The sequence below is a fragment of the Gopherus evgoodei genome, chromosome 1 (assembly GCF_007399415.2).
Source record: "Gopherus evgoodei ecotype Sinaloan lineage chromosome 1, rGopEvg1_v1.p, whole genome shotgun sequence".
Lineage (NCBI taxonomy): Eukaryota > Metazoa > Chordata > Testudines > Testudinidae > Gopherus > Gopherus evgoodei.
Genome location: NC_044322.1, coordinates 235,962,541 through 236,034,629, shown reverse-complemented (window position 1 = coordinate 236,034,629; position 72,089 = coordinate 235,962,541). Strand labels below are relative to the sequence as shown.

Sequence of the window (72,089 nt, the reverse complement as noted above, 5' to 3'; positions counted from 1 at the left end):
AGCTCAGTCAGTGGCGGGACTCTCCATTGCCCCCTAGGCTGGACAAAGACATCCACTCAGGGATGCATTCTCATACACAGGTACAAACAAGTCACACATCACTCCTGACGTATCAAGGTACAACCCCTCTGCATGCTGGGGTGCTGCCTCTCTCCTGGGACATGTTGGTTTGAACAAACAAGTCTATCTATCATATCATCCTTTTGAGCCTCTCTTTTAGGATGGGTCAGCCTGTTCCTCGTTATCTCCGTGGAACTGGACTGTTCTGGTGCATCCTGGCACATATTTATCCTATTAGTACTTGATACCCATTGGGTATGTGTATATGTGCAATTATCAGCCCTCTTCTTGCCAACTTCTGTGAGCCGAGTCTGCCTGGCTCATAGCTTAACTTTGCATTATGTCAGCAAAATCTTGTCCATTACTTTAGTTCAGGCTTCAGGGCCTCATACCGGGCCTCTGATACAAGGGCTTACGTTTCAGGGCCTCATCTTACCACAGAAAGTACTGACTGTCAGTCCAGTAAGTAGGATAATAGTCAACCCCTAGACATGGATTTGTGGTTGAAAACTGGATTTTGGAAAAAGAAAACAACAACAAATAATCAAACTAGTGATGGTGAGATCAGTGAAAAGTTCAAAATCGAACATGGGAGTACAGCAAGCGAACATATCTCTGCAAAGGAAATTTTGAGTGCAGACTCGTGTTTACCAGGAACCAGTATGAGTACTGGTAATGAAAAGACCCTGAAATGACGAAAACTGATAAGACAATACCACTCAAGCTATATTAATGTAGGCTTCACATGAACTGGTGAACAAGATGAACCAAGGCCGCAATGTGTGTTATGCTATGCAGTGCTGGCCTAAAAAGCTTGAAGCCTGCAAATCTCTGGCGTCCTTTGGAGACAAATCATGCTGCTTTTAAAGATAAACCTCCTAAATTTTTTCAGCACAAACTGAATGAATTGAAACAAGGGAAAGTAACAATGTTTGCTCATGCAACAGTAAATTTAAAGGCCCCGGAAGTTTCATTTCATACAAGCCTTAGAATTGCCAAAGCAGGGAAGCCTCATACTATTGGGGAAGAAATTATTCTGCCTGCAGCTAAAGAATTTGTGTTTATAATTTGTGGAGAGAAGATGGCAAAGCAGTTAGATTGTGTGCCTCTTTCAAATGACACTGTATTATGTAGAATTCAAGATATGGCAACTTTTATCTAAAGCGCTTTACAATAGTTAGCTAACAGCACAAACAACATTTGGAAAGATCATTAAGTGGTCCGCCAAGACCTTCAGCAATTTTCAAGTGGTCCACAAAAAAAAATGTTTGAGAACCACTGGGCTAGTGTATATATTTTTAATATCTAGGAAAGGACTTGGCAGTACAAAAAAACAACAACATTTCTTGTGGAAAGTCTGGGGCCATGGCTACACTGGAAAGTTGCAGCGCTGGTGATGGGGTTACAGCGCTGCAACTCACTCTGTGTCCACACTTGCAAAGCACGGACAGCTCTGCAACTCCCTGGTTGCAGCGCTGGCTGTACACCTGGTCTGCCTCGGGTGTAGCAATTCCAGCGCTGGTAATGCAGCGCTGGTCATCAAGTGTCGACACTAACAGCGCTTTTATTGGCCTCCAGGGTATTAGGAGGTATCCCAGCATACCTTTTCAGCCACTCTGCTCATTGTTTCACACTCCAGTGCCCTGGGCTCAGGTGACCTGCCCTTTAAATGCCCCGGGAATTTTAAAAATCCCCTTCCTGTTTGCTCAGCCAGGTGTGGAGTGCAATCAATCAATCAATCAATCAGTGACCATGCCTCCACGCCCCAAACGAGCATGGAACACTTCCGAGCTGCAGGACCTCATCAGTGTTTGGGGTGAGGAAGCTGTGCAGTCACAGCTGCGCTCCAGCCGTAGAAATTATGATACCTATGGGCAGATATCAAAGTCCTTGCTGCTAAGGGGCCATGAATGGGACGCGTTGCAGTGCAGGGTAAAAGTAAAGGAGCTGCGCAGTGCCTATTGCAAAGCCCGTGAGGGAAACCGCCGCTCAGGAACTGCCCCCACGACCTGCCGTTTTTACAAGGAGCTGGATGCCATACTTGGGTGTGATCCCACTGCCAGTCCGAGGAGCACGATGGAGAGTTCAGAGCAGGGAGAAGTGGGGGAGGGTGTAGAGGAAGCAGAGAGTGAGGCTACTGGGGTCGAGGGAGACACCCCGGAGTCCCAGGAGGCATGCAGCCAGGAGCTCTTCTCAAGCCAGGAGGAGGCTAGCCAGTCACAGCAGCTGGAACTTGTTGGTGAAGAGAAGCAGAGGAGCGTGTTCCCGGTAAGCAGATTTTATTTTTAGGATGGCAATGTTTTGTGAGAGGAGGGTGGGGGTTATGGCTGCCCGCATGCATGCCTAAATGTGGAATAGCCCATTGATTTGGTCTATCATGTCTCTGTAATCGGCCTCGGTAATCTCTTCAAAAGTTGCAGCCAGAGCATGGGCAATGTGCTTGCGCAAGTTTATAGGGAGAGCCACTGTGGTCCTTGTCCCGGTCAGGCTAACTCTTCCGCGCCACTGTGCCACGAGGGGTGGGGGGACCATTGCTGCACACAGACAAACTGCATAGGGTCCAGGGCGGAATCCACATTGCTGTAGAAGACCCTCCCTCTCTTGCCAGGTAACACGCAGCAGTGATATATCTGGCAGTAGAAAATCCTGTTGAAAATGTAGTGATGATTGTTCAGTGCAGGTCCCCAACTATCTGCACTCTGCTTTCCCCACTGCTGCTCCCCAACTGTCTGCTCTCTGCTTTCCCCACTGCTGTTCCCCAACTGTCTGCCCTCTGCTTTTCCCACTGCTGCTCCCCAACTGTCTGCCCTCTGCTTTCCCCAATGCACAGAAACCCCAGCCCTCTGGCAATTCCCCTTCCCAGGTGAAGTCGCGGCAGAAACACTCACCCTATTGCTAGACATGCCTATGCCTTCCCTGCCGTGGCCTCTCTGTGCTATGTTAGGTATGTGGGAATGATGCTACAAAAAGTCTACAAACTCCTTCACTGTGATAATAAACAATGTAGCCTCTGTATTAAATGTTTCTATTTATGTTTTTTTAAGTGACCTTGAATAATCCAGCCCTATCACCGCCTGCGCAAAGGTTACAGAACTTGAGGAAAAATCCTAGAAAATCAAAAGAAGATTTGATCAAAGCAGTTATGAATCAGTACGCCAGAGACAGTAAGAGACTGCAGGACTGGAGAGAGAAAATGCATGAGTGGAGACAAACACAGAGCAGGAGAAAGGAATTGGCTACCAAGAAAAGCACAAAGCAGCTGATAAGCCTCCTGGCTCGCCAAACTGACTGTATGCAGTCTCTCGTAGCCATGCAGGCAGATCAGTACGGTGGTAACCCCCACCCCTCCCAAAGCTCTCTTCCTTGTTCCCCAGTATTTGCACAAAACACCTTTCTCCAGCAGCCTAGTTCTTACCACTACCAGCTGCCCCCAACACCTGTACGATCACCTACCAGCCCTGATAACTACAACCCTTACCCTATGCACTCAACCCCCATCACGATGCAGCATATTAAACCTGAAGTGCAGCAGGCATTGAACAGCAATCCAAGCAGGACATATTCAAACCTCTGAATGTACAGTCCACCACCCTGCCCTTTTATGTACTGTATTTTGAATAGATGATTTCATGGCTTTTAAAACATTTTTTATTATTGCAGAAAGTGAGAAATACTATACCCCAACCAGCCCTGATAACTGCAACCCTTACCCTATGCACTCAACCCCCATCACGATGCAGCATATTAATCCTGAAGTGCAGCAGGCATTGAACAGCAATCCAAGCAGGACATATTCATACCTCTGAATGTACAGTCCACCACCCTACCCCCCTGCCCTTTTATGTACTGTATTTTGAATAAATGATTTATTGGCTTATAAAACATTTTTTATTATTGAAGAAAGTGATAAATACTGTACCCCAAGGGAAAAACGGGCACAGCAAAGGCACCAAACATTACTGTTGGCTTTCAGCTCAAATTGCTCCCTTAAGGCATCCCTAATCCTTGAAGCCCTTTGCTGGGCCTCTCTAGTAGCCCTGCTCTCTGGCTGTGCAAATTCAGCCTCTAGGGGTCGAACCTCGGAGGTCCATTCCTCACTGAATCTTTCACCCTTCCCTTCACAAATATTATGGAGGGTACAGCACGCGGATATAACAGCGGAGATGCTGCTTTCCCCAAATCTAGCTTCCCGTAGAGACACCTCCAGTGTGCCTTTAAATGGCCAAAAGCACATTCCACAGTCATTCTGCACTGGCTCAGCCTGTAGTTGAACCGGTCCTTGCTCCTGTCAAGCTTCCCTGTATATGGTTTCATGAGCCATGGCATTAAGGGGTAAGCGGGGTCTCCAAGGATCACAACGGGCATTTCGACATCCCCTACTGTGATTTTGTAGTCTGGGAAAAAAGTCCCGGCCATCAGCTTCCTGAACAGGGCACTGTTCCGAAAGATGCGTGCATCATGCACCTTTCCAGGCCATCCTGAGTAAATGTCAGTGAAATGCCCACGGTGATCCACAAGCGCTTGGAGAACCACAGAGAAATACCCCTTGCGATTAATGTACTCGGATCCCAGGTGGGGTGGTGCCAGAATAGGAATTGCCCCTCCACAGTTAGGGAAACCCATTTGTGCAAAGCTATCCACAATGTCCTGCACGTTCCCCAGAGTCATGGTTCTTCTTAGCAGGGTGCGATTAATGGCCGTGCAAACTTGCATCAACACTATTCCAACAGTCGACTTTCCCACTCCAAACTGGTTCGCCACCGATCGGTAGCTGTCTGGAGTTGACAGCTTCCAGATTGCAATAGCCACCCGCTTCTCCACTGGCAGGGCAGCTCTCAATCTCGTATCCCTGCGCCGCAGGGTAGGGGCGAGCTCAGCACACAGTCCCATGAAAGTGGCTTTTCTCATCTGAAAGTTCTGCAGCCACTGCTCATCATCCTAGGCTTCCAGGACGATGTGATCCCACCACTCAGTGCTCGTTTCCCGAGCCCAAAGGTGGCGTTCCACTGTGCTGAGCACGTCCATTACTGCCACAAGCAATTTATTGTCTTGTGCGTCAGGCGAATCAATATCATGGTCTGACTCCTCACTGTCACTTTGGAGCTGAAGGAATAGCTCCACTGCCATGCGTGATGTGCTGGCAACATTAATCAGCAAGGTCCTCAGCAGCTCAGGCTCCATTTGTAACAGAAATCGCGCTGCAGACTCACAATGGCGCCAAACTGCTTGGAATGTGTAGCAAAGCACCACGTTGGAACAGGAAGCGGAAAGACCAGCATCCTTCCGTCCCCTTCCCACAAGCCACAGCGCCAAAATGGGACGAGGTGCTCTGTGGGATAGCTGCCCACAATGCAGCACTCCCAACAGCGCTGCAAATGCTGCAAATGTGGCCACACTGCAGCGCTGGCCCTACACAGCTGTACGAACACAGCTGTAACTCCCAGCGCTGCACAAATGTAAGTGTAGCCATATCCTGGGACTATGAGTGGTTGGAGCCACCCTGCAGTATAAACAAGGCTGGTGATAGCCAGGATGTGACTGGCAGGCTGCAGTTACACAAACACATCTGGGAGTGACCTGCATGCTAGTGGCTGGTTGTGAGCAGTCTAAATTGGAGGCTATAACAGCAAAGCATTGCAAGGCACCCCACATTACAGGGCAAGGATGACACAATCCCCACCCCCTGTAACCTGGATTGTATCCTGATATGTCACTGAGTATGCTTATAAAATTTGCAGAAGACACCAAGATGGAAGAGGTTGCAAGCACTTTGGAATACAGGATTAGAATTCAAAACAACCTTGACAAATTGGAGAATTGGTCTGAATTCAACCAGATGAAATTCAATAGTGCAAAGTATTTCACTTACGAAGGCAAAATCAAATGCATAACTATAAAATGGGGAATAATTGGCTAGCTGGTAGTGCTATTGAAAAGGATCTGGGGATTATAGGTGGATCACAGATTGCATGAGTCAACAATGTGATATGTGAAAGTAGAATGAATTATATTGTGAAAATAGAAAGGATTAAAGAAATGCTGTCTGTTCCTTTAAGCAAAATTGTTGGAATGCAGGAATACAGACATTAACATAGAACAATTGCACCGTTTAAGGGCAATTGGTGAAGTATTAGCCTTAGATCGATAAGAGTTAGTAAGGAAGTGGGATATGCATGCTGTGCCCCAGATGAATTTTACTGTTTTGCTTTCTTTGTCCCTTTGTCTAATTCCCGCTCTTTTATCTGTATAAATAAGACTGTTTGGGTCTTGCATGGCCACTCACATTATCTGTGTGTTACTGGCAGAGCGCTGTGCTAATAAAACAGAGTGGTCTGACAAACTGTGAGTCCTTATTCTAATTTTGACAGATACTGCTTTGAAAAGGCTAATATTCTGGTGCGTGTTAACAGGAACATTGTGTGTAAGACATGGGAGGTAATTGTCCCACTCTACTCGGCACTGGTGTATTCAATTCTGGATGCCATGCTTTAGAAAAGGTATGGACATATTGGAGACAGTCTAGAGGAGAGCAACAAAAATTATAAAAGGTTTATAAAATCGGACCTATGAGGAAAGATTTAAAAAATTGGGCATGTTTAGTCTTGAGAAAAAACTGTATGGAATATGGGTGACCATTTATATTGATACCAATATTACAAAATTGCAGTGAATCTTACAAGATATGCCACATAAGGTATCAATGGAAAAGTTATGATTTGCCAAATATAATAATCATGTCTATATGTATGTATCATCTTTGTCTTGTGAGTTATAAATATTTTTGATATATTGATATCTCAAACTTGTGTTGTGTTCCTGCGTGACACCCCCAGACAGGTTGGCATAAATACTATCCAGTCTGCTTAATGGCCTATCAAGGGCAATCACCTGTACAATGAACCCATTGAGGGAAGCCGGGGCCACACCTATGAGTCAGCAGGACATGTAGGGATATGCTTATGGACAAAGAACTCCAAGTGCTTTTCCATGCCCCTGTGCTGTGAGCTTGCATTGCAGACAAAGAAGGTACAAGCCACATGGCAAAGGATATAAAAGGCATCTGTATCTTCTCCATTGTATTGTTAGGTAATAAAGCAAGTCCTCACTCACCTCTCCAACACCCAAGTTCGTGCGGAGTTGGAATTTGGGCACACAATTCTGTCAGAGACCAGACAGCAATGCGTTGATCAACGGGCTCACACTACCCCAAAAGCTTTAGAATAAGTGTGGCCCCTTTATTAGGGGTGAGCATCAATATTTATACACAGAAGTAAACAAAGTGATTAATAAAAGATAATGGTCATGCATAATCAATCAAGATTTTACAGGAAAAGCAAGTTTAACAAGTAAATGCATAGAGATAAAGGCTAATGGCTACTTGAGGAAGGGGGTGTCATGAGTAGTTTGCAGGTCAGTGCTTTGTTCAAAAAAAAGGTTCAGAAAGGATTATGCAGAGACGGCCAGTCTGGGTGTTTTTTTGGCTCCAAAGTTCACCAAAAGTTTAGACCCAACATTCCTCCATTTGTAGCTTTGAGATAACTATTAATCAAAAAGCTACACCCTATTTCAAGATCTCAAGGGCCGCTTGGCAATTTCAGCCTGGGCCAATTCGAAGAGAGTAAGGCTTTAGCTGAAGTGGGAAAAGAATAAACTGACTTACATGAGTTTATGAGGGAGGGGACACACTGAATACAGCAACACAGTATTATAAGGACTACCATGGCCCCAACAACACCCACCAAGAGGTTTTTAACCCACCCAAATCCGGGCAGCCAATTCCATAAGGCTCCCCACCAATCATAAGGTGGCTGGCCAGAGGAGTAGTTTTTAGCCATTTCCCTTAGGTGTTTGGTACGTTGAAAAGTGTCAGAGTAGGTGTCATTTACAAAAACACAGCATTCTTCATTTATGAGGGCGCAAGTTCCTCCCTGGGCTGCTAACATCATATCTAAAGCCATTCTGTTTTGCAAAGCCAACTGGCGCAGCTGGGACATTTCCCCGGCCTGATTCTCAAATAGGGTTGCAGTTTCATTGGTCAAAGATTCTAATAGTCCCTGTAGACGGATGATGGCACCCTTCAAGCTAGTGTGACCAGCCCACCGCTGCCAGGACAAACCATCACGGAGATTAATATCTCTGTCAGTTTCACGGATGTTACGAACGTGGGGAAAATGAGGGGGAGTGAGGGAGATCCGAGAAGGCGGTGCTAGCCATGCCAAATAACATGACCCTGCCCAATCAGGGGAGAGAAAATAATAAGCCTTGGGCCCGCACACCCAGTATGTTCCATATAATGCGTTTTGGGTATTCCATTTCTCAAAGTAGGAGGTAACCCACCACCCGTTGTACCACTGTTCCCCCGGTAACGCAGAGGGGTCGTTGTGTGAACTGCAGAGGCACAATTTGGTAGTGTTGTCCTCAAAGGGCAGTGTAGTACTGCTTGAGCAGTTGTAGAAGGCAATTGTGTATCCTTTAACAATTAGTTGGACACCCTCGAGATCTGAGCAGGGCTTTTTAAAAACTGACTCTGAAAACCTGCCCCTCCATGAAAAAGTTGAAAAGGTTGGATCGGGGTGAGGGATCCACATATGGGATAAGTGGGATGCGCAAGGCTTGAAGCCAAGATTTTTACTAAAGGCGGTGCCATTAAAATATATGTTGCATTTACTTGTTCCCACAAAAGTTGACCCTTTTTCTTTAACAAAACACAGTGATCCTGTTTGATTGGTTACCCTGAGATATTTGTTAATTGGCACTTCTGTTTTGTCCCATGTAAGATTGGGTTGGACTGGATCTTTTATTCTAGTCGGTGGCATCCAAGTCATATTAGCAGTGGTTAGGGGAATGGGTGTGAAGGGGAGTCCCTGTGCTGCATTTACTGGAAATTGAGTACATACCCAGCAATCACTTCTATTTCCTAAAATACGAGTTTTAACCTCGTGGGAATATCTAATAAAAGCATTATCTTCATAAGCAGAAAATAAACTAAAAAAGCATAAAAAACATACAGTTGTCAGAATAAAGGGTCCTCTCATTTTTTCCGAGTTAATTTAAGTCTAATGTCTGAGAGAGGTAAGCTGGTCCACTGGTCGAAGGCAGTGTCCTCAGTGGTGACAAGAGCTGCTGGTCCGTCACTGTGGTCCACTACGGCTGGCTTGACGTGGGAGTGGTGGATCCAAGATTTGCGTCCTTCCAGGAACACTGCAGTCTGGGTTGTCAAAAGAACCTGGTGGGGTCCAGTAAACCTTGGCTGGAGGGTGTCGTCACGAACGAACTTTTTGGCCCAGACGAAGTCCCCTAGTTGGAACGGGTGGATTTGTTCCTCCAGCGGCACGGTCTGGGAAAACTGCGAGGCTTTCCAAAGGGTACGGAGGCGAGCCTGTAGGGAGAGAAACTGACACGCAGTCATATGATCCCCTCCCAATAGTGAAACATCAGCACATGGTAGCGCCCCGCCTTTGAAAGGGGGGTGTCCATAGAGCAGTTCAAAGGGGGATAATCCCAATGCGCGGGTTGGGCGAGTACGAAGGTGAAACAGGACCAAGGGAAGTACCTGAGGCCACTTTAATCCTGTTTCCTGACAGTATTTAGCCAATGTAAACTTAAGTTCCCTATTCATACGCTCAACTTTCCCGCTAGACTGGGGGTGGTAGGGTGTATGAAAGGAGTGTGAAATGCCCAGTCCTTGTTCTAAATGGCCAAGGACATGACCAGTAAAGTGAGGTCCGCGATCTGAGTCGAGCACAAGAGGGATGCCAAAACGGGGTACAATATCTCTAAGGAGAATCTTCGCCACTGTGGCAGCAGTACAATTAGCAGTAGGAAAAGCTTCGACCCAGGAAGTCAGAGGGCAAACCAAAACAAGGAGGTGCTTTTTCCCAAAAGCCTTTGGCATATCTGCAAAATCAATTTGAAGATGTTGAAATGGAGCAGCAGGCGGAGGTCTTCCACCCTTAATTTTGTTAAGAGGTGGAGCAGGTCCATTACGCTGACATGTGCTGCATGCTTTCACTATTGATAGGCAATAGGGTTGAATGCCTGGAGCATACCAAAAGCGAGCGATAGTGTCCACGAGGGCGTGCGTGCCGTAGTGACCCCCTTTATCATGGTGCCAGCGAACTGCCACGGGGTACGTGGAGCGAGGGAGGCAGGCTCGGCCATCTGGCATAAGCCAGGTCCCTTTGACCAGAGTGGCCCCGAGGCTTTCCCATGATTTTAGTTCAGCAGCGGGTACTGGTACGGGGTGCGGTGGAGTAAAGGAGGAGGTTGCAATAGCCAATGTGGGCATGGCTAAAGGTAAGGTGGCAGCCTTCTTGGCGGAGGCGTCAGCCAGGGCATTCCCACGGGTAACGGGGCTGCTATCTTTAGTATGGGCCCGGCAGTGAACTACAGCCAGGACAGAGGGTTTTTGGAGGGCGTCCAAAAGCTTGTGGATGAGGGGGAGGTGCTGAATGGGTTTACCGGCAGCTGTCTGGAAACCTCGAAACTTCCAGAGGTGGATATGACAATGCACAACTCCAAAAGCATATTTGCTATCAGTAAAAATGGTAACGGTCTTACCAGCGGCCAACTGGCAAGCTCGGGCCAGGGCATAGAGTTCAGCGGCTTGGGCTCCCCAGTTGCCTGGCAGTGAGGCGGCCTCTTGAATGTCCCATTCAGAGGTGACAGCATAACCAGTGAAACGCTTGCCATCAACATAGAAGGAGCTTCCGTCCGAGAAGAGGATGCAATCGGGGTTGTCCAGTGGCACGTCAAACAGGTTGTCTCTTATCTGTAAGATGCTGTAAACTACTTCCACACAGTCGTGCTGGTCCTGGGGGACTGGCAGGTCAGGAAGCAAGGTAGCTGGATTAAGGGGTCCACACCTTTCAAAAATTAGGTTAGTGTCTTCTAAGAGTTCGGCCTCTAGCTGTTGCTGACGATGGGCCGAAAAGACTTGGGTTGTGCCCCTACGCAGAAGGGCTGACAAGGCATGAGAGGTCCAAACCGTGGTAAAATGACCCAGGGTTAGGCTCTTTGCCTTTGTGATCAGCAGGGCAGCTGCTGCCAGAGTCCGGGTGCAGGATGGGGTTCCCTGAGCGACAGGGTCGATTTGCTGAGAGTAAAAAGCAAGCGGGAAATGGTGGGGCCCGCTCAGCTGGGTAAGGACACCACTAGCAATTCCGCCCCTCTCGTGGACAAAAAGGTGAAAGGGTTTGCTGTAATTGGGGGGGCGGAGAGACATGGAGGAGGCCACACTGTCCTTGAGTAACTGAAAGGCTTGAATAGTGTCCGGGGACCACTGCAAAGGGTCAGGAGCAAGGTTAGCAGTGAGTCGGTGGAGCGGTTTGCTTAACTCCCCGCAGGACGGCAACCAGGGGCGACAGAAGCCAATTAATCCTAAGAAACCTCGAAGTTGTTTCTTGGTGTTCGGTAGAGGGCAGTTTTGAATAGTCTTTATGCGGGCTGGGTCCATCTGTCTTCCTTCTGGGGTTAACAGGAAGCCCAGATATCGGACCTTCTGTGAGACCCACTGAATCTTTTTAGGGTCTACCTTGTGGCCTCTGGTGTGTAGGTATAATAAAAGTGCCTTACCATCGATGCGGAGGGCAGCTTCTTCGCGATTACCTAATAGGATGTCATCTACGTATAGGACCAATGTGGATCCCTGCGGACTGGTGAAACCTTCCAAGTCGTGGCGGAGGCACTGGCTGAAAATCGTGGGGCTGTCTCTGTAGCCTTGAGGAAGTCGTTGCCAGACATAACTTTGTCCCTCCCAGGTGAAACCAAAGAGATACTGAGAGTCTGGGTGCACAGGAATGCTGAAAAAAGCTGATTTTAAGTCAATAACAGTGAACCACTCAGCATCCCAGGGGATTTGGCTGATGATAGTAGCTGGGTCAGGAACTACTGCATGAAGAGGGACCACATACTGATTAACAACTCGTAGATCCTGTACAAAGCGCCAACGAACAGGGTCTCCGTCCTTTTTAGGAGGCTTTTTGACAGGCAGTATAGGGGTGTTACAGGGAGTGCGCTGAGGGCGGACTAGCTTTTGTGCAATGAATCCCTCAATAATGGGGCGGATGCCCTCCCGGGCTTCCAGAGACAGGGGGTATTGAGGGACTGACGGGGGGGTTAAGGAAGGCTTTACCTGAATCCTTACGGGCTCTGCCGAAAGGAGCAGGCCAACATCAGTGTCAGAAATTCCCCAGAGGGTTGAAGGCAAGTCAGTGAGGTCAGGGGAGAGAGACAGAGGTGTTTCCCAATTACCCTGAGTAGGGGCCGAATCTCCTAACACTGTCATCAATAATCCTACCCCTTCAGGAGTGCAGGTTAAAGTAGCCTCAAGCTTACAGAGTAAATCCCGGCCCATCAAAGGGATCGGACAAGCTGGGGAAAAAAGAAAACGGTGAGAAAAACATTTATCAGCATAAATAACATTCAAAGGCAAAGTGAGTCCCAGAGACTGTGGGTTGCCCTCCACCCCAGTCGCAGTTTTAACCTCAGAGGATAGCCAGGGAGAGGGGGCATGATTTAAAAGAGAGAAAGTAGCCCCAGTATCAATGAGGAAAGAGACAGGCAGTCCCTGGACTGAAAGGGTTAAACGAGGCTCTTTGCTGGGAGGGGAGAAAGTGAGAAAGGAGCCGGCTAAAGACATTAAGGAAATAAGACCATCACATTGTTTGCCTTCGCCCCCGGGGTACCGTCATTGAGGAGGCTGAGTTTGCTGCGGCTGCTGCTGTTTCCCGTAGTTGATCCAGGCCTGGGGGATGGGCTGAGCTGGTGGTGCAGGGGTGTATTCCTCACTTGTATAAGCATCTGCGGATGCAACCAGACCCTCTGGGCGTCCCCAGGGGCATTCACGTTTAAAGTGACCAGGCTGTCCGCACTGAAAACAATTTCCTGATGGCTGGGGTCGCCAGGACCCTCTTCCCCGGGCACCCTGGAATCCCCTGCCACGGCCACGGCCTTTGCCTCGAACACCACCGTGAAAAGCTAAAGCCATCAGCTTATATTCTTCCTTTTTCTCTTTCTTTTTACTACTTTCCCTTTCTTTCTCCCAGGCAAAATCAGCTACTTCCAACACTGAAGTGACTGACTCACCTCCCCAACCAGGGCGAAACTTTAAGAAGTAATCCCTTACAGGGGGCACCGACTGATTCACAAAAAATGAAATAAGAGTAGGGTGGTCTGCTTCTCTCTCAGGATCCATCTGAGTGAACATTCGGGCCCCCTCCAATAGCCTCGACCAGAACTTTCTGGGCGGCTCATCAGATTCCTGCCGAATCTGCATGAACTTAGCCTGATTAGGCGAGCGGCGAGCCATTTCCTTGAGTCTCTCTAACAATCGCTCTCGGTCTGTTTGCAGCTGAGTCAGCCTTAGCTGAGTCCAGTCTAGGGGATTCCAGCCAGCGGCCAGATCCCGCCTATCCATCCAAGTAAAATTAGCTGCATTGCTATCTCCCCATGTCCTTTCTGCCATCCACAATCTACTACGTTCTTCTCCGGTCAAAACTCTACTTAACAACTGATCCACATCCGTATAAGTAGGATTATAACTTAAAAACAATCTTTCTAGAAGTTCTATGATCTTTCGGGGATTTTCCCCAAAAGACCCTGACAACTGTCCCCACTCTTTCAAATCCCATTCTAGCCATCCTTTATATTCCACAATACTAGCATGTTGCAATCGTCCATCATTGCCCATATAAGGTTGATCGTGCACCTGTAAAGGCATCTCTATAACCATACTTTTATTATTCGCAAGAGATTTGACGGAGACATCCTCTGGGCTATCCTCAGGGGGGGGGCATGCACCCTGCTGTACCTGCTTGGACCTAAGCCTAGTAACTACTCCTCCCGAGGTTTGCCCCTCCAATTCCTCCTCATCCTTCTGCACAAATTCCAATCTGGGATCCTGCAGATTCCCCTCTGCTACAAGGAGAGAGTCCCCCTGCGGAGGAATAGGGGCAGGTGCAGAGGGGACCAGCTGACGAGTCAAAACACGCCGTGGTCTACACCCTTCATCGAAATAACCTGGAGGGGGTTCACTCTCGGGAGAGTACCTGACTGCCATAATTTTTAAAGATTTCCACAGCTCTGCTGCTGTGTCCCAACAAAACCAGTAACATAACTGTCCCGGATGGTCTTTTTCGATCTGGCTCTTTACTCTTCTTAAGGCAGCCTGTTCGAAAGAGCCATACGAAGGCCACCTCATCTCCGAGTCGGCCAATACCGCGGTATACCCAGTCCAATTCCTTACACATAGTGTGTACAACTTCTTCCTAGACATTCCTGTCTGTACTGGGAGTTTCCCTTCGTTCCATAACTTATTTACAATCCCCAACGGACTCTCAAGAGGCACGCTAGTCCCTTGACCCATGGTGTCTGACAGGAGCCCTCCAACTGGCGTTTACCCTGCTGTCCAATACACGACCCCTCAATATTGAATTGGCTGGGAGAAATCTCCTGTGGCGCCTTGCCAATTCATATATGAGTGGTCTGACCACTGGACAGAGGTACCGCACCAGAAGGAATCCCGGACGAGCCCCCAAATTGTTAGGTAATAAAGCAAGTCCTCACTCACCTCTCCAACACCCAAGTTCGTGCGGAGTTGGAATTTGGGCACACAATTCTGTCAGAGACCAGACAGCAATGCGTTGATCAACGGGCTCACACTACCCCAAAAGCTTTAGAATAAGTGTGGCCCCTTTATTAGGGGTGAGCATCAATATTTATACACAGAAGTAAACAAAGTGATTAATAAAAGATAATGGTCATGCATAATCAATCAAGATTTTACAGGAAAAGCAAGTTTAACAAGTAAATGCATAGAGATAAAGGCTAATGGCTACTTGAGGAAGGGGGTGTCATGAGTAGTTTGCAGGTCAGTGCTTTGTTCAAAAAAAAGGTTCAGAAAGGATTATGCAGAGACGGCCAGTCTGGGTGTTTTTTTGGCTCCAAAGTTCACCAAAAGTTTAGACCCAACAGTATCTTCAATCCTGCTTCTTACCTCTGGAATAACTTCTCTACAAACTGAAGCTTTGAACAAAGGGATGACAGACCCATCCAAACTTTGGACTCAGAGGGACTCAGCAAGCCAGCAAACTCACCAATGCTGCTAAGAACCTAATATATGGACTCTGAAGTCATATGTATGTATCTGATTGCTTTGACCATTTAACAACTCTCTTCTCTTTCTTTTATAATAAAACCTTTAGTTTTAGATACTCAAGGATTGGCTGGCACTGTGGTATTTTGGAGGTAAAATTCAAACTAATATAGATCCAGTAATGTGGCTGGCCCTTTGGGGATCAGAAGAACATTTTGTATAGTGAGTAAAGTTTTAAATAACTCCTCCTCTTACTGGATCTATTTGCTGATTGGGAGCCAGAGAACTGGAATGCAATAAATGTTATACATTTATTTTTTAGCTTCTTGATAGCCAGCATGGGGGAACAGGAGCACAGTTTGTGGCTGGTTGGTGAATCTAACTATAATGTTAACCACCAGTTTTGGGAGAATCTGCTTGCCTTTCGCAGCCTGCCCTAACTTTGGCATTTTCAGATTAGGCACTGTGGGTCACAGGGGAGACTTGATAATAGTCTTCAAATATGTCAAGGGCTATTTTAAAGAGGACAGTATTCAATTGTTTTCCATGCCCTCTGAAGGTACAAGAAATAATGTGCTTAATCTGTAGCAAAGGAGATTTAGGTTAGATAGTAGGAAAAACTTTCTAACTATAAAGGCTGTTAAGTCCTGAATAGGCTTACGGGCATTTCATAACTTTCCATTACTGGAGGATTTAAAAACAAGTTGGAGAACCACCTGCCAGAGATGGTCTAGGTTTACTTGGTCCTGTCACAGTGTAGGTGGCTGGAATAACTTCTCAAGGTTCTGTCCAGCCCTACATTTCTATGATTCTATGCCACAATTTAACTCGTCTTAAGTTTGAACTATATTCCTTAACTCTTTTTCATTCACACAGTATTATTTGTTATATATGTTATTTAGTAACCATACAAAAATTGGTGCAACTCAACTGAAAAGTGTCATTGAGGAACATCTCCCTGTTTAGTACCAATTCCAGATAAATAGATAAATAAATTAAATAAATACACAAACACAGTTCAGTCATCTCTTTGGTTACATCCTGTTTCCCAGGCCAGTTGGGGCACTTTTAAGAGGTACCCTCTCCAGCTCTCTCAGAAAGTCTCTCTACCTCCTCCTTCCACCAACCAGTGAGGTTCCCTTCCTTGCTTTCACAGATGTTATGCAAAACAGAGCAAGCACTTATCACAGAAGGCATATATTACTTAGCAGTCTCCAGTCTTGTCACGAGGCACCTCCAACTTTTTTTCAGTATTCCAGTGTACACTCTACTGTCATTCTGCAGCTACTTGTAGTATAGTTGAATATGTCCTTTCTCTTGTCCAAATGCCCTTTAAAAGGCTTCATAAGCCAGGGAAGCAAAGGGTAGACTAGGTCTCCCAGAATGACAGGAGGAATCATAACTCTATTAATGTCCATTGTGGTCTGGGGAGCAAAAATTCCCTTGACTCGTTCCAGAAAAAAGGCCTAAATTTCTAAAGATCACCTTACATTAATATTGGTGAACTTTCGTTGGCAATCAGCCAGGCCTTGCAGCACCATGGAGAAATATCCCTTCCTGTTGATAAAGTCTTTAGACTGATGTGGGGGCAAAGAATAGGCAAAGACAGCCATCAATAGTTCCTTCGTAGTTTGGAATCTCCCCAAAATCCCAAACCTACAATCAGTAACTTCCTGTGCATTGCCAAGTTTTATGACTCCGTACAGCAACACCCTCTGAATAGCATCACAAATCTCCATATCACCAGTGACACTGGTACTTTCAGTAAAATGTAGTTCATAGTTAATATATATTTTTATTTTTTCAAAAGTATAAAAACTAAAGAGTCTCTAGAAAAACGCAAATCCCTAGTTATGACAAAAGCCTTCCTGGACAGGTCCTCAATAGGCTCTTCCCCTTCAGGATGCTGAGGAGTCAGAAGTTGCATGGTTCTAGCAGACGCTAATCAGCCTTAGGCAGAGGTGAAAGTAAGCCAGTCTGGTCCCGTATGGTGTACCAGACCGGCTTCCCCAGGCGGCGATTTAAAGGGCCCAGATGACAGCATTTGTTGAGATTGAAAAAGCTAAAGCTTTACCACCATTAAAAGATGCCCTGTCACTTGTCAAAATACACAGCACGCATGTCCTTAAAATCAAACTCTAATAAGTTCTCAAATTCAAGCAGCATTTTTCTTATTTTGTCCAGCTGTAAATTTTGATTATTCTCAATGGAATTGTTTTTTCAGTTTGTGTGCATACAGTGAAATTGATGTTTACCAACATTTTATTGATACAAATATAATTCCCCCTCCCTCCCCTAATCTGTACTACTGTGTCAGACCTGGATTAACCCCTCTGGAATTATCCTGGCTCTGCATCTGGCACACCCTGAGTGTAATATTTGACGAAGAAAATGGAGAGCCCTAGGCAGCCCAGTAAATGGGCCAGGGTTGGACAGGTCAGTCAGAGAAAGAGCTCTGTAAACAAATGCTCCTTGCCTTGATTTAACCTGGATTGAGGTGGTGCAGTAGGGAATCACCTGTGGCTATGGGCGGGCAGGACTGATGCGGCTGCCATTAGCAGGGTGTGCATGGAGTACCTGGACATCTGTAGCTGACATTCCATTCCCACCCAGGGCGGCAAGTGGGGCAATTTGCGCCAGGCCCCACAGGAGCCCCCATGAGAATATAGTATTCTATAATATTGCAACTTTTTTTAACGGAAGGGGCCCCTGCAATTGCTTTACCCCAGGCCCCCTGAATCATCTGGGTGGTCCTGTTCCCACAGTAACAAACCCTGGTGACTGAACTCAGTGGCCACCCATAGATGCAACCCTCTGAACAACCCTCCCTTGGTGCTTGCAAGGTCGGTCATAGCTTTGCCTGTCACAGGACATGAGAGAGAGACAAGGTGGGGGGAAAGCAAAATATTTTATTGGACCAACTTCTTTCAGAGAGACACACAAGCATTGGCCCTCACAGAGTTCTTTTCCCATCCCTTATCCTCACCACTACTACTAAGGCATCCAAACACACCCTACTGCCACCACCCTCCTCTTCCCTCAGGGGCCAAGGCCAAGAGTAAAGGCCAGGAGCGTCTAAGGCGCTCTCTATATAGCGCGTGCTTGGGACACGTGACCAGAATTCGAACGACAGGCGCGAGAGCAACTCCACCCCCTCCCTTCCCCAACCGGCGCAGGCCGTTAGCGGGATGAGTCAGGAGCAGGCCTGGGTATTGGCTGCCGGAGGAACGCGACCGGCATTCCAACCGTCAGGCTCGGGTCACTCTCCGGAATCTCCGCCCTCTTCTTTACGGCGTTTGCGCCACTTGTCCGGCCTGTGCGCTGCCCGCCAGTCAGCCGGCAGTCGGGCTCCGGCTGAGTGAGTGCGCATGCGCCTGGGAACTGGGGTAGCTGCGGTTACCGACGGTTTCCCGTGTGAATGATTTAGAGGGGCACAAGAAAATGGCCGCGGCCGCGAGAAGCAGAGTGGGGGCAAGGCCCTGATTTGAACGCAGAGAGGACTTCCTGCGCCGGGGGATGGCGTGAGAGCGCTCGTGGCCCAGGCGTCCTGCGAACCAGACTCCGCTTCCTCCCCGCAGCCAGCGCCTCGGCCCCGCCTGACTGGAGTGAAAGGGAAGCGCCGAGACAGGTACCGGCCCGGCGGCGGCACTGCGCGGCTCTCCCGTCTCCCCGGGGCGGTGCTGCCCGCTGGGGTGGGAGGCACCGGGAGCTCCTCGTCCCCCTTGCGCGACCCCCTCCCCCATATTCTCCGACCGTGTCTGAGGGAGAGGCTGAGGCTAGGGCAGGTCCTCCGCCCCGGAGGGTGGGGGTGGGCGGCAGGGATCGCGCTTGGTGTGCACGCGGAGACGGTGTTATCTAAGCAGCGTGTTTCACCCCTTCCCCCTCCAGCCAGGGCCTCAAACGGTCTGTCTCAGGGTGGCTGACTCCCACTGCGATTTGTATTAAGAGTCTCACAGTGCCCCTGGGAAGGGGTCTCCTACAGAGACGTGACCAGGGGAGAATCTACTGCTAGCTTTCTAGCCCTCCTGGTTGCCGAGAACATCTTTAAAAACTGCACCTTAGAAATGCTGAGAGACAGGAAGGCAAACAAAAAAAGTCCAATTGCTTTTGGTTTTTTTTTTACATTTTTTTTTTAAGTCAAGCTGGCGGTTTTTTGAGGCCTAGTTCATGGTTTTTGACCATTTGGGGTTGGCAATGCTGCATCCTAGTAGCTTAGTTTGGATAAAATCTGAGACCGACCCATTTAGCTTTTCATTTTGGAAATATTTGGCTCAACTACTAAAAAAAAAAAAATCCCTCCACTTTAAATTTTGAGCTTACACATGGTCGGGGGCCCCTGGCATAGATAAGTGGGACATATTAAACAAAGGTTCAGTGCCCAAAAGAAGATTGGTTCTAATAACATTAACTTGTATGAATTTTACTTCCTGTGCACATTACATTAAATACATATAATGAAACAGACTCCTAATAAACTAAACTGCAGCACTAATACTGGACTATAATTTTTTTGCATTTAATTTTCTAGTTTGTCTGCTTATGCTATATTGTAGTATGTGAAATGTTAATTTTAACTTTGCTGAGATAACCTTAACCTTTGCATTTCCTAATGTAAAATTAAGGAGACAAATTTAGAATTACATTAATAGGTTTGTGTACTTAATTTAATACACACCTATATTTTAAAAATAAAACCAGTTTTTTTTCCTCCTGTGCCTCTCATACTGCTCTGCCTTGCTCTCACTAGAGTTTGTGCCAAGAGCTGCACGGTTGGCCACTGTATATATACACGTAGGTTTTAGGGTAGAGTGGTCTCATGTTGTTTTCTAACTTGAGAAACAGCCTGTTTAGGATTTTGATATTGTTAATTAGTATTATCTAGTGCCTAGTAGCCCTAGTTATGGACCAGAATCCCACTGGGCTACTTACTGTCTAAACATGGGGCAGGGGGGTAATGTCACTTACCTAAAGAGTTCACAATCTAAGGCCTGGTCAACGCTAGAAAATTAAGTTGGTTTAACTACATTGGTCGGGGTGTGGGGGGAAAAAATATATTTAAGCCAACTTGAGTAGACAGCACTAGGTAATAGAAGAATTCTTCTGCTCTGCCAATCTAGTTACTGTATTTTTGGGAGGTGAATTACCTACGCTGACAAGATAACCTCTTCTGTTGGTATAGGTAGTGTCCCCACTAAAGCGCTGCAGTGGCACAATTGCAACAATGCCCTAAGTATAAGACAGGAGACAACAGATGGATACAGATAAACTCTGCTTTAATAGGGCATCCTTTTTTTCCTGCTCCTTTACTGAAATAGGAGTTGTGTAAACAAGTGGGTGATTGGAGGAGCTTGAGGCCCAGACCAGTTGGCATTTTCCCTCTTTCTTATAGATTGGAGACTGAGGGGCTTTCATGACAAACTGTCCCCTTATTCACTTTAAACAGCCTACGGGTGGGCTCCAGTGTGTTCTCACTAGAGCGGTGTCTCCCCTGGATTCCAGGGGAGACATTTCAGTTTTGTGGGCACATGGTGAACTCATTGAAGTTTCCTAAAACCCAAAGAATTTGTCTTTGTGGGTGACATACAGGGTGTTTCAGACCTAAGTTTATCTCTCTTAATCTCTGATTCAGAGAGTAGCTGTTTTTTTGCTGCTGCGACAACCTGTCTCTTGCTTCTGAAGGGTCACTGGATCTGTGATATTTCCCCTCCCCCCTCCCCCTTTGGGTTCTTCAGAATCATTAGTAAGTACCAAGGTCCCTGAGTGGTGTGGTGACTCACTATACAGCCCAGCTTTGGGGCTTAAAAGCCATTGGGCTCAGGCTCTGTGTTACTCTTATTATATTTGTGCTTATAATTAGGGGTGGGATATGGACTGCAGTCACCTATCATGTCTCAAGATGAATCTCCCCTACTCTTGTACCAAATAATTTCTGTTACTTGATTTACTCATCCCCGTTACTTAATTTAGGTTTTTGGGGTTTTTTTGCAAAACAGTTCATGGGGAAACAATTAACATGACACTTGACAGAACTTGATTATTTGTATCTCTAGATAATTCTTTCAGTAGTACCGTTTCATGGTTCACAGTAGACTGTAAACATGGTTTTGACTGACTAAACTATGTAGGTCATTACATAGGGCATGTCTACGCTACAAAATTATGTCGACCTAAGTTATGTCTGTATACAGCTGCTGCAGTAATTAAATGGCATTTGCTTGTCCACCCTACACTCCTTGTCCTCACCAGGAGCACTTGTACTGGCTGTATTGTCAGTGTGCGGCAGCTTCTGAAAGCCAGTAATGGTTGATGTAAGCAACACAGGGTCCACGGTTACACTGCCTCGACTTACCTATTTCAACACTGAGGCTTTCATGGAGGTGGAGTTATTAAGTCATAATAGCAGCAATTATGTGGGCGGAAGTGGAATTTTAGAATAGACACTTACATAGGGTGATGTAAGCTGCTTTGTGTTGACCTAACTCTGTAGTGTAAACCGGCCTATAGTGTAGTCTCTGGATGTGATATGGTAGGATAGGAATATGGTATAATTGTTTTAAGACATCAGGAAGCATCTCATTTTATTTTCTGCTTTAGGGATTAGTGAGAAATACTGAACCCATCATTTTTTATTATTTTTTTAAACCCACTATCTACTTAGTGTTTCTTTCAGGAAGCACTAAAATTTATACCTGCTGTTGAAGAGGTCAAGCCCCAGTATCATCTTATCAAAAGCAAGGTAGTTTTGATGTTGGTGAATTGCAGTAGTGCATTGATTTCATTATCACTTAGCCTCACTTATTTTTGCAGGGTGAAAAGTTGACTGAAACTCTACAAAATAACATCCTGTTCCTTTTCAATACGAAAAACTTAAGAACCTTTTCTTAAACTAATTGTCTTATAGAAATTAAACAATTTGATTTAATTGTAGAAAGTGATTAGTTTACTATGAGGTTGAATCATTTTGAGGTATTGAAATTAAATTTGAGATTAGTAGAAAGCTTTTTATATAATAATAAGTAGAGCTATACCTATCTCCTAGAACTGGAAGGGACCTTGAAAGGTCATTGAGTCCAGCCCCCAGCCTTCACTAGCAGGACCAAGTACTGATTTTTTCCCCAGATCCCTAAGTGGCCCCTTCAAGGATTGAACTCTCAACCCTGGGTTTAGTAGGTCGGTGCTCAAAGCACTGAGCTATGCCTCTTGTAACAGGTCTCAGTCAAGATGTTGAGTTAAAGGATACTCTAAGGCTTTGCTCCAAACAAACGCTGTGTTAAATGTATAAGTTCTTACCGGCAACATATCTCAAACTTTATGATCATTAAATCTGAGCCTTCCAATTCTACATATTTAAAATGAGTTTTAACTAACCGAGATCTTAGATCATTTTACTAATCTCAGAGTTTAACTCCTCTTACATCAGTTTCAGCCCTAACTAAATTAATTCCTTCTAGAAGCTGTTCTAAACACTGGTTTAAATCTCAGAATTAACTCTCCAAATAAAATGTAAAAGATTCAAACTAAAGAAGAGAATCTGCAATCAGAGTTCACTGAACTGTATTGTAATGATGCTGGAACTTTTGTACTTTTTTTGAATCTTCTTGATAACTTAAGCACTGGATTGTTTTCAGAAAGAAATAACTAGTATTAATATATTAAGTCTCTTCTGAACTCGTGGTTCCATTGTTGAGGTCGTATGATATTGTAAGAGTGACTCCTATCTCTAATATTGGTGTGGGGGGTTAGAGGGGGAGACCGGGACAACAACCCTCCTTTCTGTACAAAAAATGCTTATATAAATTTCTAGAGCATTTATTTTTGTTTGTGGTTAAAACTACAAACATTTTTACTAACATATGATATGGGCAAAATAGTTAAATTTATAGCCTTGATTTAGACATACTTTTTCAGAACATTGTGCTAAACTGGAATGCAGAAGCTTTTAGTTGTTAGATGCCTGGCAAACGTTACAAGGTTCTTACATTGCGGAGATGACCAGTAAAGTGATCATTAGAGTGACAAATATGAACAGCTAATTTCCCCCTCCCAATACATTTCAGAAGTCACTCAAAGTGTCATGCTGCTCTATGCTACAGTTTGGCGTTTGAAACAAAGTGCAAGTTTCCCAACTTGCTAAACAATGTTTCCGTAATTTGGTTTCAGAAGGGCAACGTATTTAGTCTTGACTCGTCAGTAGATTTTACATTTAACCAGAAATTGTGCAGGTGTACTACAGTATATATTTTAATGCAACAAAACTGCTTTTTCGTGTGTAAGAACATGTGATTTGCAAAGCAGCATGGTCATAGCAATATTGATTAAACAGTGTCAAATAGTGACTATTATGCATCTTCTCTGATGTGACATGCTGTAAGTCGAGGCTCCAGTGTGCTTAAGTCTTCATTCAGATTTCCAGTTTTACATGACTTTGGTATAAAACTTCACATTTCCCATTGTTGTTTTTATTAATACAAATTGAAGATCCTTCTAACTAACTTTTGGTTCCTTTTACAATCAGTTTGACACTTTTAATACAAATTGCTGATTACTGAAATTCTTACACAGGTGTGAAAAAATGGCAAAGAGAATTGCAGAGAAGGAGTTGACTGACAGAAATTGGGATCAGGAGGATGAAACTGAGGAGGTAAAGGATTTTTTTGCATTTCCTAGCAAGATAATAAAATGCCTGTGACAAAGCCAACAGTGAGGTCTTTTCCATGAGGTATAGAACAAGTATGTATGACAGATGTACACTAATTCTGTAAAATTGGATAAAGCTTAAGAAATAAAAGATCAAGCTGGAAAAATTACTGAGTAATAAAAGGGTTAACTCACCACTGGTGTGCCCTTTTGCAGCCACGCATAGCAGCTCTTTCCTCATCCAATGCCCCTAGCCAACAGTTGCTGCAGCCCTGTCGTGGTCTCTTCTTGTGGCTCGGCCTCCAGCCATGTCATATTTTAGTCTCACTTCTTCTAGGGTATGAGTACAACAAATTACAGTCCAGTGTCCTTAAAAAAGGATCTTCCGCTCCCAACTATGGATCCTATGGTCCTCATGTCCTTCTCTCATATGCCTTTCTCAGGGGTTTCACACCAACTTCCACAGTAGTTGTTAAGGGAACCCTAGCCCTCCCACTACATTGGGTTCCAGTTCACAGACCCTGTAACTAGCAGGCAAAATCTGTTCCTTTTGATTCCTTGCTGCTGCTGTCCTGCTTATACTGAAGCCTGTCAGCTGGTCTCTCACTTAGTTCACCCTTCTGTCAGGGCCCCGTCTCTCAGGGCTCTCCCTGGGAATCCTCCAGTAAATCCTCAATCAGATATATAAACTTAAACCAAATTCACGCTCCATGGACTTGACCATTCATGTTTCTTTTATGTTCCCCTTGCTCTTTCTTCACTGAACACCTCAAAGAGTACACTCCCTGGAATTCCAGATCCTGCCCTTTTGTCAGGATTCCTCACCATTGGAGCCTGCTCCACTACCCAGTGTTCTGTCTCTCTCCTGGTCTGCTGTCGGATTTCTCTACTTGAGAGGATCCCAACTCTCCCCCTTGACTTCTTCCTTGACTCCGCCCCCTCTAGTCCTAAACAGTGACTGCAGCTGCCACCTCCTACTCCAGACTTCCTCTCTTAGATCTGGGATTTATCTTTGATTAGGGCTGGCCCATCCTCCAGCTGCAGCCAAGTCAGTTAATTGTTCTTGCAGAGCCACATTTAACCCTTTCAATGTTAGGATGGGATATAGATCCTATCATAGTCCTCCCCCCCAAGATGTATTGAGTAATCAAGTTAATTGTTTGCTATAACTGTTGAAAAGAGAAATGAACAGTTCAAATGGCTTATTAATTTACAGCTTAAAATGAATTCATGTTGGGGTAACAAACTCTCCTTTTTTCTAACTTCTTTAGGGCAGAATACAAAATAGTAGTTCACATGTCTGATTTAAGTCCTTTTCAGAGGCTACTTTTTAATAGTATCATACAGTTCCTGTATTACACTCGTTCAAATAGGACTGATACATGTAGGTTATGGGGTTCACTAGCTATTTCACTTTCCTTTTGGTCTTGGAGAAGACTGTAGTCAGTCATGATAAAAGGAACAAGGCTTCCTGGAGCTGATAGATCAGACTAAAAAAAGACTGAATTTTGGTCTTCTGTATGTCATGTAAGCTGAAAAAAATACTTTTAAAAAATCCTGGGATCTTAATCTGATCAGCCCTCTAGCTGTGTCGCTAGAATTACAGAAAGGGAACTAGCCTCCTCAGAATCCCAAGTCCTTTTCCACAGAGTAGAAGATGTTAAATTTACAGAGAGAACCCAGACTTGTGAATTTGTTAGAATGCTTAAGGGTTTTGAGCTCTTAAGATGCATGTGGAGTAAGAGAGCCTTTACAATACTTATCCAAGTTTGGTAGGGACCGTTGCTTTTACTGATTGAGATACAGATAGAAGTCACTGAGTGGGTTGTTGTGCCATTACTGAGACTTCATAGATAAAGCCAAGTACAGAACTTCTGTTCGAATCACACTTCGCTTTTATATGGGTCAACCTCAGAATTACATGTTTTGTGTTATTTTGCTTGGAACACTTTGCTTGGTTATACTAGCTTATGCAGTACTCAAAATGTGAAAACTTAGGCTAGTGGAAAATGAGAGAAATCTAAAGTTACCAATACATTTCTAAAACAAATTATATTAAAGTCCTCCATTTATTCTGTGGTGGTGGTCAGGTTTTGCCTTATAAATGCAACAGCTTGCAGAAGATTGATGATGACTTATGACTGCATCATCTATATCTAACAGGCCAAGGCCAAAGTTAAGGTCACAAGAGTAATAGTGCAGGCAGCTGCTAATGATTTGGAATTTACTTCTTCAGCATCAATATTGTGTAACCTCTGTTCTCAGACAGCTGAATTTCTGAAGTCATTCATTTGCCATAATAAAAATGAAATCAAAGAGCAGCTATATGGTACATAATGAGTGATGACAAGTGTTATACAGCATGCCTGATTCTTTTCTTTCAGAGAAATGTATTTCTCTATTTTAGGGAACTGCATCTCTTTACTGCCAAATCACTCGGGCTCTTCAAATTTGTACGGTTGCTTGAATGTCAGCTGAAGGATTGATATCACATTTGGCAGCAGAAAGATGACTTGGACAGCAGAAAAATTGTTCATATTACTAGGCATTCATAAGATAAACGCTCATAAAATCAGTGTTCCTTTTCCACTATTAAAAACACACTTTCTTCCCTTTTCTTTACCCATTTTATTCTCCACTTTTCATTTGTGAAGTTTTGACCTCTGGGAGTTTGGCAATGTATCTTATTGTTGGTAGTAGTAGTTTTTGCTGAAGCTGGGAGTGAATGACAGGAAATAAATCATTCAATGATTGCCTGTTTTTTCCTCTCTAAAATGCATGGCATTGGCCACTGTTAGAAGACACGATATTGGGCTAGATGGACCATTGGTCTGACATAGTATGGCCATTCTTATGTTTTTACAACTTCTGGTACGCAGAAAACTAATACCACTAGTAGGTTTCTTTCCAGGGTATTTTGACCCTGCATGTTCAGACCATCACCAGGCATTCCACAGTTTGTACTTTTCCTACAGGTGGGAACTTTCTCAGTGGCTAGTGAAGAAGTCCTGAAGAACAGAGCTATTAAGAAAGCAAAGCGCAGAAATGTTGGGGTTGAGGTAATTAACATTTAAGACAAATATAGTTATACTCTCAATCTTTAATACTGAAAAATGTGCCACCTGTGCTCTATTGATGATTATGTATTGTGCATTTTCCCCTATAATTTAACTTGTATCGCAGGCTTTTTTTAAGGGTACTATAGTGGACACTGTTCAAATACAGGAATCCATGTTTGCTGCAGAAGATATTTTCAGTAACTGTCCACATAGCAATGGTAAGGGTGGAGTGGGATATAGACAGTACAAATGCAATGGTCAAAGAAAGGTGAAAGTTCTTTAAAACATTTTGAATTTCCACTGCAGAAAACCAACTAGCATTTCTAAAGACAAAAGGAAACCAAGCATTTGAATAGCTTCAGTTTTCCAACAGTGGGAACATTTTGGAGATTTTAACAATAACTTAGTGTTAGAGGAGGGCTGATAGACTTGCCTATTTTTAAAGTTACCAGACATTTCCTGAAATACCCTATTTTCAATTGCTATAATTTTGTTAAACTTTTAACCATTTGGGTTGAAATTTGCCATCCTGAAATTTCAGTCAAAACATTCAGCCATTCATGAGGCTGAGGTTAGGGGAAAAAATACATTGAATTTTGCCGACATTAAAATATTCTGGAGAACTTTTCTGCAAACAGGCAGAAGGTATATGTGTGGGAAATACATTTTCTATGTTTTTATCTGAAATTATCATGTAGTTATAGGTTTCCATGTGTTCAGCAAAGCAAGTTATTAATGGTTCTTTAATGCAAGATACATTCTTGCTGTGGGAGTAGATCAAATTGTGTTTATCAACAATGCTAGTACAATGTTTAATTACTAACATCATGTCTTCCTGCCTGATTTCCACATACTATACAACATATGCTTCTTAAAATAGGGCATTTTCCTACTCATTCATTACTAGTCCTGCAGATTTTGTTCTCAAATGGGTCTTCCTACTCTGACCATTTCGTTAGTTGTAAGGTGAGGTTTGTATATATAGGCTTGGAAGGATTAGATTTTTATTGGTAAATGTCGATAAACGTCTGTTTCACCATATGCACACACCAATGCAAATGTATTTCTGTCAGTAATACTCAATTTACAGATAGGCAAAGTAAAGAAAATGTTGCTTGAAAACATAGTTTGATTTAAGGATATTTATTTTGTATATATATGTTGGCAATTTGTGTTTTAATAGTTATAGAGCTCTAAGTTTTTGAATCAGCGTCTGCTGTCACTAAATAATTGTCTGACCTTCCTGTTCCCCAATTTCTGACAACTGTGGAAAATTTAAATAGATTTTTAAAATGCTTAAAACTAAACAGGTATCTGTTGAAATAAAAAAAATATAGAATTCTGCTAAGCTTAGTTATGTATCTTTGTACTCATATTGTCAGTTGCCTGAGCCAAAGTACAGTAATTATAAACATTTGTTGAAAACAAAGCATGTATGAACTGGAAGGAAATTGATGTCTGATTTCTGTAAATAGAGTGGCTAGAAAATTATTTTTATTTGTCAAATGTAGTAAACTACAGAAACATAGTACTTGTTCTTGTTGTAGGGATTCGGTACTATTCTTTTTTTTTGGGTGTGGGCAGGGGGACTGTTTTGCAGTAGTGTTTGATTAGTACTGAGTAGATGAAAGAATTTTTGTGGGTGAGGTGTATGTAACTGGTTTTATTTATTTTATTTTATTTCAGTCTGACAATGGAGGAGCTTTTAAAGGGTTTAAAGGTTTTGTTTTACCTTCTGGAAAAGGAGGTGGTGGCTTCACTGGATTTGGTAATGGTACAGAAATGAAGCCTTTAGGAGGGCTGTCCAATGGAAGCAGTGGTATTTCTAGTACTCCCTCTTTCACTAGTGTAAAGACTGTTTCTGAAGTACAGCCTGCATTTGGTAAGTTGACATACTTTTATTTGTATTAAATGAAATTGCCATGCAATTAAAAAGTGTCCAAAGTTATTAATTATTTGTTTAAGCTAAAGTGGTGGTCCAAACTTTAAGTGACAGTTTTTCGTTGTAACAGTAAAAGAACGTTTCAAAAAACTCTGTTCTCTGTTGGGTTTCTTACAAAGACTTTAAACAAGTGAGAAGGGCAAGTCTATATACTCAGTTTGATCTCCAAATGTGAAATTTGGAAACTAATTCATATTTTGCAATAGATTAAGTAGAAGTTAAACGCTTTCTGAAAAAAAATGATTGGGAATGGGAGACTGAAACATGGTATAGCATGCCAAGTTTATGAAATCCTGCTGATAAAGTATTTTAATGTCTCATTTTTCTTAAATTCCACAACTTTATCCTGCTGATAAAGCATTTTGAATGTCTCATTTTTCTTAAATTCCACAACTTAGAGGAATAAAATTCAGTGAAAGCAACCCATCAGATGTGATTACTTTAGTTGCAACTCTCATTATTGAAAGATGGATCACATAGTGTTTAGATTTAAAGGGAAGAGATTTAAATGACTTTCAAGCAATACCATTTTTTTTATTTTGTTATGTATAAAACACATTGCTAATCTACTTAAAATCGAACTGAGCACATTGAGAAATTTTACTTTAAAATACTTGTGGATTGCTCACCACAGCAAACGGAATATTCCATTTTTTTTAATGTAGCCATTGTGTTCTTTATAGTGTTTTCAAAGTAATGTTAAAATATAGAATCAGGTGGCCAGAATCCTGAGTTGCTTTCTGAAACAACTTGTGACAACTACTGAAAACCTGTTGGTACAGTAATCTGAAATGGTTTTCTGTACTGCAGCTTCCTATAGGCAAACTTGAACTAATGATGATGGGTTACATTTGAAGCCTATCTTTTGTATATTGTATAAAAATACTTTTGGCTCTAGTTTTCTGGAGTCAAATTAACAACTTTTGGGTTTTCATAATGCTTGTGTCCTATTTCCTTCTGGTGGTGGGGTCATCCTTTAAATTTTTGCTTGAATGAAGAGCTAAAACACATTTTGCTATTTGCTCCATAGAAACCATAGGTGGAGCTGTGGACATTTTAGCTGCAGACTTCAGGATAATTGATTCCCAGAGTTGTATGACTTTATGCTCTCTAGTGAATTGATCAGTAAGAGAATGTTTTATAAATAAGATAATAAATTTAGAATGTATAAAGATTGTATATAAACAAAAGTACTAATCCTAGTCTAGGCTCTTCATTATGGTACTCATTCAGTTTATTTTGAGATTGTTTTCCAGCACACAGGTCTTGTGGCTTCAGCATTTTTCGTACACACTTTACCTTGTATCAGAGGGGTAGCCATGTTAGTCTGGATCTATAAAAGCAGCAAAGAATCCTGTGGCATCTTATAGACTAACAGACGTTTTGGAGCATGAGTTTTCGTGGGTGAATACCCACTTCGTCAGATGCATGTAGTGGAAATTTCCAGGGGCAGGTATATATATGCAGGCAAGCTAGAGATAATGAGGTAGTTCAATCAGGGAGGATGAGGCCCTGTTCTAGCAGTTGAGGTGTGAAAACCAAGGGAGGAGAAACTGGTTTTGTAATTGGCAAGCCATTCACAGTCTTTGTTTAATCCTGAGCTGATGGTGTCAAATTTGCAGATGAACTGAAGCTCAGCAGTTTCTCTTTGAAGTCTGGTCCTGAAGTTTTTTTTGCTGCAGGATGGCCACCTTAAGGTCTGCTATAGTGTGGCCAGGGAGGTTGAAGTGTTCTCCTACAGGTTTTTGTATATTGCCATTCCTAATATCTGATTTGTGTCCGTTTATCCTTTTCCGTAGCGACTGTCCAGTTTGGCCGATGTACATAGCAGGGGGCATTGCTGGCATATGATGGCGTATATTACATTGGTGGATGTGCAGGTGAATGAACCGGTGATGGTGTGGCTGATCTGGTTAGGTCCTGTGATGGTGTCGCTGGTGTAGATATGTGGGCAGAGTTGGCATCGATGTTTGTTGCATGGATTGGTTCCTGAGCTAGAGTTCCTATGGTGCAGTGTGCAGTTACTGGTGAGAATATGTTTCAGGTTGGCAGGTTGCCTGTGGGCGAGGACTGGCCTGCCACCCAAGGCCTGTGAAAGTGTGGGATCATTGTCCAGGATGGATTGTAGATCCCTGATGATGCATTGATTCACCTGCACGTCCACCAATGTAATATACACTTTACCTTGTAAATAAAATCTTGGCATTTACAATATGTCAGTATATTATACTGCAAAACTATCCTAGCAACTAGACTTTCATACATTGTGTTATGACACTTATAATTTTAAGAAACTTTAAATAGCTTGACAAACCTTGATCCAGACTTTGAAACAACTGCCAACCTTCAACACTCCTTGAGGGGCACTGTTGAATACATCATCTTAATAGCCAGCACTGGTCATGCTTACTATAGGGAAGATGGTAAAACCTTCTCTTTATAACCCTCATTTTCCCACCATTTTCCAGAATGATTATTTAGGATTGAATTCTTTACATGTTCACTGCTGGAATATGGAACTGTTCATTTTGAAAGTTTGGGCCATCTTTGAGTAGTGTCGGTATGGCTGCTTCACTATAGGTGTATCCACATTCCTCAGATTGGAGATTTTAGATAGCAGTGCCCGGTTGTCCTGCATATGTGCTCTGCCTGTCTCATGTTCTGTCTCAAGGCTATCTAGCGCTGCATGGGTCAACCACCCTGAGTTCCTTCTCAACCACTTTTGGCCTGAAATGAAGCATTAGCAGAGTCCAAGTGAGAATTTGTTTCTGAGCTATATTTCCATTAGATACTATAACTCGTAGAGTTTACGTTATATTAATACTATCCTTTTTCCTTTAAATTTGGGGGGGGGGGAAATGGGGTTTCAAAATTATCTCCCTGTCCATAACTGATGTTTGTCATCTCTTCCCATTTGGGAAGTGAAACCCGAAAAGGGGCATGGCTGGTTCCCATGGGTTTAAATGCGCTCTCTCCTGCACAGAAGCTATTCCGGTCAGTAACAGTCATTCACATGGCATTCGTTGCCTCAGAGAGTGTCAGGTACCACAGAAGTGTACTTTCTGCCTGAAATTAAAATCAAGAGTAGGAAAAAAAACGTGAACTGAATATCAGATTCCTCATGATGGAAAGTTCACCTGGACCGCTGCAGAACGATAGTTCCCAGCACACTCATTGGTTCCCTCAGGACATCACACTCAGGTGGCCTCAAAGAGGAAATCTCCTGATTCTCAAAAAACTTTAAAGAGAGCTACAAGTCCCAAGACTAAAGAATTGACCAGGAAAAAGAGATCCCTGGCAAAATTGTCCACCTCGTTATCAACCAAACTTTGACTGGATACCCATGAAGCTATAGGCTCCTCAGGTACTGCCAGTAAGCCTAAAGACCCGAAAGGCATGAGGACGTCCGTACCATCAGAGGAGAAGAGTGATAGAGAGCACACCAGCTCCTCTTAAATGGCACTGCTGGAGTCAAGGAGAGCCTTGGTACCAAGCATCTCCACTACACAAAAGACTAGAGCAACTTCTTCTGCCCACTTATCAAACCACAGAAGATTACAGGTACGGTTGACTCCCTTGACAATGACTATCTCCTTTCTGCAGATTTTAACGTTACTGATTGCTACGATGGTATCACAAGAATTCCATTTCTCCAAAGATCTATTGGTTTCAGAAACACCTGAATCCCCCGTTAATTGGTGCTGGCATGACCTCAGTACCGACTACATCTTGATCCCCTGAATTCCCCATGGTACCAAGACAATTCGCCATCAGCCTCCTTGTCTGCTCCACCTCTATCTAATGAAGAAGAGAAGGATGACTGATACATGTTCAGTCTCAGTGCAAAGCTCCACAGGATAATGTCAAGGGACCAGTCACCTAGAAATGGTCACAGAGCCACAGTATCAGTACAAACAGGAGTACTTGTGGCACCTTAGTCTCTAAGGTGCCACAAGTACTCCTGTTCTTTTTGCGGATACAGACTAACATGGCTGCTACTCTGAAAAGTATCAGTATGGCAGACAAGGCCTATCCACTTGGTATGGACACCCAGGCCCTTCTCACCACCCCAGTGACTGTACTGGGTCCCATGGGCAACCTATAGATACCAGTTCTCTAGAATCTCAAGAGTTTGTCTCACATCAGAATAGAAGAAATCTCCCTCAGTTTCCCTTTCTAAACCCCCGGATCTTTTTTTGGAAGAGGAACATTTGAGCACCAGGAAGCAGACTGGAGAAGATTACTCCAGCAACAAACATCTCTTCATCTCCAGATGAAGCCATTATACGTCCGCCACCAACCATGGTAGATGATATCAGACAGTTTCAGGAACTCACCAAGAGCAGACTCACTTCAGATCCCCCCTCGAAGAAGGGAAGGAATCACAACGCAAGCTGCTTGGCATCCTGCATACATCCTCGTTAGCTGATATTGCCCTTTCTGTCAACAAGGCCCTACTAGACCCAGCCAGAACCATCTGGCAAACACCACCCACAATACAGCCCACATGTAAAAGGGCTGATTAAAAAAAAAAAAAAAAGATGTCCCCTCTAAAGGTGTGGACTTTATTTTCCCATCCACACCCAAATTCTCTTGTGGTAGATCCTGTAAATGAACATGGCACACAGCACCACATAAATCGACACCAGATGACAAGGACTAGAAAAACGACTTATCTGGCAGGAAAATTCCACAGTAGATTTCTGAGATTCACCTTGGATCAAGACCATTTTCACTACAGGGTACTTCCATTTGGCCTATCATCTGCACCAAGGATGTTCTCAAAGATCCTGTCAGTGGTAGCAGCAGATCTTTGCACAGTAGGAATTGTGATATCCATTGCCAGTGCCTGCTCATGCCATGAGCCTTTGATGCCCTATCGGCCACACAAAATACTATAAATATATTCATGCAGCTGGGACTAAAAATTGGATGTTCAAAAATCAGTTGTGACTCAGTACAATATCTAGGATTCATAGGCTTCTATCTAGATGCCGTGAAGGACCAAAGCCTTCCTCTCACTATAAAGGTTCAATGCCTTACCTGTCTAAATCAACACAATCCAGGCCAGCCCTCAGACCTCAGCCAGAAATTGCCTACAACTACTGGGGTACATGGTGCCAGGCACCTTTGTAGTAAGTGACACAAGACTCCACATGCATTGCCTTCGTGCATGGCTCAAAGCGGTATATGCACCAGAGACAGACTGAACAAACTGCTGTTGATGCCCTCGACAGTCAAAAACTCTCGAATGGTGGCAGGTTCCACAGAATGTCTGCTTAGGGGTTTCCTTCACTCCACAACCTCCAGTATTGATACTGACAACAGATGCATCTTTACTACGCTGAAGCACTCGTCTAGACAACCTACGGTTCAAGGTAAATGGTCCCCCTTGGAATCAACACTGCATATCAACCTATCAGAGTGATTAGGAATGCCTGTTCACATTTGGTATCGTTGATCAGAGGCAAACATAAAGATTATAACAGACAACGTAGCATGTATGCTATACATAAATTTCTAGGGAGGAACAAGATCACCATCCCATTGTGCCGAGGCAGTGAAACTGTGGAATTGATGTGTTTGGCACAGCATCAGGATGCCAGCTGCCTACCTTCCAAGAATACACGAGAGCAGACACCCTCAGCAGGAAATTTTTGCAGATGCACAAATGAGAAATGGACCCTGTTCTTCACAACATATTTCTGCATTGAGGTGTCCCAGAAAGAGACTTATTTTCCAAGGTCAAAAACAAGAAATGTTCCCAGTTCTCCAGTTCTGCACATCATTCTCAGACACTTTTCTCTTTCACTGTAATATGGGTCTCCTTATGTTTTTCCTTCAGTTCCTCTCATATCAAAGGTCCTGCTCAAGATAAGAAAAGAGAGAGCAAAGGTTTATGTAAATAGTTCACATGGTTCCCATACCTTATTCAGTTAGTGATGCGCCTACCAGTTATTCCCTGAGACCTCCGTCAGAGCCTAGATATTTGGACTCTGCCCCAAGTGCTTTGGCGTTGGGGAGGAATGCACCTCCTATGCTGTCTGTGACCCTGAACTGCCCACCCTCCCCAGTGTGTATGAAGACACATGAGAGATCTGAACAGACTACCGAGAGAAGAAGGTTACTGGCACTAAAATCATCTAGGCATGGGGAAGAGAGCAGAGGGCAGCTGAAATCCCAGCATTCTTCACTAGTTGAACCAAAACCAATGCCATTAATTCTGGTATCAAGGCAGATACCGTGGAGTGTGGGGCCCCAACAGACGCCTTCTGCGCCTGCAGTACCACAGCATTCAGAGAACATCTCGGTACCCCCTACACAGAATACGTTTGTGACACTGAGAGGTCTTGTGAGCCTATCAGTACCGGTATATCCTGCAGGAGACCATGCTTCTGGTACCAGCAGACAGAAGGGTGCAAGTATATTATTGGTGCAGAATTCTCCATACCATGAGCCTCAGTCTTCACACCCGTCAGTACCATCAAAGGGTAAGCTTGCAGTGTTGGCCTCTTTACTGATGCATCACTGTTGGGAGCAACACAGACACACACACACACACACAAACAGTTAGCACAGGGTGATTCACCCTTCTCTGAATTGGAGGTGTGGGGAGTTGACTAACCTGTTCCTGAGTTCCTATTCCTGTTGCCACCTGTTCCTGAGTCCAGTAGGAGGCCCGGTGGTGAGTGAACAGAGGCAGTTCAGGAGGACCCTGCTGGACAGCTAGCAGAAGAGGAGCAGCAGCCTCAGCCTGTGCTAACTTTTTCATCCTCTCATGATGAGGCCACTTCCTCAGATGGCATCTCACCCCCTCCCAAAGGTTATAAAGCTCACCAAGATCTATTGAATAGGGTGACCTCAAGTTTGGGGATCCAGGTGAAGGAGAGTGGTTAAGGAGTCCTCCCACTATCTTACTGATATTTTAGCCACCACAGAGCTTCAGCTTTGCTGAAACCTGGACTAGATGCAGTGGACTCTGCTGCTATGACCATGGCTTCTGTAGTTTCCATGCCAGGAGCTCAGGTCTTCTGGAAGAGGGCCAATAAACAACACAAGACTTGTCCTTTGAAGAGTCTTCACTTTTTTCGGAATGAACAGACTCTAAACTCCATGATTTGAAGGACTCTAGGGTGCAGACCACCTCCTCCTGCTGCTTCTTCATCAATGCTCCATCTAGTCATCCGGGGGGTACTAAACTGGTATTTTGATAGGTCGGTCAAGGACAGCATGCCAGTTTCCAGGAAGCCATATTCAGTCTCCCCCCATATTCACAAACCATCTTGCCCACTTCCTCCATGCTTGGTCCTAGATTACTCGGATGTTGGGTCTTAAGCGCTGTGGAAATGGGACATAACCTCTAATTTCTTTATGTTCCTCCTTCACAGTCCCTCTTCAGAGATTACTCTCATGAGGAGCTCCTTCTCCAGGAGGTTCATTTTCTTTTTCGAGTAGGAGCCATAAAGTAGATTCTGCGGTTTTATTCCTGTTGTTTCCTCATTGTGAAAGCAAAGAGGTCTCAGACCAATAAATTTTACATGGTCCCTCTAGCTTCCATCATTCCCTCCTTGGAGAGTGGTGTGCTGCCCTCAATGTAAAAAACACCTACTTTCATGAGACAATTTATCAAGGTCACAGAAAAATGTCAGATTCCTAGTGAAACACTCTTAGTACCAGTTCACTGAGCTGTCTTTCAGCCTGTCAGCAACTCCTCGGGTTTTCATAAAGTGCATGATGGTGGTACCTATGTGCTAGAAGTAAAAGTCTATTCTTACATGGACAATTGGCTAGTCAGAAGTGAATCCGGTGCTCAGGTACTGTCCAGTGTAGCTCTCATCTGGTCAACTTTTCAAAGCTCTGAGTGTGCTGATCAACATAAAGAATTCTGTCCTTTCTCCAGTTCAGAGGATGGAGTTTATAGGAGCAGTTCTGGATTCTGCTCAAGCCAGGGCTTTCCTTCTGGACACAAGGTTCCAAACAATTTGATCTCTTGTTGCAGATCTCAAGGCTCATCCTATCACAACAGTGCAAATCTCTGTAAGGTTCCTGGGGCATATGGCCTTATGCATAAACATAATCTATCATGCCAGGTTGCATCTCAGGACTGTGGCATGTAACCTGTGATTTGAAGTTGCTTCTCTACCAGATAACTGGAGGATACCTAATATGACACCAATTTTTTAAAAAGACTCGAGAGCTAGGTTCCCTCTAAGCTGTCTGGCTGCGAAGCAGCCTAGCATCATGCAGGCGCTCAGGGCTGTGGCTGGGAGAGATGGCTCTCCCCCAGCCCCAGACCTCTGTGGTGGCCCAGCCCAGCCTGCAACTCCACTTGTGTTTGGCTCAGCGGCCACAGCGCTAGTTCCTCTCCGAACCCTCCTCTGTGCTCCTATGGGCCCACCAGCCCCAGGACTTCTCTCTGTTCCACCCCCCACACTCCTCTCAGCCAGTTGGCTGAGGTCTCCTCTCTGCATCTGCTGGCTGCCTGTGGGGGTGGGGGAGGTAGAAAAGAGCCCAGATTTGCTGTTGCTCCTCTGGGCTGCTGGTGAGGGCTGGTCTGCTTTGTGCTCCCCTGGGGTCTAGAGCCCAAAATGGCGGACTGTCACTGGCCGGCCTGGACTGCGGACAGACCTGCCATGGACCATGGGAGAGAAGCGACCCTCCCCTGGCCCCTGCCTCCAGACCTGCAGAGGATGGAGAAGAGGCAGCCCAGCCCAGCCCTGGACCTGACGTGGCCGGGGGAGAGGCACCTATCCCATGACCCCAACCCTGGAGCTGCCATGGTGGGGAGAGGTGCCTCTCCCCAAATACTATGTGCCGCTGCGGAGAGAGAGAGAGTGCTGGGGAGGGGGAGTGTGTGTGTCTCTCTCTCTCTCTCTCTCTCCTTGCTGTAGCCCTGGAGCAGTCTGCACCCCAAACCCCTCACCCCAGCCCGCAACCTCAGCAGAGTCATCACCCCCTGTACCCCAGCCGTGAGCTGCCTTCCACGCTCCAAACCCGTCAGTCCCATCCCTGCCGCATGAATTTTATGTGCACCAATATGGAGGTTGCATCACATATCACCTCCATATTGGCACACATAACTAAATTCTTTCCGCACATGTGTAGGAAAAATTAGCGGGAACACTGCTCCGAGACGATCCTTGCAATTACCTGTGAGTAAGCCTAACTTCAGTACCAAGCAAATTGGCCCTAGATGTTTGAAAAGCTCTCGTGTTCTAGACAGGACTAAAAAGTTCCGTTAGTCAACCCAACTATTCATGGCTATTGCAGTCAGGATGAAAGGTCTCTGTCTTTTCACAAATAATTTTATCGTGGATAGCTTCCAGTATTCATGTATGTTCTGATCTGGCTGGCATTTCTCTACTGAGCAAAATAATGGCATATTCTACAAGTTTGCAAGAGGCCTCAGTGTCTTTTTTCGTGCAAGTCCTTATCCAGGACAGTGGTAGAGCAACAGTCTGGACTTCGATGCATACTTTCCCATCCCATTATGCCATCACTCAGGACTCTAGAGACTATGCTAAAGTTGGACAAGTTGTATTCCAGTCTGTGTATGCATAAGCTCCAATCCCCCCTCCTACTTTGCAGCTTGAGTCAGAGTGGAGTTCCCATGTGCAATCACTCAAAAAATGCTTACTAACCTTCTGTAACTGTTCTTCAACATGTGTTGCACATGTCCATTCCACAACCTGCCCTCCTACCCATCTGCATTGGAGTTGTCAGGCAAAAAGGAACAGAGCGGGCTGTGAAGCAGCTGGGTGACTGTGGTGTGCAACAGCAGAGGGCTTTTGACCTGCCCCAAAGGTGCCACTAAGGGGAAAATTTCCTATGACTGTGTGCAGGGTGTGTGCATACTAAGCGTGGAATGGACATATGTAACACATCTTGAAGAACAGTTACAGAAGGATAGTAACCTTTATTTTCCCTAATCCCTTGTGTTAGATACAGAAGAGTGAAATGCTTTTTGTTAAAATAACTTTCACCATTTCTAATCTGTGATTTAGGTTAATGCTTGAAATTTAGCATGGACTTAGTCTGCCCTGATTAATGCCTTTTATTTAGAGTTATGATCAATTAAAAAAAAAACAAACTTCTGAATGTGTTCACTTGGCATGTTTTAAGGAAAAATTAATCCCAGTGCCCATTGTGAGATTACTATGGAGTCCCTCTAAAATTCCTGCTCAAACAAGATATGATTTACTATATTCAGATTGCTCTAAACAGGTGGCATAGGACAATTTCTTAAATTTACCTTACTGAAGCACAAAGATTATCTAGTGAAATTTGTTTAATCACTGCAATGTTGTTTTTGCCACCTTCTAAAAGATTGTAAATTCTTGATTTTTTTTTAACTTTACTAATAACTTTTTCTGTTGTAAAGGTGTAATTATTAGATAGGTGCTGCTCTGTTACAAGCTTTGCAGAAAAATGTTGTGGCAAATAGCAGTAAGATGGGAAAGTTCAGTTGAAAACAATTTCAATATTAAAGCTAAAAACAAGCAATTAGATTCTCTTGAAGAGAGAAAATATAAAAGCTAAAGTTGTTCAAAAGCAAAGTCCCACCTTTACTGAATGTATTCAGTATTTTATATCCCTGCCTTTCTGATTTAAGGGAGTGGTCTGGCTCTCATTGAAGTGAATAACAGATCTTTTTGACTTCAGTGAGAACAGGTTCAGATCCTGTGCGTATGTCCACACTACCCGCTGGATTGGCGTGTAGCGATCGATCTATTGGGGATTGATTTATCGCGTCCAGATGAGACATGATAAATCGATCCCCGAATGCACTCCCGTTGACTCCGGAACTCCACCAAGGCGAGAGGCGGAAGCAGTCGACAGGGGAGCTGCGGCCATCGATCCCGCGCTGTGAGGACGGGAGAAGTTGAAATAAGAGATGTCGACTTTAGCTGTGCTATTCCCGTAGCTGAAGTTGCATATCTTACATCGATCCCGCCCCCCCAGTGTAGACCAGGCCTGTGTATGAAGATGAATATAATTACTGTATGTATAACGTATTGTGAAATATGCAGTTGTGCAAGATAGCCAAGTAAATATTGCTGTGTATGTAACTTCTGCATTTCCTGATTTTAAATGTGCATCTTTAAACTTGTAATAGCTTGGGTCTTTTTGTTTTTATTAGCTAATCATGTTGGATGCAGCAGATAAGTGACTGAAAACTAACCTATACCTAGAATCTTCCCTTGTATTTACTTAGTACTTTTCTACAGTTTGCTTTTTGTTTTTTAATATTGTACTTTGTTTAGCTTTGTTAATTCTTCTATACTATTTTGTTTTTTGGAAGTTTTGCCTCTTACCTTTAATCACTATCCATACAATTTTGAAACTCCAGACTGCAAACACTGGACCTGTTTTAAAGCATTGTATATTTACTTGTACTGCTCCACCTCTCCTTTTCCCTCAGGCCTTAAATATTGTGGTGATACAGATTAAATTGAGTTCACAGAGAGAAATAGTTGAGCAAGAACATAGATGATTTGATACATACATTTCTTCAAAGTTTGTATATTTTCCAGATTACTGTTCCTTTTACTTACTTACTTTTTTCAGTAGGATCCGTGACATCAAATGGTCCCACCACCACATTGGTTGAGAAAAAGGCTTCAGGCACAAAAGTTAATGGTGACAGTCAACAATCCTCATCTTCTGGTTACACTCCAAATAAAATGTGCAGCTCTAGTGTTTATCACAAACAGTTAGCAGCTCTAAACTGTTCTGTGCGTGACTGGATAGTAAAGCATGTAAACACAAATCCACTCTGTGATCTGACGCCCATATTTAGAGACTATGAGAAATATTTAGCAAGCATTGAACAACATCATGGAAGCAGTAGTGATAGTGGCTCTGAAAATGAAAGCAACAAAACAACTGGAACTCAGTCTGTTCCTACGTTTGGGACTTCGAAACTTCAGCAAGGATCAACGTTTTTGTTTAACAGCAACAAAACTGAGGATGAATCAGACAAGAAAACTGAATCTACATCGGAGAAGAACAGGGAATCACCATTAGGAGCTGCATCAAATGTCTCATTTAATTTTGGCAAGAATGTTGATAGTTCTATTTTGGGTTCACTTGGTTCTGGCACACTAACTAGTTTTTCATTCTCCCCTGGGAATTCGGGTGTATTTGGAAAAGATGCAAAGCAGGGAAAGTCTGTCTCCACGCTTTCCACCAGGGTATTGGAAGCTCAGACAGAAAGTGGAAGTAGTGAGGATAAAGGTAAATATTGATTTTTTGATAAATTGAACTTTTACTAATGATAGGCTTTGAATGTTGGGGCTTAACTTAATATTGCAAGGCTTCTTGGTAGTGAGCTATTAAGCTTAACAAGGGGTTGTATAGGTTTATTCCCCGTTTTGCTCTTGTATTTTCAATACTGAACAATTGCAGAACTTTGTCTCTAATCTTGAATTTCTCAGTCTTGCTGTCATGACAGTAAGAAACTATAAATTTTAGTTGGATTTGTACATTTTAATAGCATCTTTTCAGTGTTACATAAGCAATTTATTTGCCTATGTAAGTACTGAAATTTTATGATTGAAATTGATAGACTTGTGTTCATCCAAAATTTCAACCAAATTCATAATCCAGACCCTGTGTTGATTTATTCTAATACGTCAGACTAGTATATGCCTAAAAATTGCACATTTCTCCCTGCAGTGTGATAAGTATAATCACCAATGAAATTTAATTACATTGTAATGTCTAGCTCAAATTAAACCAAATGTAACTTTAACCTGGAACCTGCATATCTAATTAAAGGGACTGTAAACCACTCCACCCCACCTCGTTCTTAAAGGAAGGATCCCTTTTATCTGTTTTAAATACTGCTCCACAAAATTATAAGTAATGACTCACATAGTGTGGTCCATTGTGTCAATTTTATAATAGTGCTGAATTTTAAATAGCACTGTCAAATACTGATTAAATTATTATGCAAAAGTGTTATTTTATGTGTGAAGTTGGTAATTGGAGTACTCTTGGTTCCCTATACCCTACTTATTCTGGAATAAAATGACTGATGATTAGTACTGTGAAAATATGTATAAATGTTTCCGTTACAATCCCTGTCCACCGTGGCTGTCTTTTGAAGTTTAATATAGGAGCTGGAAATCTGTTTGCTTGTACACACCATTTTAGTCTGTGCTTATCTGAAAGTTACATAATCTAGGACTTCAGTTTTTTTTGTTTTGTTTAAAGTGAGGAGTGGGAGGTAGCTTCCCTTGCAAGTGTCGTGGGGAAAGGCCCTAAAACTTCAGTTTCTGTGGAATGTAAACTTTTGAACAAAACTAAGTTTCTGCTCTTTCTGAATGTGAACCACCTGTGCAGTGGTACATTAAAGCCTTCAAGTCTTCAGGCAGTTTCAGCCCCACTGCAACACTCGGTAGCTTTGTCAAGCAGCTGCAGAATGAAATGAATAAAATTCTGGTCAGTTTCACTGCTGCTGTTCCTAAGTATTTAGGGAGCAGTAAAACTACCAAAGATCTTGTCAGTTTCCTTCTGCTACTGCTTAGAAAAGTTGTGAGTAGCAGCAGAGGCAGGCACAGCATCCTAGTAGAATTCCTAGGAAGTGTTGAGGGGGTTGGAAAGAGCCTGAACTCTTACCCATTTTTAAGCTGTTGTCTCTTGATATCATTGGTGTAGCTTTTTTTTCAAGCCCTCCATATAACCTGGGAGGTTTTGGAGGGGGAGGGGGGAAACTACTCATCAATCTCTCTTTACTTTATAACTAATCTCCCAACCAAAAACATCCTGTTTTTGTTTTTTGTTTTTTCAGATCAACCTTATAATTAACTAGCTGCTATTCAAACTTCCAAAAATGTAATTAGGATCATTCTGATCTTCATATTCATTTAGCTAGTGTAGCTATTAAAACACTAGACTTACTGACCACAGAAGGTTTCTTATAGTTGCCTTACCTCCAAGACACAAATCAATTTAAAATATTTTTTGGCAATCTTGGGACTGTATATGTGTACTCTAAATATGTATGTTTGTGTATTATCAATAATACAGTGTGAAGAAAACAATATATTTTTTTAAGTGGTATCTGCACAATGTTGTTCTGGGTTGTATTAAGCCATTCCTTTTCTTTCAGGAGGAGATGAAGAGGACGAAGAGCCACCAAAAACAGTTGTTAATGAGGTAAAAGAAGATGATGCCTTCTACTCGAAGAAGTGAGTGGTCATTTTTAATGTTTACAAGCCATAGTGGATAAAAATAACTTTAAAAAAAAAAAAGAAAAGATTTAAATTATTTTTTTAAAATTGAAGTCGCTGTTTTTATTTACATTTTGCAAGTTGTGTACCTTCTTCCTATTCTACAATCCTAAATTGCTGAAATTGATGTTTGTACTTTTTTGTTTCTCAATTGTTAAACTTCAGATTTTACATATTTTTTTTTTCTGTGAAGTTTCATCTGAGCTCATCTGTGTGGAATGTCTAGGTCCTCGTTAACATCCTTACTGTGAGAGCAACACATGTTCAAACAGAATTGATAAGCAAAAGTTTGTGCTCTATTTGCAACCAACACCACATTCTGATATTGCAGTTCCACAGCTCAAGAAAGCTGAAACACTTTGACCAGCTATACTCCATCAGGTTTTGCAATTTGAAGTTGGAGACTTGTTTTCCTAAGTCACTTAGGTGTTTTGAAAATCCTTCCCAGAGGTGACTGGGCATAGGAGTGTAAAGTTAGACTTGTTTGTGAAAATTTGGGTCTGTATATGAAAGAATTCACAATATTTAAGGTATTTTAAGTCTAACTTTTCATTGTTAATACAGAACCAAATTTGCTTCGAATTCAGACTTCAAGCCTATTAAAAGAAGTGTTTTAATTAAAATACAGTTTTAGTGCCTGATGCTCCAAACACTTAAGTACATGCTTAACTGTAAGCATGTGTGTCGTCCCATTGACATAAAAGGAACTGTTCATGTGAGTGAAGAATGTACCATATTAAATCTTTGCAGGATCGGGGCTGTAAATTTTAAATATTTTGAAGCAAGGTTTACAAAGTACACTAGATCTTGTTTTAGGATAACAGGTTCTATGTTTTAATTTACTATATTGCAAACGCTGGGATTTTGACTTTAACAGTTAATATTTTCAGGTTCAGCTCTCCAATTTTTGAAATCTTTGCTTTGTGGTCCTATTAAAATCTATTCTTACACTTTAGCTTGCGACTACATCGTGTGTGATGCTGACTGTTTTTCCCCAGTTTTGCAGTAAAATTAGCATTTCAAACAATGGTCAAGAGTTTTATGTATTAAAATCTTTATTGTTTAACTGCTTTTCCCAGGTCTGTTTTTATATACTATATGGTCATTTGGCTTTCACTTCACATACCATAACTTGGTGTCCTTGTTTGAAACTACAGTATCTTGCATATTTTATTTTGTTGAGAAGATGATCGGCTATCACAGCTGTTTACCGAATGGGACTTAGATAGTTCTTTCTTGCCAAGTTTTCAGTGGCCTTGTCTACCCTATGGGGAAATTCTATCTAAACTGCGCTATTGGAGTTAACATGAATAGCGTAACTCAAATTGACATAGCTTAGATCTGCTTACCTCGGGGTCCACACTACGCAATGTTGATGAGAGACGTTCTCCCATCGACTCCTACTCGTCTATCCAGTGGAATAGAGGAATTGACAGGAGAGTGATCTGCAGTCGATTTAGCGGGTCTTCACTAGACCTGCTAAATCAACCGCTGATGCATCAGTCCCCACTCATCAGTCCCCTGGTAAGTGTAGACAAGCCCAGTATCTTCATAAAACTTCTGAAACTATTCAAATTTTCCAGCCTTATTTTCCATAAAGTTTAACTTAAAATGCTTTCAGTCCTTTGTTATAAGACTCAAAATGTCACACCTTTTTTTGAGACTATTTCAAACGTAGCTGAGTCAACAATTTAAAGCCCAAATAACACATTTTCTTCCTGAAACAACATTAATATGGACAGTTTACCCATCCTATGGGATCTATCATCTGGGTAGTTGCAGTAAGAACCTAAATAATGTATTTTGTTGTAGTCTTGAAGACTGGACATGTGTAGGGGTTTTTTTAATATTCTCTAATTGTCAGGTTTAAATTATTGAAAAGACTTTAACTGTAGATCAAATCCTCCATTATGTATTATCTGGGAGATTTTAAAAATTTATTTATATATCAGTACATACTGTCTGACTTGTTTTATAGGTGCAAACTGTTCTACAAAAAAGATAATGAATTTAAAGAAAAGGGTGTAGGAACGCTGCATTTAAAACCTGCAGGAAATGAAAAAACTCAACTGCTGGTACGAGCAGACACCAATTTAGGTATGTAACTTTCTTCTGAGTCTGTCTTGCTGGTCCTGATAATGCTCTATAATGAAATCTACATTGGTGCTCTTTTCTAAAGGATCCAGTGCTTTCACTATAACTGATTGTATCTCTTATTTGAGTACTTATACATATTGAGCACACAAGTGTATGCATTTTTAAAAAATGCATACACTTGTGTGCTCAATATGTATGAGTACTCAAATAAGAGAGATGATCAGTTCAGAGCAACTGGACCTGCTTTCCCCTTCATGGTCCACTAAACGCTCACCCTTGGCTTCCAGCTCCTCAGCCATCACCTCTTAGGTAGAGACTTGCATGTGTCTTCTTCTTGACCGGTTTCTCAGTTCTCCCTGCCTACACTGTGATATTCCCAGCAAGCCAGATTGCTTAAACAAGCCAGTGTCTGCATTTTGCTTCCGCTTTGAAGGCTATGAATAGCAGTAATTGCCAGTCATTATAAGTAACAACACAGCCCTTGATAAACTAGCACATTTATTCATAAGGTGAAAGCATTACAGAGAAAACATTAAAAATAACAAATACATACGTGCTAATAAGTTTTTACCAGAGATTACGTCCCAACTGCAACAGGGTCTCCACTAGGAGTCAGTCCTTCAGATCCTACTTGGGATTTTTGTATGGCTGTAAGTCTGTAACAGCCTTAGCTCAGAACTAGCACACCAGTGAATGGATTAGTTTGTCCATTATAAGGCTTGGGTCTTTGATCTTGAGACCCTGGGAACAGCTAATCAGCAGATAATGGTCCTATCCTCAGGGCACAGCTCAAAAGGTTGGGTTTATGCATAACTGAAGGTGGGGAATTTGCATTCAGCTCCCCCCTAGAGATTCCCCAGGCAAACCACTTGATGCTGTCCCCAAAATCCATTCCTCTCTGGTATATTGTTCAATACATAAAAACATAACACTCCTTTGAAGTTCATATCGCTTTCTAGAGTTCACATCATATTTCTCTCCCAGAGAGGTTACTACAATCTTGGACCACCATAATATATAAATTATTCATTTAATACAATACACTCACAAAGATGTTTAAACTTAATTCAATAAGGTTTTCCAGGGATATGGCAGGAAATTGCCATATAATGTCTCAGTCATTCTGATATAAATGGTGACTACTAGGGCACTAGGAAGAGGTAGAAATCCGGACTTTTGCGTCTGGGATGGGGAATAGGCTTGTTATTGGGTGGTCTTCTTCTATATTAAAATCTGAATTAGATTGTACACTAGAAATTCCATGCATGTAGGGTGCTGCTGAGCTCTGGTGCATGAAAACCTCTAAGATGTAATTGGTATGGTACAATGGAAGACTGAATTCCTCCCCTCCCCCAATACTACTATAGTTTTGTGAATTATTTCCTAGGTTTATGAAAACATTTTTTGTTTATGCATATTGCTGAGTTTAAATTTGAAACTATTCTAATACAGCACTAACTTTGAATGCGATTTTTTTTAAATCGCTTAGTAGTTTAATATGTCAACTTTCACCTGAGTTATAAATAACAGTGATACTCTATTTCCATCATATGTTGTATGAATGAACAGTGGTAACCATAAAAAATTATATTCTACTACAACATGTCCAGTCCTATATTAACAGCTCCTGTATGTTTAGTGCATTTTTTTTCTACTGCTTAAGGACTCTGCTTGATGTCTTGGAATAGTAGTTGCTATGTTTTTAGTTTATATAGATGTAATGTGGACACTCAGATTTCGGTTTGTGTTGCGTTTCCTCATTTAGCTGAGGTTTAAATTGGTCATAGGGACACATCCTCCTTCTAAAAACAAATTCCCACATGTGCTCTTCACCCTAATACTGTTCCTCCAGCTTCTCTTATTTTTGCTGTTCTGTCACTTTTTTGGATGGAAGGTTTCACATTTCTTTCCTTCCTGTGAACTACAAATCACTGACATTTTACCTCTGGATAAGAGGTCGGATGTAGGCCCCTGGTGCCTTGTGGATGCTCTGCTGGTAAGCCAAATATTTTATAAAACAAAGATCAGCACACCCCAGTCTCTACTGGCAGAAGAACAGAGGCCTAACCTTGGACCTAAACTTGTCTAATACTGTCAGTTAGCCAGTACTTCCACTTGAGGCCTTTCTGGCAGTGGCAGAGTGAATCTGATGAAGTACCCATGAATTTCATCTCTTCTGGGTCACTAGTGAAGCATCATTTTAGAAATAGCACAGGAATAGATATTATTTGGGAAACAAAATTCCTTTGTCTCCTCCCCACAAGAACATCTCCAGCAGCTGTAGTAGATCACATCTGCAAGCTTTGCCACCTGCATACAAATGGATAATCAGAATGAAATGGACCATACCAATTTCCTGTGGCTTCCCCAAGGAATCCTAAAATAAAAGCATACCTACAACCCTTACTGGTGGGAGAATCCCTTGAATATAAATGGGGGAAGGGAGTATCCCTCATTCCATACTAAAGCTTAAATTCCTCCTCTGTAAGCTTACTAATATGTACATTTTCTTATAGTACCAATAATTTGTTCAACCTAATATGTTCTTTTCTTACAAATGCAGGTAACATACTATTGAATGTGTTGGTTCCGCCCAAGATGCCATGCACAAGAACAGGAAAAAACAATGTTCTTATAGTCTGTGTTCCCAATCCACCAATTGATGAGAAGAATTCCACTGTCCCTGTCACTATGTTAATAAGAGTGAAAACAAGTGAGGATGCAGATGAGTTGCACAAAATTTTACTGGAGAAAAAGGAGGCCTAAAAATATTGCAGTCAAATGCTCTGAGAAATTACTGCTAAACTGCTGCTACTCTTTTTTTTAACTGCTTAACTCTCTACTCTGACATTCTAAGAACTGTTACAAGAATTCTGAAAAGCTTTTGTGAGGAAAAGCAAAAATGGCTAATAAAAAGCTTTAACTGAACACAAGAGTCCATCTGTCCTCCCTCCTTTTTTTTGAATATCTAATGTTTGAACCATATTTGGATAAAATTTGTACATTTAAATTAAAGTGATTGCTGGATGGACTGAAATCAAAGTACAAAATGTTGTACCACATGTTTTTCACAGGCTTTAAGGTGAAGCGCAGCAAGCTCCTTTTTTTGAAAAAGGAGGAGGCTAAATTGTTTAACTCTTGAAACTATTTCTAGACCGAATAGATTGATTTTGTATTTTAAAAAAAAAAGTGTCTGCTAGCTTCTGGTAAGGGATCTAATCTTTCGAACTGTCACCTGAATAATCATGTATCTGAATAACAATGCTTCTGTAGATTCTTTTCAGCTTAAGAAATTTGATGTACTGTTGGGATTCAGAGACTGCATCTGTGGTTCCTCAAAGCAAATGATTTGCTTGCATTATTCCTGTTGACTGTTTTGTTGTGCTTACTGCTGCAGCAAGCTAATGGTGTGCAATAGTATCCACGGACAACTGGAAGACTATTAGCTCTCAACCCACAACCAGACTGGCCCTATAATTGGTATTCTTGTTGACAGAGCTAGAGGCCAAGGGAGGAGACTCCAATACTTTCTCTCCTAGAAGTATTCTTCCCTACTCTCTCCAGGTTATGGTTGAGACACATCAACAGCAGAAGCAGTTTGGTGGAGGAAACTGGGCAAGGCAGATACATGCCCTATCTGTTAATAAAATGTACTAAGCGTGTCTCATGAGCATCAAATTAAGTTTTAAAAAATATCTTTGTGCTGTAAATGTCTCCTGACATGGCCAAGAGTCTGTGTGTAAACTTGGGTACTATACTATTAAATATTTGTCTTTGTGATGTGATAAAGCAGCAGAATACTACTTGCTGGCCTCAGATATAGCAGTAGGGCTGGCTGCAGTGTTCTATCTTTTGGACTACTGAAACATCTTAAAGTGTGAGTAAAGTATTTAGTGTTAACCTGGAAGGAAGCTCTGATGCTGTATAGACATACCCATTTTAAATGTAAATTGGTGCCTTTTTTGCATTTGGTTTTGTATTTAGCCACTAAAGAGTGTGTGTGTGGTTAGTTTCCTCAATTTTTTCGAATGTCATGCTGGTACATAGCTCAGAAGTCAGAACTTAAATGTTTGCATGTTAATTCTGTGAATGAAAATCAATGTGTACAAGTTTTTACAGGCTCAGGTTGAAGGGCCAAGGGCTGAAATAATTTTGCATTTGTTTTTAGAAAACAGTATCTTAATAAATAAATTTCAGTGAAGAAATTGTTTTGTAGGCTGCCAGTCACTGCACATGGAGGGGAATAATCTTTTGTGATAAGCAGATCACACATTATGCTCCTCACACTTTAAGAGCAATTGTGTATTAGACAGTTAGAGGTATTGTGCTTGGTACTTGTTTACTTCCTCATGTGCAAAGATGTGTAGTAATGTGCTTTCCATCAATTGCAATATGGACCAATAAACAAGCTGCACAGAAATTCATTAGGAGAGGCAAATGTAACTAACTTTCCACGTGCCCCTTGCACAGCCATCTTGAGTGATATTTGCCTTTGAAATGAGTGAAATCTGGGACTTCTGTATGTGCATGTTTTGGCTTGCTCTTGAAGCCGGGTAGGCTAAGTAGAAGAGGCCAATGAATGGTCCTGCTGTAACTGTGATTACTGTTTTAAACAACTCTTGTGTTTAAATTGTGATTGTATGTTTGAGGGTGGGTGTTGAGGACAGGAAGCACAATGGGACAGATGCTACTTAATGAAAATCTACTATGCTGGAAACTTTGTACCCCACAATGCCCGAGCTGGCAAATGCACACATTTTCTATTGTAGTTTGGGAAACAATGAGTAAAGGAGGTGTTTATTCTTTAACTAAGCATGTATTGGTATCAGTAAATGGCATGGAGAATCACATGGGAGAGATGGGAATAGGTAAGTGTATACTCACTCACATCTTTACATTAGGTTACCCTATAAAGTCTCCCTTAAAAAGGAAAGTATATGTATGAAATGTCTTAGGTCTAATATTAAAAACAGTGTTTTTCATTTAAGATCGTAATTCTAAGTTTTTATTACAACAGATCTTTGCTGTTAACACTTTAAAACAAAATTAAACAGGGAAAAGTGATAGAGATTTGACCGGTGTAAAATTGATCTGTCTAATTAAAAGTTCTATGTATCTTGACTTCAGTTATTTGAATTGTGTGATGGGGAGAACTTAAATATTTACTTTTTTACTTGTATTCAATTGTACAGCACAAATTATTTTGCTCCCAGAGTTATAAAAACAAATGTTTTGGCACTATGGTTTGATTTTTGTAGTTCATAGGGCACTTTCGGAGCGAGAAACCTAAAAAGTAGATTCTGGGATTAGTCTACAGATGTCAAAATCTGGGGATTTTATTGTTTGTTTGCATGAAAATTTAACTAGAAATTAAGCTCTAAAAACTTATTAAAGCAAATATAAAAATAGTTTGTTAGAAAATTACCATTAGGGTGTCTGTCATATGCTACTTAATTATAAAAGATTGTCTTATTTAGAATTCTAATTCAATAAATAATTTTTGTATCTTGCCTTGTAGATAAAGCATGGCTGTCTTCTTTCCAGAAGTATGGGGAATAAACAGGAAGAACTAGAATTACGAGTGAATAATCACAACTGTGATATAGTTGGCATCACAAACTTGCTGGAATAATACACATTACTGGAATATTTAGTATAAAAAGGGTACAGCTTGCTCAGGAAGGACAAGTAGGGGGGAAAGGGAGGAGGTTGTTGCCTTATATATCAAAGATGTATACCCTTGAGGTTGAGATGGAAATAGAAAAGACTTGTTGAAAATGTCTGGGTAAGGATAAAAGAAGTTAAACCAACCACGAGTGATGTCGTGGTAGGGGTCTACTATAGACTTCCTAACAAGGAAGAAGGTGGATAAGGCTTTTTGATGATGGACTTCCCAAATGTCTGTTGGGAAAATAATATAGCTGGGCACAGATTATCCAATAAGTTCTTGGAATGCAGTGGAAACAGTCTTGTTTCAGAAGGTTGAGAAAGCAACTAGGAGAGACTTCTAGAGTTGATTTTTGATAAATAGGAACTGGTTGAGAACTTGGAAGTGGAAGGTAGCTTGGGTCAAAGTGATCATGGATAGAGTTTGAGATTCTAATGAACAGAAGGGAAAACAGCAAAATAAAGATAACGGATTTCAAGAAGGCAAACTTCAGGAAACACAGGGAATTTGTAGGTAAGATGCCATAGGAAATAAGTCCAAGAGGAAAAACAGTCCAAGAGAGTTCTCTCTGAAAAACTACCATTAAGGGCACAAGTGCATATTATTCCACTGCATAGAAAGTATGGTAAGAGACCATGCTTGCTAGCTTAACCAGGAGATCTTCAATGATCTGAAACTCAGTGTCCTACAAAAAGTGGAAACTGAGTCAAGTTATGAAGGATAACCATAAAATAACCCAAAAGCCATGTAGGGACAAAATTAGAAAAGCTAAGGCACAAAATGAGATTAAACTAGCTCAAGATATAAAGGGTAACAAGAAAACATTCTACAATACATTAGAAGCAAGAGGAAGACCAAGGACAGAGTAGACTAGTTTCTCAATGAGAGGGGAAAGGCAATAACAGAAAATGTGGTAAGAGAAGTGTTAAAGGCCTTTGTTTTCACCGAAAAGGTTAGTCTCAATTGAACATCTAACATAGCAAATGCTGGGTGGAAATGAGGTAGGATCTGAGGCTACAATGGAACGAAGAGGTCAGATGTGTTCAAGTCAGGAGAGCCTGATGAAATACATTCTAGAATACTCGAGCTGACTGAGAAGATCTCAGCCATTAGTGATGATCTTCAAAAACTCATGGACGATGGGAAGAGATTCCAGAAGACTGAAAGAGGGCAAATATAGTGCCAATCTATAAAAAGGGGGATAAGGACAACCTGGGGGATTACAGACCAGTCAGCTTCACTTCAGTACACAGAAAGATAAGGGAGCAAATCAGTTTGCAACCACCTAGAAGATAAGGTCATAAGTAACCGTTAGCATGAATTTGTCAAGAACAAATCATGTCAAACTACTAACAGCTTGCTTTGACAGGGTAACATGGTGGGGGAAGAGGGGGAAGTAGTAGATATGGTATATCTTGACTTTAATAAGGCTTCTGATACTGTCTTGCATGACCTCACACTAGGGAAGTATAGTATAAGGTGGATGCATAACTGGATGGAAAACTGTTCCAGAGAGTAGTTATCAGAGTTTCACCTTAAAGCTGGAAGGGCATAATGTGTGGGGCTCTGCAGGGGATCAGTCCTCGGTCACATTCTGTTCAATATGATACAAGATTTAGATAATGGTATGGAGAGTGTGCTTATAAAATTTGTGGACAATACCAAGATGGGAGTGGTTGCAAGTGTTTTGGAGGATAGGATTAAAATTCAAAATTATCTGGAGAAATGGTCTGAAGTAAAAAGGATACAATTTGATAAAAAATGCAAAGTATTCCACTTTGGAAGGAACAGTCAGTTGCACATGTACAAAATAAGAAATGACTAGGAAGGAGTATTGCGGGAAGGGATCTGAGGTTTACAGAAGAACACAAGCTGAGTCAGAGTAATGCTGTTGCCAAAAAAAAAAAAAAATTAACATTCTGCTATGTATCAGCACCAGTTTGTAAGCGAGACAAGTAATTATTCCGCTTTACTCTGTGCTGATAAGGCCTCAACTGGCCTATTGTGGCCAGTTCTGGGTGCCACATTGCAAGAAAGATGTGGACAATAGAAAGTCCACTGCAGAGTAACAAAAATGATTAAAGGACTAGAAAACATGACCTACAAGGAAAGATGGGGGAAAAAAATGGGTTTGTGGAGAGAGAAGACTGAGTAAAGACATAAGTTTTCAAATGCATAAAAGGTGATTACAAGGAGAAGAGTGGAAACATTGTTCTTATTAACCTCTGAGGATGGGATAAGAAGCAACGGACATACATGGGAACAAGGGAGATTTAGGTTAAACATTAGGAAAATCTTCCTAACTGTTGGGTAGTTAAGCACTGGAACAAATTGCTTTGGGAGGTTCTGCCATCTTTGTCATTGAAGAACAGGTTAGCACACTTGTTAGGAATGGACTAGTTATTACGTACTCCTGCCTTGAGCAGAGAGAATGGGGCTAGATGACCTATTCAGGTCCCTTCTAGTCTTACACTTCTTTGATTCAATGTTGTGATATTAAGTACCAGCTATTTGTTGCACATTTGTGCAAGGGAGTTCTTCCCAATCAGAGTTACAAATGATCTGTTTCATTGTTACAGCTGTAGACTTCTTGTTTTTTCAAATCTTTACAGGTTTGAGGGTTGTTGCTCTTTTGGAGCTCTGGCTTTCTGGATATACTTCCCTTCCTCTCCCCCCCCCCCCCCCAAAAAGAACAAGATTAAAACCACTGTTTTCACAAAACCCTTTATGCTGTGAATCCTATAACTTCCTCTTGCAATCTTTTAGTCTGTATGTGTAACTACTTGCTTTCAGAGCGAAGAAGTGGGTCATTGATGCTTTCAGAGCGAAGAAGTGGGTCATTGAGTACATGCTTTTGCCCCATACTCCTCTCTTGTTGATGGTAATCTAGCAAGATTCTAGTTAAACAAATCTACAGTGATGCATCTTTAAAATGAATGTGTAATTAAGCATAACAGGTAATATATGTTAAGAATGCTACCTGATTTAGTTCATTTTGCAGCACCATGACTTCTCAAATGTCTCAAGACTTTTCTGATGCCTTAAGTTATTTGCATTTGTTAAATTTTGTGGCTGGTACATGTGCAAGCAAAATTAAACAACTTCAAATTTCATGAATTAGTAATCAATTAAAGGCTACTGAATTGAGTAATGTAACAATTCACTCTTCGATATTGTCAAAATAGACTGCAAAAAGCTCAAGTTTTTGCATAGGAACTGATCTTTTATTGAATAATAGATTTGTCATGTAACTTCTTACATGTTATTTCTAATACATTCTGAGAAAATGTACAAATTCAATGGAAAATGTGAATAAAATGGGAGATGTAACAACCCTTTTTTATGTTTGACTCTGTGCGCTTTTAGTTATGACTGCAATGCCAAATAGTTCCAGTGGGGAAGTGATAGCTGCTTGAAGGGCAGATTCTGCTCTGGTGCAAATAGGGATAACAACTAACTACAAGGGAATTTTACCTGTTTGCACCAAAGTTGAATTTGATCTTTAGAACAAAGCCAGGCCAAGAGAAAATGGGAAAGTTTTCACAAAAACCAGGAATTACAGCTGTGCTAATCCAGGTCTCAACAGGAGCTTTTACTAGCAAAGCCAGAAACTACAACTCCACCTCCAGCAGCCTTATACTGAATAGCTGCGGGGGTGGGAGAATTACAATACAGGCAAAGATATTTGCCAAGTGTGCCTCTTCTCTCCCTTCTTTTGGTTGTCCAGATTTAACATACTAGTAATAAGTAAAAATGGTAAAGTAAATACTTGTCATCACAAAGTAGATGGAACTGGTAATATGGTCTATAATTAAGGTTGCCTAATACAGTGTGTCTTCAGTTGATTATCTTGCCCAACTGTAATCATTTAGCTTGAAATTTAATAGCTCAAACCATGCAGGTGAAAACTAGATGAAAGGAAGTGATTTTTATTTTCCTGACAGCTATTTAACTTTAAGAGATGGGAAAAGACCTTTTCTGCTGAAGTTTCCTGCCTTGCAGCAAACCAAGGGAAGAGTGACCTGGGTGTCTAGTTTCAAAAGTAAAATGTTCTGAAAAACATTTGAGGGGGGGAAAGGGTGAACTTTCCTTAGCCTGGGAAGGACACATCCAAACTGTTTCCTTTTGTAGATCACCTTGAGCAGGGCATAGCTGTATTGGGAGGGGCTGTACTTGGTCAAATTTGAAGCTGATTGCTGTGGAGATAAGGCAGAGCAGCATGCTGGAACTGTGAACTTCTCCCAGTACGAGACAGATGGTCCACATTGGACTGAAATTCCAATGGAGAGTAATACAGGGCTGCCAGGAGGGTAATTAAATCGGGATGGTCTTTTGTTCACGTACAAACACTAACAGTCCACCAGCTTCCACCCAGAAGAAATGCTTTTTCAGGGAAGAAGTTGCATGGGAAAGATGGCACCAGCTGGGGGACTGATCCCCTGTTGAGGCTGATCCAGGAGCCAGCTGACAAGGACTGAGCTGTTGTAAAGGGCAGGAGCTGAATTATTTGGGGTCTTGAGTCATTTTTGCCAGATCAAATAAAAGGAAGCTACTGCAGGACCCTGATGAGGCAGGGGAAAGCCTGGCTACTTAAATTCAGATGGGCCACCTTGAACTCCAACAGGAATGGTGAGCTAGAGTGAGGGGCGTTGTGTTCAGGATGTCTTTTTTTTTTTTTTAAAATACTCTATACTTGGGCTATTAAATAAGGAGCAATGGAGTCTTAGAGTTCAGTGGAAAGTCAGATATATTTTAAGTAAGGGGAGCCTAGCAAGGTAAACTCCTCACCTTTGCCAATGTATATGCTCTGTCAATGGCAAGCTTTTTTGATCAGATTTTTCGAGAAGGGGATATTATGAGGGGGTGGAGAGGGAATTGCAATGAGATGCTTACTGCCACTTTAGGTTAATTGAGTGTACACATGCTGTGTGGGAAGAGCATGTGCAAATTTGTTGCATCTCTTAGAAAATGAGCATCTGGTGGATGTTTGACAAGATATGAATCGATGTCAGGGACTATACGCTATTCTGCAACTCATGGATCTTATTCCAGGATTGATGTGATTTGTTTTTAGGAAGTTGGCTAATTTGGCCCCAACCACTAATTTTGAGAGTTATAACTTGGTGTGATTATGCCCCTGCATATATTAGATTAGAAGATAGGCGCTCTCTTTTCCACTGAGTCCCAAGGAGTTGAGAGTTTTGTTGTATGTCCAGAATTAGAAAGTTTTCAGAAATAAATTATGTATGTATGTATGTATATTGAAACATTGCATGTTTGTTTAATTCCTGCAAATTTTATCCACACTAGGGGTAACCTGCCTTAAATTTTTTCTCCACAATATTTATTCCTAAATATGTTTGCTACATAGGTTTTAATGGGGAAAGGAATAAAAAATGTTTCTTTTGACAATTGTAGTTTATTTTGAAGCCTGCTACCTGCACCAATTCCAACATCAACTGTATTTGCAGGAGCAGAAGCTTCATTAAAAATTATAGAACATGACAGTGTCATACAAAATTAGTTTGTGTTTAGTCCAGACAGTGTTTTAATACCTTTTTAGAAAGGGGCTGTTTCTCCCATTTATTGCAGCTGACTCCATTGCCGAAGGGGGAGGGAAGTGTGAAAAGGCACCTGTCTTCCCCTAGACAAAATGAGGAGATTGATGACCACTTACCACAGCAGATGCTTGAAGATGAGTAGAGGGATGGTATGCCCCTATAAAACTGATTCTCAAAACCAAAGCTTACCACAACCTGAAGTGCTTCCCTTCCAGCCTGTGGAAGGCCGCCTTGCTCTCTGATGAAAGCAGCCATGGAAAGAATTGCTAGAATTAACATTAGGAGAATTCTGCTGCTGTTATTAGCTAGATACCTGCCAGCAATGAAACCAGACTTGTTCAGCTAAATATATTTGGGCAAGAGGACACAATCTCTGTTCTAATATCTTGCATACATTTTAGCATCCACATCATCCACAGTTAAGATCTAGGGGGTGTATGATGCACAATAGGTAGGATCTTTTCTTCTTTAGGAATAACTGCCCATTTCTATTCCTTTCCAAGAATCTGCAATTTCATTCCTCTGCAATGTATCTTTATACACATTTAAATAGGGCCCAGCACTCGCTTTAGAGTCTGTAATGCTCTCCAGAAAACCTCTTAGAACCTGGAGCTTTACTGGATTTTAAATTCTTAATTACATTCTCAACTTTCTCTACAGAAATTTTGCCTATCAAAAGCGACCATGGGCAATGAGGTAGTTTTGCATGGCTCATATCTATTTATAAATTGAGGAGTTGGAAGTTCTGAATTGTATAAAGTATGGAAAAAGAGCTTTTTTGGTGCCAGTTACTAAGTTTCTCCTTTTTATTTCTAATTAGAGGGATGGCTGATTTAGCCTGATTTGTTTGTTTGAAGTTTCTGGCTAAGAGCTGTAATATTGTTTAGCATATAAGTGTTTGTGCCTTACCTGTTTGTAACAGGTAGGAAAATTACTACAGGATCTAAAAGATATTTGTCTATTTCCAAAACAAAGTCATTAACCAAACTGATTTTAAGGTATGATTCTTAATTAGGGGGATCCTCACAAATCACCTTCAGCAGCCCAGAGGACACTTTGATTCCTTCCTTTCCTTTTTATAGTCAGACAGTTTTTAAAGAAATAGTCCTACCTTTGACAAATCCCACTGTTGCTGGTTTGAACATGCAGGAGCTGCTGATACTAAATGAGCAGTGAAGAGAACCCAAATTCTATAGCAGTACTTCCCCTGCGTGTGATTAAGTTGGGAGCAATTCCCTCCCATACCTAAACTTCACAAAAACACCAAGGAGTCCAATGGCACCTTAAAGACTCAACCAACAGATTTATTTGGGCATAGCTTTCGTGGGTAAAAACCCATTTCTTCAGATGCAAATTTCACAGTAAGTCATTAGAACAGCCTGCTGTTAGCCATTTCTAGCTAAGGGGTGTTTGCTGCCTCATTGAGGCAGATGCTTTGTTGCCAGATGTATGGGACCAGAGATATGGTCTGAGCACTCCTGGAGGCAAGACTTGTCCTCAGCTTTGTGTTTTCCTTACCGAGGTTTTATCCATGCTTATTAACTAGGGCAGAGCTACTACTTGATTTTCAATTCATGTCAGAGTCACAGAGGAGAAGCAGGCCCAGAATCTTCCTAGTTTTCTCTTCCCTATGTCTCTCCAAACCTTCCCCCACAACTTTTTACCTGGTATGTTCTAGAAAGCACAAACAACAGTGGAACAAGTGACAAGTGTCAAAATGTGGGGGTTCTCCTGCCTTGGATTCTTAGTGCAAACAGTCCTCATCCACGCCAAAGGCCAGTTCAACACCATGTGCTTTATTTACAGTGTGCTTCATAAACAGTTGTTCCCCCACTGCCTAAGATTTTCACCCCAAAACTTTCCCTACTACCCGGATGCAGAGCAGGACTGAAGAGAGCTCTCACCTCTGAAATCTTGGGCCTCTCTGGTCACTCCCCCGCCTCTCTTCTTGCCTCCCCCCTTATGTCCTTCGGCCTCCCTTTTCAGCTGTTAGCAGATGATTAGATGACTCACCCAGTAGTAAAACTATTACCTCAGCAATGTACCCCAGGTGGGGACACTTCCGAAGTGCACTGAGTGGTGGTAGCCTTGGGCTATGCATACTTCACAACAGGCTTTGCTTTCAGAGTGTCAGCACACAACGTATCCACCACAGCTGCCAATCAGGGGTCTTTATTGGCCCAGAGTAACCGTTCCTACAAAATAGTCTATATTTCTCCTGAAACACTCTCTGAATCTGTGGAGTGAGTTACCACTTTTACATCACTGAATAGAAAGATAATTCAAGGGAATCTTAAACTATGAAGAGGAAGCAAGAAACTTATGAATCATACAATATCAAAACATACGGAGCATCTCTGCAAATGACAAGCTAGCCAATAACTTTGCTTGGCTCCAGAGCCTGCTTAGGGCAGTGTGTTTTTTTTCAACCCTTCTCCCTCTCCCCCTGCCCCAGGGTAGACCCCATTGGAAATCTCAGATGTAGTCTGCACCCTCCTCCCCCACATGGGTTCGTGGACCACAGCTTGAAAACCATTGGCTTAAGTTGAACTAATTCTTTCCCAACACAGGGAATCTTTGTTGCACAAGATTTATTGCTACATTGTTTTAACAATGCTGTTTCTTTTGGTATAAGACAGAGGTCACTTCTGCCCACTGATGCTACTGGGTGACAGCATCAAACAAGTCATATGTCAGTTGCTCAATAGCTTTCATAAACAGCTAGTCGTGCCTGATAACTTGAAACTACAGATTTTGTAATACTCCCTCCCCCCAGATAAAGGTAATAAATCCAAAATAAGAAACATTCAAGTAAATGTATATTCCATGTAAGAATCTAGTTTCTAGGTGGTGAGCAGCCAAGTGGGAAAGCCCAGGGAACTCCAGGACATGGCATGCTTCATTTGAATTCGTTATGGACCCAATGGTCCAATGTGATGAGAGGAGGCAGGGAAGGTTTTTTTTGTTTTGTTTTTTTTAATCCATTTGGATGCTGAGGCCTGCACAGAATACATCTACCCTTCTTATTAATGGTATCCATCCAGGGAATATCTAGTACCTGTGTTCTGTACTCTGCAGTGACTGACCAGTGACTTCAGAATAGTTTAAGGCTTTATAGGTCAAACCCTATACCTTAAACAGTTTTGGACTCCTGACTTGGAAGGCTGCCTCTTTCTGCATGTTACACTGAAGTCAGCACAAGCACCTGAGCTGGAATCCCCTTGTTCAAAAAATTGAGGCTATTTCAGTGCCAAAGGCATAAAAGCCCTTTAGCAACCCCGAGCTATTGATCATTGGGGATGTTGCAAAAACTAGTTCTTTGCTAGGGCTTTAGGGAGGATTGTGTTCTCTTGCTGTTTTGCATTGTTGGCTGGAAAACTTATTTCCATTGTGTGGTTTCTAGTCTTATGCTGATGGTCAGCTAGCCTTGGGATGGATTGTTTTTAAATAATTTGTTAGGGGCCTTATGAGTGGGAATAAGTGTGTAGGTTCTACACTCTTCTCCCTCTTCCCCTCAGTGATTCCACAGAAAGAATAAGTTCTTCCAGGAGAGGCAGAACACTAAGTTTCTGACCACTTGTGATCCTTTTCCATGTTTTGCAAAAAAAAAAAAAAGCCACTGTTCTCACCGAACTTCACTTGGGATTCTTACCTAACGTGTCCCATTTCCCCTCTCTTTTCTTCATCCCTCACTTCCAATTTTCAGTTTGAATAATGGATCACCATTCTCCATTTCTTCTCAAGTTATTAGGTATTGCTGTGCATGTATGATACAGTACACACTGGCTGGAGGGGCTGCATTGTGGTGTGCCTTGTCTCTTCAAAATTTTGATTCTTCGACATGGGAAGCTACCATGTTTTTTTAAAAAATGCATAGTGCTTAAAAAAAAGTGTTTTAAAATCTAACTCAGTGCTTTAAAATGATGCTCAGAGATAAAATTAAAATGAGGGGTAAAGACCCAAGCTTGCATTCCTTATCCCAGCAAAGATGACACTGAACTCCATGCCAATTTTGCCTAAATAAGGACTTAAGAATCAGTGTCTCTAGCTTCTTGCTGTGGACTAATTCCAAAGGACAACTCATCTTTTACATTGATTCAGATAAACCAAGGGATCATTTCATGTTAATAATACCTCACCATGGTGCAGACTTTCAAAGTACCTGAACTTGTCAGGAAAAAGAAAATTCCAGCTAGTCATGTCTCAATATTCCATTCTATTTAAACCTTTCCAATAGATAGATACATAAATGAGTTATGTAGCCATTAACTCAGAGAATTACAAGGAAAACACATTTTAAAAGACACTAGCATTTTTTTTACTATTGTATTTAATTGAAAATACGAAAAACCTTTAAAAAATGTGTGCATTTCCCCTAAATACTGAAGTGATCACACAAGGAGCCACTGTTAGTCACACAAGGAGGAATCTTTTACTCAAGGTCAAATGAAAGTAAACAGTAAATGGGATACTCATCTTCAGATAATTGCCTATTTGGTGGACCTTCGCACATGTTTCACATCATCATCCCAACCAATTTCTAACTTGCTGCTTAAAATAAAGACTTGTAATGTTCTGGAAATATAAATTCATACTATCCTCAACATATAGGACACAATACAAAGAAAATACAGTTAACAAAACATATGGTCATTGAAGAGGTCTTTGTTATTGGGTGCAGGGTTCAACATTTTCTTTCATGTTGCAATAAGTAACATTAGTCTTATTTTTGGTGCACAAAGGTGTTCTCACTGCTCTTTGTCAAGGGGCTCAGCTGCAGTGCCAGCATGATTTTCAGTTGATCATCTGTCACTCAAGCTGATGATCAATGAGGCAAAAAACCATGCAACAAGTGTTAGTTGGTTAAATTAGTCTGAGAATATATTTATATATGTACACAGGAACGCTGAACACTGTAAACCTGCTTGCAGTCTTATATTATCCTGACCAAGCATCTGTACAGTTACATTCTGATTGTAAAATACTGTTTTTTCATTTAAGGTTTGTGTACAGGCAACTTGTTCATTTAGCCGGTTTCTACATGGGTTCTATTCTACTACTTTCAACACACACTTTCTACACAGTCTGGTTCAGTCACATTTAATAATACAAAGTGGGGTAGCACCAGATAACTCTGGGCTGTGATCACAGAGAAACCAATTCCCAATGCTTTGATGACAACTCTGTGGAGGCCATGAGGACCATTGCTAATGCGTATAAGGTGGGTCCATAAGAAATAGCCAGCCCTGCCAAGTACAGTTAAACTCGCCATTCTGATGGCTGTCCCTGTAGCACTAGTAGAATTCTCACAAGTACCTTTGTTCCATGCGTTTAAGAACTTTGAAGTCCCATTGACTGTTGCTGGGACTTAAGCACTTTGGAAAGTTTTACCCTACATCTATTTTTATCAGGAAGATTTGAGACTTGGAAAAAGTAGGTGACAAAACAACTCAGCTGGAAAGCAATATCTTACAGTGACCGGGCTGAAAGCAATGTCAAGGGGATTTACAAGCACTTGCATATGTGGACATAAGCTGTAGCTACATGGATCCAGTTGTGGTCTTAGAAGTTTCAGAACTGAATGCTGGTATAAGAAGATATTTTGGAAAATTAAATATATGTTATCTCCCCTTGCAAGTCAAACTAAATGTATCCCTCTTTTTAGAAAAGCCCATCACATCCTTCTGCAAATGGAGGGCTGTGGATAAACAGCATGATTCAGGTCACATCACACTTCAACCTATGCAAAACTTGAGGTTCTCCTACTTTCGTTTCAAAGCCAGGTTTGCTATGGTGAGCAAGGTGACCTGACTTATGGTTCTGAACAGGGACTATGCAAACCCAGATTGGTTCATGTGGCTTTGCCTCGGTCAAGCTTTGCCTCATGGTTGAGTAAATCTAACGAGAAGGAAAGTGAACCTATTCTCAAGTTAGGTGAACAAGCCTGCTCAAGCTATACATTTCTAGAATGGCCTCTATCAATGATGTTACATATGCAAGAGGTTGGACAGACTTGGAAGACATCCTGTGGTGGTTGTAGGAATTGTAAAGACTTTGAATGGAATTTACATACACTGTGGTCTTTAAGGCACATCACCGCCCTGCTAATACAATATAATTGATCACGGAGAATGTCTTGAAATGGTAACATTAAAGGTGTAATAAGCTCGTATTAAGTTTTTTCAACCTAAACAGATTTCTTACACGCTTGTATTTGACATCTGTCTCTATATTTAATCCCAAGGATGATGAATATGGCCAATTTCAGCTCTCCAAAGGTGGTGGTTGTGCAGCACAATGGAAAAAGCGATCAGATCAAACACAAATAACCAACGGATTACAGATTGACCTGAGCAGCAAAGCTTCCAGGCTCATGCTAACCACAGTGCTTCTCATACTACAAGAACTTCCATTCTAGTTGTCAAGCTTCAGTATACATCATTAAAATTTGCTGCTGCTTGCAATAGTCAAACAGTAACTGGGCAAACAAAACCTTGTTTACCTCGTATTTGTCATCTATATGGTATACTTATGGAGGCGCAACAACACTTCAGTACATTCCTGGTAGTTTTTTTTATTCCAGTGGAGCCTCAGCTCCATTGATTTATGCTTTGGAGCTACAGGATGGAAAAATTCCAAATAAAAGATCAGGGGCTCCCACCTCACATTCTCTTATATGGTGTAGTGCAATATATGCTAAAGGTCCAGTATGAAAGTGCAGAGTAAGGGGCATTTAAGAGACTCAAGGTCCAAATAATCTGCCAGCCTCACTCAAGCCAACCTCCTGCTAATGCCACTGGGACTCCTGCCTGCGAGGACTGTAGGTTTTGATTCTTCGGGTTTAATAAAAAAAACCCAAATCCTCCTACTCTGGAGCATTAGGTTTCATTACAAATATTTAAGCTTTTCACTTGACAGAAAACAACTGACTAGAGCTGTACGGAGAGTTCTACTTCAGATTTTTAGAAGGGCTATTTACAGTCTGGTACATCTAGCAATTTCCTCAGAGCACTAATGACATTCAAAACACATGGATTTGTATTTCTTGTGGTTGTCCAAGCTCATGCAGTTACAGCCCATTTCGGCTAGTCAAAAAGGTGACTCTTCATTCAGAGTGCCTGTGGCAGATCAGTTAACACAGTATAAAATATACCAAACACTGGCAGACTAGCTCTTTGAAAGCTAGACATTAGCAAAACTCCAGTCCAGACACATACAGCAAGACAGTATGTCTTGCATAAGGCTATAGAATTTGTACTGCTTGATCCTAGAATTTGTCCGTACATTCCTGATTAGTTTAGTATCATGCCGTGTTTGCCATTTATCCTGAAAATATACACAGCATGAACTGTTGGGCCTCCAGCCCATGAGAATTAGGCTATTTAATCCTACGATATTGACGTCAGCCTGGGGGCAGGAGAGGGGAAAAATGGCTGGAGACAGAACAGTACTCAGACATCTAGTCACATTTCCAAATGGGGTAAATTTTCATATTCAGAATATTTACTAATCTCAGAGTATTTGGTTCAAATGTTCTAATTGCCTCTAGAAGTACAAATATTCTCTCTCCTCTCCCTCACCACTGCAATGAACAGTTAAAGGGAAACTGTATTGACTTGCTTAGCCCAGCAGTATGAAAAGTGCAGAATTAGGGCATGTTAAGAGGCTCAAGACAAAGACTGGAGGTTGTTCGGTTGCCAAAAAGTGATTTAATTGTCGACACAGGGACTAGAGGAACAATGTTTAAGATCGTCTCTAATCTGCAGTAATATTGGTTAGCACTAACAAAATAAACTCTGCTGGTTAATAAGTTACTTAGAGCTGAAACAGTTTGCCTAAAGTGAATGGGAAATTGGCCTACAGTCTCTTGTAGTGTGTTCACATTGCCAGTGTTAGAAATACCATCACTTTGCATAAGTTGACTTCTTCCAGCCTTAGGCTCCAATAATGCATATTCTAATTTAGGTTTAAAGTGTAACTATAAACAGACCGACAAGTATATCTTACCAGATGGAGCCATCATCCTGGGCGTGCAATAAAGATCAGTCTACCTTTAAGCTGTAGTGGAACCGTTTCCATGGCTTCTGGGCAGAAATGAAGCTGTAAAGCTTTACTTGAAAGTCACCTGATGCTAGTGAGAGAACAACAACAAAGCAGTTTGGGAAAAGGTCAAGGGAAAACCAAAGGTTTAGGCTTTAAGCACATGACATGTTGGTAACCGCAATGCCAGCATGGAGCATAGAGTGGTTATATTCTGAGGGCTTGTTATACACGTAGACAAGCCCTGAAAAGTAACTAAGAATAGCATCTGCTCTCTCAACTGATCTCCTTCCTGTGTGTATTTTAGAGTCTGCCAGTTACTGCATTGGCTCTGCAGTGCTAAGAAAGGGAACTATTTTATATTCTGGCTCCCCATCAGAATTGTTTACTGAATGCTGGTTGCAGAGTATTACCAATTGAACTTTCAGAGTCCCAGAGAAGTTTACAGGGCTGCTATTTAGAAAAACATGCATTACTGCTAAGCACAGCACACAACCGCAAGCCTCCCACGAGGTCACAAGGTCATTTCAGTTACTTTTCAGAGAAGAACTATACTTAAGCTTGTCTTTAAAGAAAACCCTTTGTGCCTCAGTACAGTGAATCATCACAGAAACTAACACACACAGAATCCAGGGAAATTGCTGAGTCAGTCAAAAGCCTCTGGGAGGAGAACTCGTTACGCTGCAGTCCTGCGAGTGCAGGATAATAATAATCTAGAACGTGTTTGGTACTGGAGTCTAGTTATGCTCTCCCATTGTTCTGTACATTAAGACTTGGGTTACTCCTACATCATAGCAGCAGTACTGGAACTGGACTACAGATTTTCTAGAGCAGCATTTCTTCCCTTCTTATGTTGGCTCTTTCCCTTAGACCATTCTAGAGCAGGAAGTCTTCACTGTCTTTGGTAATGGGGGAAACAGACATCACGGATAAAACTGTTTTAGGAATTCAGGAACGACACACCAAAAGAAAAAGAGCATTGAAAGCATTATTTTAGCTCCATCCTGACCAACTGCACATACCACAATGGCAGCACACCTTGGTTGCATCTCTTTCCTTACCCCTTCTGACTAGCAAAATATTCTATTGTCTCTTGCACACACATGCACACAAAGCCATTATAACAAGGAGGGCATGGACAAGAGTCTATGAACAAAGTTCATTGGTACATCATTATGAAATTCTAAAGTTGTTTCTCTCAATGAAAATAAAGTTCAACACATTCTGTACATGTTGGTTTCTCAGTTATAAAGTAAACACAGTAACAAATTGTTCATAAAGCATTGATTTGTTTTTAAACACAGCCCCTTCTGGTTTTGTTTTTGAAAGTCCTCTAGTCAGAACACTTTACAAGAGATGTATTACTATTGTGTGCAGACGGTGTATGACAGCAGAGGAAGGAAGAGAGAGGCACTTTAATTGGCTGGTATTCTTAACTTTCCGTTTTTTTCTGTGTAGGTTTATATCCTGACACTAGATGGTAGTGTTGTCACAGAAAACCATCATGGATAGGCACTTGGCAGCAAAATTCCAAGGCAGTGCCCAGTGCTCTGCTATGTCATCAGAATTGGTTTCTGCCGCACTTCCAGAATATCTAAACAGACAAGGGAAGACAAGTTACAATCATATGAGAATATCTGGCAAAAAAGTTATAATTGTTAAACAGCAAGTCAGAGGAACCAGTGATCTACTCATGGATTGCATGTTAGTCAAATTGTTTTCACACTAATTCAGAAGAGGATTAAAAGCAGAACTGTCACATTGTATACTGCCAAATTCCTATTAATTTCTTGTTCTGCATTATAACAGTGTAGTGATAAACAAGAGCTGTGTCTCATCAGAGAGAGATGACAACTGATCCAATGTATAGTTTCTATAGTGGTATGAGGTCCTTTGACAGGAAAGGTGCAGTTGCATGGGGATCCTTTCAGATAACATTGTTCGACAGTGGAATAGTCTTCCAAGAGAACTGCTGGGAGCCCCATCACTAAGAAATTACTGTAGCAAAACAAGCTTTTGCTGCCACTGAGAAATGCACCCGAATTCTGTTCTCACAGACCAATGGAGCATCTGGTTTTCTTGAAGCCTGAGAGATAGGGTGACCAAAAGCAACTGTGAAAAAATGGGATGGAGTTGGGGGGTTAATAGACACCTATATAAGAAAAAGTCCCAAAAAACGGGACTGTCACTATAAAAATGTGACATCTAGTCACCCTACTCAGAGACAGAGACAAACATTGACTGCTGGCCTTGGTTACAGACAACACAAAACCTAAGGGATTTTGGAATATTTTTGCTGTGTTCTAATCCAACAAAATGTTAATTTGGAAGAGTACTTTTGAGAGTCAGGCCTCATTTTCAACATGGGCATTGAAAGGCAGACACTTAAATCTGTATTTAGAATAATAGAATATCAGGGTTGGAAGACACCTCAGGAGGTCATCTAGTTCAACCCCCTGCTCAAAGCAGGACCAATTCCCAGACAGACTTTTGCCCCGGATCCCTAAATGGCCCCCCTCGAGGACTGAACTCTCAACCCTGGTGTTAGCAGGCCAATGTCCAAACGACTGAGCTATCCCTCCCCTAAATTGGCACTTGAGATATTTTAATAAGATTTAGAAATTGGGCTGCCAGTCTCTCCTTAATTAGGCAACAGAAAAAGAGTAATGATTAATATTTGATATAAAAGAGGGTTGATTTATATTTCATAATTAGGAGGCAGATCAAATAAGTTCACACAAAGTTGCAAAAATCAGGTATTACTACGGATTCGAGATTCTCACTAGCTTCCACTCACACTTGTAAACAATGAAACCAGGTACATCTTTCTATCCAGTTTTCCCCTCTGATCACTGTAGCTGTGATTATAGCCACTCGTTCTGGGAATTATCTGCAAAGACAGCTAAACATCCTCCCACAAAGAGCTATCCCACATGGCAGATTCATCAATGCTGAAATGCTGACCGCCCGCAGATATATAGATATAGAGATAGATTCTGTTCAGCTGTGGGTTGATGTAGACACAGATTCTTGTAAGCCTGCCTTTCAAATAAAAGCAGCAAAGAATCCTGTGGCACCTTATAGACTAACAGACGTTTTGAAGCATGAGCTTTCGTGGGTGAATACCCACTTCCTCAGATGCATGTAATGGAAATTTCCAGGGGCAGGTATATATATGCTAGCAAGCAAGCTAGAGATAACGAGGTCAGTTCAATCAGGGAGGATGAGGCCCTGTTCTAGCAGTTGAGGTGTGAAAACCAAGAGAGGAGAAACTGGTTCTGTAATTGGCAAGCCATTCACAGTCTTTGTCAAATTTGACACCATCAGCTCAGGATTGAACTGTTAGTCTATAAGGTGCCACAGGATTCTTTGCTGCTTTTACAGATCCAGACTAACACGGCTACCCCTCTGATACTTGCCTTTCAAATGTTTTCCTGTGCAGAGCCTCAGAAGGGTGTGTGAGCTATCAGCAAATATTTAAGGATGGAGGCATTTATGCCAACCAATAAACAAGTATTAAATGCCAGAAGAAACCATACACTTTCTACTTATTCCAAAATCTTATAGTAAGAGAGATGGGTCTTGGTGAAAGTTCCAGTTATGCAGCAGAAAGATATTCTCAACAACCTAGAGGTGATTTTATAATATAAATAGTTATTCATTAAGATAAATCTGTATCTATGGTTACCTATTTTCCTCAAATATTCTTCAGAGTCTACTTTTAATTGTGCAAGGCCAATTCTTACTATAAGACTAGAACTTAGATGTGTAGTTTTATTCTGAATTACACTGATGGCTGTATTCAACAAAAGGGCAAAATGCTATCCATATATCTTTGCTATCTACAGCATTTGCCATTACCTCAGTTTCACAGTCTGTAAAAGAGAGCTAATACTGATGCATCTTTGTAAAGTGCTTTGAGATCCCTGGATAAAAACTAGCATATAGTTGCAAGCTATTATTATAATAAGATAGTGCAACTGGAGGCATGATAGGCACGTCAGTTCTCTCTTTCAGCGTTAGTTGGATATGTAATAAAAGCTCCTCTATTACAAGTCTACCCCCTCTTCAAGCCACCTCACAGGAAGACCCTGACAAATAGATAATGTTTATAATGTTCCTTGAATTGCAATAAATTTGGAGTTTTACTGGAACTGCAAGAAGTGATTTCATTAGGTAAAAGTTCTGCACACAGACAAACCAATCTAGTACCTATCAGCTCACATGTCCCAGGTGATCTCAACTGGTGGACTGGAGCATGAAGAGAGAGAGATGAATTCTAAGATACAGGAGGTTCAAGTAACAAATACCTTCCCAGACCAAACCCAGCTCCTTTGATTGTACCCAAAAAAATACCTTTGAGCCCATGTAGACTATGGAGCACAGTTGTATTACAGCGTGAAATGTTATGTAAATGGGCAACTAAATATTGCCCTGCCTGAACTTGCCAAGAGGTCTTAAAGGGTACCTTCATGGACAGGGTATTACAATGCTCCAATCTGGAACTGAGAGGGGCATGGTTAGGTTTGCCTCAAGAGAAGTGCCACAGTCTCCAGACCGACATAAACAAGAATTCTTGATCACTGCTGCTTTCTCCACATCCATAAGCAGCCCAGGATCCTACAGGAACTCTAGACTGACAGCCTTATCATGGAAAGGTTTGTATGCTTCCTCGATTGGTTGCGCTAGTGCAGATCCTTCCAGTTGTTTCCCTCAGCCCATCAACAATTTCTGTCTTTAGTAGACAAATTGGAGTTAGCTGGATATAAATCTGCGCACTGGTGTACATATATCACCTTGTATATCAACTTCCATGGTCCTTGAAACCCTTGAAAATAGTGCAATGGGAGAGAGTGTTTAGGAGTTCTACATAGATTGTCAAGAGCAAAATATATGAAGGGTGTCCAACCCCACTACTGAAAGCCTATGTTGTGGCTGTGACATAGGTCAACTAACTGGGCAGTATTCAATTGACGTGAATATGGGGAAAAACCAAAGAAAATATCAATTTGATAGGGTTATGCTTCCTATAAAACTAAGACACTAGCTAACTCACAGGTGTGCGTCACCTGGGGACTAGACCATTTCTGGTATTTATGGGAAGATCTGAAAGGTTTCACCTGTTAAAATTCGATGCAGTGGCAAAGTGACATAGGTTAAATGTGCATAGAGTAGAAAGTTTTCATCTGTTCTGTTTAACTTCAGCCATGAGCCAACCAGAGACCGTCCTGTTCCAGATAAGGACCGTGACCTTAGATTCGAAGCATTTTGCAGATCTGTCAAGGTAGAAGACAATAACCTTAAAGTAATTGTGCTTTATATCCACCATGTCCCTGGCACGTTCAGATATCAGTTTCATCTTGAAAAGAACCCATCACAATAGGATGGTAGTGGCGGGGTTGTAAATAATCATCTAGCGCTGAATTCCATGCAGGGCATTGATACACTTTCATCAGGCAGAGGTCATTAGTAGCAGTTGAATGCAGGGTCTTGCACGGCATATACCATTACCACCTGAACTAACAGAGTGACCCATTAGCTGGGGGATTCTCCTCTAGTGGTTCACCAACAGTGTGGAGCTTGGGCTTTTTTAGAATGTTGGATACAGAGATGTTCTTGATCACAAAATATCCCTGTACAGAAATTCCCTATATGGAAAAATAGTATTAGAAAAATGTATTTTTAGCCCTCAACTAAGATCAACACCTGGAAGCCAGGGTAGGCAGATTCATATGTTGAACCAATTCAGTTCACCGTTCCATCAAGTATTCCATGGACCACAGCCCGGGATCCCCTGCCATATGGCTTTCTTTATATTGTCAATCTACAGTTCCAAAAATAGGCTCTCGAAGGAACAACAGGGACTTAATAAGGAACAACAGTGATTAAAAGTAGAGACTGGGCTGAACAAAAACTTGGAATTTGAAATCCCAACTCTAGGAGACAGTTGCTCAAAACCCAAAGGTAGATCATAACCAAAAGGCCTTAACAGTAGAAAAATGTCTAGGAGTGGCCATTCCAGCAACACCTAGAACAAAGGACGTGAAAAGACAGTCTCATCTTTCCTCTTCACTGTCAGAGATCTAGAGGTGTTCAGCCCATAAATCTATTTTTCCCTCCCACTCAGATACCATTCCAAGAGATGCAGTAGAAAACCCAAAATACATAGATCTAGCATTATAGGGTCAAACGAGTATTATCAACAATTCGGTTAGTACGTGACCAATTCAATTCAATTCGACTTTGGACAAAGTTTTGAAAAGCATGTCAGTGACTTAGGTGCCTAACTCATGTTAAAAATGACTTGGGCGCTACTGAAAACTTTACCCCACATCTAATTGATTAAATTCTGATTGAATAAAATCTCCAGAAAAAAAAAGTAGAGATAGCAGAAGTGTCTCTCAGATGAGCAGAAGGAAATATGCCCCATCTGCAAGCTAAGGCAGAGGAAAAAGTAGGGGTTCTTAGAGGATTGCTCATCAATCTTTCAGAATCCTAAGATCAGAGCCTCACCACTGCTCTGGTCCCTTTATGCCTGGTAAAAAGGCCACAGCACCATAACTGGGCCCTAAAAGCTCTGTCTGGAGTAGGATTCCCCATGCACAAGCATGGTGGAAGAAAGCCAAAAGGCTGTCCTCCAAGGATCCCCTTGCAAATCCTGGCATAGTGGCAAATCCTGGCAGTGGCAGCATGCAGTACGGAACACATTCCAGGCTATGTGGAGGCCACAGGACAATGCAGAGATGCTGCCACAACTTAGACAAGCTCCCAATGATCTTTAAGTAATATCGAGGGCTTCTTCATTCTCCCAGAGCAGCCCAAGACTGGGGAGGGCTCCAAGGTGGCTTAGTCCTCCTTCCCCCTGGTTTGTAAGTTCTGTGCTGTGCCTTCGAAGTTCAACAACTTTCTAAGCAAATAACATTAGGATTCTTGGGTTTCTGAAGTCCATGAACCAAATTAATGTACATTACTTATCTATTTTTAAATTCTAGATCTATGGGTAAATTTAACCACTTATTACAACATGTTAAAATATGTCTGGATTCCCAGCAAAATTCCAGTAATGCTATCTGGTTCTAACGCTCTAACCTGAACTACTCTTGTAATATTTGTGTCCCTTTTAGATCAGGAGAGATTGTGTTCAGTGATTTTGAGATTAAAATGAAAGATTTGTTATAATGGTAAACAAATCTGTATTTTCCTAGGGAGTAAGAGAAAGAGAGAGACCCCAAGTAGTGAGAATTTTTGTCACTAGGATTTACTGTTTTAGAGTCTGATTCTGCAAAACATTACTGAGTAAAGTATTTTACTACCATGGATATAAACTGGCCATCAGCAAGTGTAGGCTTGAAATTAGATGAAGGTTTCTTGCCATCACAGGAGCAAAGTTCTGGAGCAGCATTCCAAGGGGTGTAATGGGGCAAAAACCCTAACTTGTTTCAAGGCTGAGTTTCATAAATGTATAGAGGGGATGATACAATGAAGTGGCCTACAATAATGCACGGCCCATTCATGACTGCTATTAGCAAATATTTCCAATGGCCAGAGATGGGAACTAGATGGGGAATTACTCTGAATTCCTAGGAAGAATTCTTTCCCAGGCGTCTCACCCACATACTCAGGGTCAAACTGATCACCATATTTAGGGTCAGGAAGGAATTTTTCCTCAGCTCAGAATGGCAGAGACCCTAGGG

At 41.9% G+C, this 72,089-nt stretch overlaps 1 protein-coding gene and 1 pseudogene across 3 annotated transcripts; one reads left to right on the top strand and one right to left on the bottom strand.

Moving 5' to 3' along the window:
* The first annotated feature begins 18,159 nt into the window (after nucleotides 1–18,159).
* LOC115638143 (nuclear pore complex protein Nup50-like) lies at nucleotides 18,160–51,991 on the top strand. Of its 3 annotated transcripts, none has more exons than XM_030539724.1 (8): nucleotides 18,160–18,782; nucleotides 23,717–23,795; nucleotides 26,767–26,850; nucleotides 28,537–28,732; nucleotides 40,364–41,029; nucleotides 42,909–42,987; nucleotides 45,008–45,126; nucleotides 47,690–51,991. In XM_030539724.1, exons 2-8 carry the CDS (start codon nucleotides 23,727–23,729, stop codon nucleotides 47,890–47,892), a joined length of 1,416 nt encoding a protein of 471 aa, XP_030395584.1. In that variant the 5' UTR covers nucleotides 18,160–18,782; nucleotides 23,717–23,726; the 3' UTR covers nucleotides 47,893–51,991. The 3 variants fall into 3 exon arrangements, with proteins under 3 accessions (XP_030395584.1, XP_030395580.1, XP_030395589.1); XM_030539720.1 differs by having other exon boundaries at nucleotides 18,162–18,782; nucleotides 40,361–41,029; XM_030539729.1 differs by having other exon boundaries at nucleotides 18,164–18,782; nucleotides 40,946–41,029.
* A 13,800-nt stretch (nucleotides 51,992–65,791) lies between these two features.
* The window catches only part of LOC115644562, a 13,812-nt pseudogene continuing 7,514 nt past the window's right edge, over nucleotides 65,792–72,089 (bottom strand).

What these genes read in the sequence shown, in the direction of transcription:
- LOC115638143 (XM_030539720.1), top strand. Translation starts at nt 23,727, where the DNA reads ATGGCAAAGAGAATTGCAGAGAAGGAGTTGACTGACAGAAATTGGGAT. An exon ending in GCAGAAATGTTGGGGTTGAG is followed by an intron (nt 26,851 to 28,536) that starts GTAATTAACATT and finishes ATTTTATTTCAG; the next exon opens with TCTGACAATGGAGGAGCTTT. An exon ending in TGAAGTACAGCCTGCATTTG is followed by an intron (nt 28,733 to 40,360) that starts GTAAGTTGACAT and finishes TACTTTTTTCAG; the next exon opens with TAGGATCCGTGACATCAAAT.